At 40.8% G+C, this 72,089-nt stretch overlaps 1 protein-coding gene across 2 annotated transcripts; it reads left to right on the top strand.

The window, feature by feature from the left end:
- The first annotated feature begins 49,101 nt into the window (after positions 1-49,101).
- On the top strand, positions 49,102-64,175 carry UBXN2B (UBX domain protein 2B). 2 transcript variants are annotated; one of them, XM_076329671.1, is made up of 11 exons: positions 49,102-49,224; positions 51,347-51,447; positions 53,930-54,001; positions 55,567-55,726; positions 56,276-56,353; positions 57,099-57,208; positions 57,711-57,848; positions 60,171-60,332; position 60,893; positions 62,344-62,364; positions 62,440-62,636. In XM_076329671.1, exons 1-11 carry the CDS (start codon positions 49,102-49,104, stop codon positions 62,563-62,565), a joined length of 1,092 nt encoding a protein of 363 aa, XP_076185786.1. In that variant the 3' UTR covers positions 62,566-62,636. The 2 variants fall into 2 exon arrangements, with proteins under 2 accessions (XP_076185786.1, XP_076185785.1); XM_076329670.1 differs by lacking the exons at position 60,893; positions 62,344-62,364 and having other exon boundaries at positions 62,495-64,175.
- The last annotated feature ends 7,914 nt before the right edge of the window (positions 64,176-72,089 follow it).

Raw genomic sequence — 72,089 nt, 5'->3', positions numbered from 1 at the left:
CAAAATAATTGGCCCAATGCAATACATTTAACATGGGAAACAACTAAATTGTAGTTTTTGTTCAGCTTGGCAGGCATTGTACTGAAACTCATATACACCAAAGGATCCTCTCAAATCCTGCAAACCTATTAAAGAAAATTACTCTACTACTTCTGAAGAAAATCTGATACAGCCTTAGACTATTTGGGGCATAAGTTATTTCCTTTTCTCATATCTGAAGCAGTTTTTTTTTCAAAGTTTGTAGTTGCCTTCACTTCCAGTGTTTTCCCCAAACACCTTTCAATGTTGTCCATGGGAGTAGTCACAAAGCAATAGAAACATGCCAAACATATTGATTACCAAGTAAAATGGTTACCCTGGCAACTAAAAATCCTAGGAAAGCTCTTAAAACTTCCTTCCTTTCTCATGTGACTTCTTTTTATATACTTTTTTTTCTCTGGTGGTTTCAGAAATCATGGATGTCAGATATAAAAGTACTTGCTCTGAATATACAGCTATGGAGAAAAGGTGATTCACGCCTAGATTAACTATTCCACCAGGAATATAACTACCCACATTACTGCCTTAGTAATCCTTCACTTGCATAACGGGCAGGCAATTTTTGTAATTTTGGGGGGCAGAGTAACCCTCTCCCACCAATTTCTAAATCTATATTCAGATGTGATCTAAGGAAAGAAATTCAAGGACTAGAATTTTCCTAAAGTGCCGAGGCAAACAAGATGAACAGTGTGAAAGAATTATTATTCATGTAGCAACCAAAAGTTTGCTCTGCTCTATACAGAGCAAAGGAAATTAATGTCCTCTCTCCATGGGTGGTTTTGATCGAACGGTGGCTAGGTGTGACAAAAGTGGTGACCTAACCAGAGGCGCAGCAGGGACCAGAGGTGGTGGCAGTGGGCTCACGCAGTTACTCAGGCTCATTCTAAGCACAGCCCGATGGTGCCAGTGTATTTAAAAGCGTGTGCAATTGAAAATACACATGAAGCTCATTTGGGAGCAACTTTAGATGGCTCGTTTCTCTGTCTCCTGCTTGGTTCAACCCCCAGACACACAGAAGACTGCCTGCTTACTGCTCAAGCGACCCTTGTGAACAGACGCAGCTTTTCAACCGTTTTGACATTTCAGAAGGAATTACCTTTGCAGGCATTAAGCAGATGCTTGATGGTCCATTCATTTGTAAGCAGGAACTGTAACTGGACTATGAGGAAAGGGGGAAACATGTAATAATGATTACATTAGGGTTTGAGATTTTGTTAGAATAAGGGAGTCTAAGCCAGCAATTCAGAAAACAGGGCACTACTGTTCAGGCTTTGATATGCTGATTTTTTTTTTTTCCCCTGAACAAATGGTGGTAGGGCTTTTTGTCCTTCTATACTGGCTTTCCAAATAAAAATGGTTTTCAAAAACTGCAATTACAGAGGTTACAAATAACGTGCAGCAACACAGCTGGCACTGGAACATTTCCAGAACATAATCACCTGTCGCACGCGCTAATTCCCGCCATGATGAGGGCCCATTATTTCCAGTGGGGTCCGACAGATTGATTGTTAAAAATGTCATCTCTTAACGGAGCAGGTTTGGGATTGTCTGAGCCCTAGCCTGCTTTCCTATGTCAGCTTGTGTTAAGAAGGTATGTTATTCCTTTGAATGATGGCTCTTTATTTGTCCCAGGCTAGTATTGTCAATAGAAGGCTGAAGAAAATGTGATTAGGCTACATGGAACCACAAATTAACTTGCTACGAAAAGAAATGACACAAGCAAAACTTTCCGGTAAACATAATCCTAAGGAGAACTGAAAAGGGTATAAAGTGTGGGGAGAAACACAGTGGTTAACTTTTATAGGTGGAATATTACTTCAGTGAAACAAAAGGCGGTTCACTAACTCCCTTTATTTGAACAGATGTTTGCCTTGTGTTGTCCTTTGTATTCTCAGGGCTTTTCTGTCAGTCTTGAGTGGGAAAGCTCTGTTAATGCCCTTCTAATACACAGTCTCCTTTAATTATTTTTTTTTCTGATTGAAAAATGCAAACCTCCCTAGTAAGACAGCAATGTTTGTCTCACATACAAGAAGTTGGAATCACTGTCACTTCTATAAGAAGGCTTCTGCTGAGAAATACAAAGATCATAACAGTGCGCACTAACATTTTGACATGTACCAGTCACAGGACTTAATAGTAACATCAAATTGACATACCTTGTAGGGGAAGGAGTGAGTCCTCAAAGGAAATATGGTCCCACTTTCCTGTAACTGTCATCACTTTCCTTTGCATGGCACTGATTTGGGGATGTTGGATCAAAACAGTGAAGTCAGTCTTAGGATTACATCCCAACCTGACTGATTTTGCTGCACAAGTGGGGCAGAGTGTGTTTCCGATTGCACTCGCAGTCATCTGCTGCTGTAACAGAGCCCAGTGCTCCTATTGAGGTCTCTGCCTATCTGCCACATTTACCAAGTGACCATTGCCTGGTCCAAATGGGAATCTGAAGACTCTTCATCATCAAATACCAGAAGTTCGTGTGATTTTTCCCATCAGTGTTCGGCAGCAGCCAAGCTTATTGCACTAAACCCCATGCATTTTTAGTGCTGGCAGCTCTGAATACTGGTGCGCTCCCAAAAGCCAGGTGAGTTTAGCTTCCCTGCAGGGTGGGAAAGTCCCCCGATGCCACAGATCTCCCATGTCCCAGCAGGTCGTGCCAGGTGGCTCTGCCAAAGGCTGAGAGGTTCCCAGAGCGGCTCTGCCTCCATTCACCCCTGCTGTGCTGCCTCCCATCCCCAGGCGAGCTGTGCCAGCCACGCTGGCAGACGGGGCTCAGCTGCAGGCACAAGCGGCAACTGCTGTTGGTAAAGTGTTCACTGCCAAAGGTCCTTCCCCACGCATTTGGCAGGGGATTTGTGGAAGTAGAGCAGCTCCCTCAGTCTCTTTTGGACTTCCCAAAGCTTGGGTCAGGCAGGATTTTCATGGAGGTATCCTAGTGCAGCAAGAGCCCATAGCTCCATGTATGCATTTAGGTTGCTTTTTGTGCTTTATCCCTTCCTTTCATTTCCTTTTCTCTCTATGGATTAATAACAGGCCTATGTGTGGCCATGAGCTGTACCCTTTAAGAGCTGTATCCTATAAAGCCACGGGGCATGCGCAGCAGCAGCTAGGACTGCCACATGTCCCACTTCTTTAAAAAGAAGAACCTCCAGGGCAGTTATGGGGAAGGGACGCTCCTGCCTTTCAAGTGTGCCTGTGTGGGGGTGTGTGCACATGTAGGAGTTGTTCTTATTACTCACTCCTTGGAAATTAACAGCACAGCTTACACAGTGATAGATGAGGCATTAAGCACAAACTGTGGCTTATTGGATGGGAAGCATGTCGGTGCTACGTGGATATCGTCGACACAACCACCTCATTCTGTGCTCCCAGCCCATCTCAGGGAGATGATGGACCCAGGCTATTTTTTCATTGTTGAGTATTTGCCTTTTAATTTTCTCTGATCTCCCTCTTCCCTTCTCTGTGCCTAGTAATTATCTGTTACTTATTATATGGACAGGACAAATTTCCTTCATTACTTGATATGAGGCCCTTAAGTCAATACTGCTGCTGAAAGCCCTGGGAAGAAGGTAGGCTTGGGAGACGGTGGTTATTGCTGAAGGCCACAGCTAATTACAAATGCCAATATGGGAGTGTGGAGGGGAGCAAGAGGTGAAGGGAGGGAGCACTCAAAACGGCATAATCAGCAGATGCAGCTTGTTATCAGCAGTGCTATAGTTAGCAGTATGACTAGCAAAGCCCTAGAGTTTTAGCCCTCCTTTATTACTTCCTAATAAAGTAATATAAAATAAAGTGTTATCTGTTTTCGCATGAGAAATTTAAAGGATAGCGTATTCACTGTTCCCATGATTTTTCCTCTCTGATTTTAAGATTGTCTGTTCCATGTGGACAAGTTTATGCACAAACAAGTTAGGCTTTTATCTTATGCAGTCAGAAAGGAACCCAAAGCCTACAGTTAGCATACAGACTATTTGTAAACTGGGGTCCCAGAGTGACACAAATCCTGCCTAGGATGAGCAGAAAGGCTCCTAACCTTTTTATTTTCAACTACATCAGGTTTTCTTCCAACTCCGTCAGCTGATCTAACAAAAGATATTGACTCTCCAAATGAATCCTGCCTCTAATAATACTAAACCACACATCTGAAATTGCCACCCATCTCCAAATGTGGTGCTGACAATTGTTCTATGGCAAACAAAGTCACTCTTTTGCAAGTATGTCAGATGGGACAGTAACAGCGATTTGTACTTTTAGGTAATAGCCTAACGGCTAATGGAAGTAGGAAACCAGAATTTGGGGTTCTTCCCGGGCTGAGACAGTTCATGCACACACTGACCAATTCCCAGTAAATGTCCCGATCTCGATGCTGTAGGAGAGGTCAGATAGAGGAAAAGCAAGACACTTGCCGTCCCTGTGTTTAAGTTGTGCCGCTATACAGAAAGTGAACGATATTAATGTAGCTAGAAAGGGAGAGTTCAAAAATGAACAAATGTCCCGTTAAGTTCAGCCTGGAGAAGCAGAACAGCCAGATGAGCCCAGCAGAAACTGGTGCTGCTTCTTTACATTTGGTACAATGTGTTAAAAAACAGCGAGACATGGCTGGTACCTCAACAGCTCACGCGGGGCTAGATTGGGCATCTCTCACAGCACAACACTGTGCCACAAACACTTGTCTCAAATTCTGGAGCAATTGGTCCTCCTAGTGATTCTGACCTACCCCAGAAAGCCTCTCTTTTGTTCATGTTTTCATAGGATATATACATGTTGTTTCAGAAAAAGCACGGTTTATTTTATCTGCAGTGTTAGACACATACACGTGAATCCCTGCCTTACCAAGCTTTACAGATATTGAAGAAAGCAGGGCTTGCTACACAGTATTTGCTTTTCACAAGGAAGTAGCTAAAAGTTGTTTTATTATTTTATTTTCCATTGTAAATAAAAAATGCAAATCATATATACCCTTAAAGTAAACAAAAACTGAACAAATCTAATGAAATTGGCACTTGACTCTTCCTCTAGTCTACTTAATTGAAATCTCAGACACAGAAAGTAGTTCGTATAAAACACTAACACAGATGATTTCCTCTACTTTGATGAGTTGCAAATCCTTCCAGCAGAAATTACTGGTTAACACAGACTCCATTATCCATTGGGTTTTCCAGTCAGGCTTCAGTCTTTCAAAGATTTAATGTCCTTGAATAGCTTTGGGTTTTTTTAAGACTCAGACCTTCGACTTTAGCTCTACTGTCTGATTCGCGTACACATATAAGCTGCTGACTATGAGAGAGGTAGAAGACCTGTACATCCTTGGATTTGAGTAATTTAAAACTCTTTGATACATCAGAAGTACAGTTGGGAAATAGCATTTTGCATATTATTGGCACTCTACAATAGGATGTACCTCCATACAGTTATGTGCCATCTTTGTAATCTTACACAATTATTAGACATGTGGATTGCATTTTAGGCACCTCCTCCTCCAGCTACATGGATCGCTCACACCAGCACCTAAGAGCAGTAGCAAAAGCAAGAGAGAAACATGTAGAAGTCACTGAAGATGCTGTCAACAGCCTGTTTTTTTGCATGCAGAAGGAGGTCCCTCATCTTTGTTATTTATCTATCTTTTCCTTTAATGAAAAAAAGCCAAGAGAGCAGGAGATCAAGAAATTAGGAGAGGAATACTTGAACTGAAATTAAACAGTTTTAAAAATAAACCCAGCTGGAGTTTGGTCTAGGAATGAGACCAAATTCATTAATATTGGCCAACATTTCTGTTGGGCGACTAGTGATTTTGAATTCCTCACTTTTCAGATCCCAGCTGCAGAATTCCCAAGGAGTCTGACAGCACTCAGCATCGGACCTCTGGAAATCTGATCTCTTTTGTCATCTTTAAACCGGGCGCTCAGAATTACTACTTGCTTTTGAGAAGTATTAGTCTTTGTGAATGTGCTCCACAGAAGCACATTTGTCTTTTTACTCTCTTGTCCCTTCTGTTTTATGCTTCTATAGTTGTTTTGTCCCAGGCTGCCAATCCACTGCATCAAATGGATTCTGCTGTTGTGGTTTAGCACAAGAGTATCCTTTAGGATGGAATAAACTGAGGGATTAGTTCAGTAAAGGTACCTACGAGTAACTTCATGTATGGAGGAAGTGTAATCCCATGAGTTTTCCCCCACATTATGGGTGAGCTGCAGATGGACCCAAAGATTAGACCCAGCCCTCGTTTCAGTTGCGGATACCCAAGTGTATCTGTTGTCAGGTTAATTCAGGCTTTAGCAGAATCCACTAAAAATATGTTCTTTGCACAAAAACCAGCTCATCTCCTTCTGCCACTTGAATCTGACAGATGTTCAAAACCCCCTGAAGATCAGGCTTCTGGAGAGAGAATACATGTGAGTAAAACTGAAGGTAAAATCCTAGCTTCATAAAAATAAGTGGAAAACTTCCCATTGCCATCCACGGAACTAAGACATCACACTAAGTGGCTTTGTACAGAGCACTCCTCTTTCTAAAAGCAGCCTTTATGCATCGAAGCTTCCACAGCAAAGCTAATTTATAATCTGGTCAGGATCTGTGTACGGGTGTGTACATTCATATGTCTGCCATGAAAATTTTCTACCAGCCAATCACCACTCCAGAGCAGGCTGGAAGCTGGCAGAGTAGCTAATTACTCTCGCTAAGAGAAATCTGCTAGCTTGATTAATGCCTATTTACCAATTGTTGCTGTTATTTCAGCTGTAATCTCAGAAAAGAATTTGCTAGGGATGACTCTCCTGGAACTTTGTTTTTCAGTTTTGCTGTGCTACAAGCGATGTCTCATTCTTCATTCCCAGAGGCAGTTCCCTGGACCTCCAAGTGATGGTAGTGATAGCCGTCAGTATGTAGTAATTAGTATAGTGACTGTGTGGCACCATCCTCTTTCATAACACTGTTCGTCTGTAGATCTCAAACTACTTTTGGAAGGAGGCATCACTATCACTTTTTAACAGATTAGATCTGGATGTTGAGGTTAACACTGAGGCTTCCACCTTAGTTAAAATATTTCACCGGGGTAAATAAGTACTAGCTTAGCTAAAAGACACTGATGCTGTCAGCGAGAACCTGACACAGTCTCACTGAAGGTAGCAGAAAAACTAACATTGATTTGGATCAGACTGACAAAGTAGGAAAAACAAAGAGGATAACTTCAAGACTGCTAATCTGTTTTTTCCATTTCTATTTCCAACTTCACTGAAAATAAAGATCTCTGCCGCTATGCAGAAATTTACCTTAAACTCTAAGTGCATATTATAAAAAAATGGAGTTTTTAAATTGTTTAGGAAAATAACAATGTTCAGCATTTGGCTTATAGTTTATATTGCAGTTTCAGTGCAGATAGTGGCCATGTAATGACTGTTCAGCAATGCCTATTTTTTCTGTAAAATATCTTTCTGCCTTAAGAGATTACTTACAAATGATTGGATGGACACAGTCGTCACATCTATGATTTTGGTGACTCCTGTAGGTCAAGACCTTCTTTTGTTTACGGCATATGTAGCACTGGGGTATGGGTGGGGGAGTCACCCAGACAACAGAAGAGCTCTCTCTTCCCTTACAAAGGGGCTGAAGTGAGGTGGTAAAGAATATACTGTTCAGTTTGCTGTTCCAAGATCTACCAGCTGCTAAATAGTATCTTCTCCTTCTAAAATGAAAAAGAAAGAGCAATTACTGTCTTGTGCAGAATTTCAAGTGCACTTTAAATGACAGAAGTGTTTGTCCACCTGCACAAGCCCTCTTACAGCAATAATTCACCCTGCCAAGTAGACTGTGCTTGTAGTTCCTTGGGAAAATCAGATTGTGTGAAAATGCATCTCGCCTTTTTTTTTGGGAGCAGTATTCCTCAGCTGTCCCCGTGAGATCATTCTGGGGGCAGGAGCCAGTACCGAGCTGAGCCTGCCAAGCCTTTTCTGACTTCTACTGGTTGGCCAGGGCTCCCACCAGGCCCTGGTGCAGTTAGGGATAACCAGAGTGCAGCTCACTCTCCCTTCTCGTGGGAAGGAGGCCACCAAGAAGGGCTGGCAGAAGGACAACTTCTGAGGCTCAGAATCCCCCAAATCCCCATAAAAGTAGTGCAAAAGAGTATTGCAGAGCCTGTGCAGTTGGCCCTCGTATACCTCCTTCACTATACCAGTAATGCTTTTTTGAAAAACATTTATACGTTAAATAATGTCTTTGCATTTCAGCACTTAACACTGGTCATACGGTGGGAGACGAAAGCTCCACCCAGCCCAATGTCCAATTTCCAGAAGTGACCAGTAGCAGCTGGCTTGGGAGGGTATAGGAACAAGGCGAAGGCAGCAATACCTCCTGCTGCACTGCCTCAGCATTGCTTCCAGCAATCTCTGGCTCAAGGGCTTCTTGACCCCAAAGTGGTATCCTTGTATTTGCACGTGTGTGCGAATTAACAGGGCCCTGTGCACAACGGGCTCTTGGTAGGTGGCAGCATCCACTGCTCCCACCGTCCCTCTGCCAGCACGTGACCCAGTGCGCTCAGCAGCAGCCTGCAGCCGCTTGCCTGTATCCCGCTTGCTCATAATGCAACGAATCATAAGGACTGAAGCATGTGTTCAAACAGGCTCTGAGCTATGATGCTCAGGTCTAGATCTGTAGCCAATTTTTTTCCTGAACCTGGCTATGTTCCGACTCAGTGCTCTGGTTTGGTCTAAAGCTATGGTTTGTGTCTGAACCTAAGCCCAGAGCCTGCTTGAATAGGATCTGTTGTTCTCTTTTGAGACTATCTCAGATAGCACTGCTCCCAAAGGAGTAACTTGGTGCCTTTTGAAGCAGCTCTCCCTCCCAGTGAAGTCTTTCATCCCAAATGACCTCAGAAACAGCCTTGTGAAACAGTTCCTTCTAACAGGAAACTCGACTCAGACTGAACATGGGGCTCAATATTTGTGAACTTCAGCTGTTTTTTGCAAAAGTTTGAAACACACAGGTGTAAAATATTCATACACCCAAAAAGCTGGCAAACTCCACCTTGCCTCCAAGCACTGGAGGAGGAGAGGGGAAGGCTGGGAGGAGCACGCCTGGCCATGGGGGTCTGGGAAGCTACCGCTGATTGAGTGCAAACCTCAGCAAGTCAGTGGGGCAGTTCATGCACATCTCCTAGGAACCAGAATGCATCACTTACATGTCATTACTCCAGAAATGTTTTACAAACTTTTTATGTATGCTTATTGATGAAGCAGAATACAAATGGGGTGAGTAATGGATAGCAAATATTGGGAGACAGAGCTGAGGCAAGACCCAGCCTCACAGACCGTAGTCCCTGTGTATGTAGCGTACGTGCTGCTGTGCATGAAGCACTGATGAAAGGAGCCGGGTGCCTGTTTCACCTTTGAGGAGTGAGAGTATTTCTCTGTAGTGAACAAATTATGGGGTAAAGACACTTGAATGGGACCTTTTCTATGAGAAAGTTAGTTAGCGGGCCCTCTTGCCTTCAGACTGTCCCCCTTCTCACCTGCGTTGACATGCAGACTCTCTGGAAATAGTTCCTCTCCCAGTGATATAAGGGTAATTTATTTGCTTAGGTTGATGTTTAAGTTTAAAAACTAGCTATTTCTATTGTCATTCCATACCAATCCAAACAAGTAAGTAAATAATATTAGTGCTCTGAGGACCTTTTAGACATTTCATTGTCAACACAGCAATAAGGAATGTTTGAGAAAGCCTCAAGGCAAATGATTAAATTCTTTATCTGTCACACCAAGGAAATGCTGCTCCTTTTGGTAATAAGGCTATATTTGTTGTCCCTCAAGGAGAAGGTGAAAAATAAATTCATGACTAGAAGCCATAAAGCTTGGTCTATTTCAGGACAAAAATAGCTCCTTTGGGTTGGGTAATAGATATTCCTTAAGCGTCAGTTGTCATATTTATCACAGAGATTTCAGAAAATTATGAATTCCTGCACTTAAACCATAGTGTTTCCCTAGGAGACATGAATGCTGACAAAACCTGCAAAAGCAAACACTGTTAACATCATTTTCCTTTTCAGCCTTATACAAGTTCTTCTCTATCAAATCTATTATTTTACGTTTTTCTACATCTGAGCAATTTTTAAAAGAAACATTTTGTTGTTTTAAAATTAGCCCCCATCTTGGGAAGATGTTAGAAACTCATAGTGAAAATGCCCTGGAGACCACGTTGGCATGAGCAGAAAGATGACGAATCACAAGTTGCCATGAAAAAATCAGATTGTGTATCAAAGGTGCTACCTTGGAGAAGAAAATGTTATTGACAGAATTGAAGCAGTGCAATCACAGTTGGGGAAAAAATGAAGGAGTAGCAATCACAAATCTTTGCGCTTTTATTCCCCTAGCACAGGTGACATTATCAGAGTTGAATGTGAATAACTTACACTTCTTCTGCAGTATGTAGAATAGGAAACACTAGGATTTGGAATTGGTATTTTATGTTAGAATAATTCATGGGCAGGGAACAAAAACATGTTGAAGCATATTTAGTTGTGCTAGTGGTAAATAAAGGAACAGGAAAAATTTGAAGATGGGCATCAGGGGTGGCAAAAGACCTAAGCAACAACTGCTGAAGATGCTATCTTCTTGGAGAAAGGATCCTTCCAAAGCAGCACTGGGTGTGCTCAAAGCTGGTACAGGATTTAGAAATGCTGCTTGATTTTAAGAGAGAAATATGTGACAGTGAGCCAAACTGAGGGTTTTTTTCTTCCTGTTCTGCCAGAATCATGATTAAAGAAGTCAGAGTATTGTGTTTCTCTGGTTCGGTTGTATTATTAGCTGCTCACACTTAATCATAAAAAATACGAAATAAAAAGCTAGTTAGTTCCCTGTGCTTTTGGCTTCTTTGAGGCATTATTTGGTTTCAGGAGTCCCCGCTAGTGGCTTTTATCCTGACCACAGTGCTGAGCTGCAGGCTGAGGCAGTGCATAGAGCAGGTCTTGCCACAGTCTGCCTCTGCAAGCCCGCTCCTGCCCGCCGCGCCAGGAGGCACAACTCTGCTTCGCACCGCAACTGAAATCAGTCTGCTGGGTTTAATGTCATCCCTGGACAACGCTCGTTAATATTTCAGAAAGAAGCAAACAAATTCTAACAAACCTAGAGAGTATCTGGTAATTAAAAAGAAAACAACAAAGAGGGAGAGGAAGCATGAGGCCTTGTTGCAGGTCAGAGGTGAGGTCAAGTGTAAGAGCGATGCGGAGGAACTCATGGAGTATTTGTTGGCAGTGGCAAAGCCCTTGGCTGCCTTGCTGCTGGATGAATTCCTAAATCCACTCATCTGTTTTACAAAAGACAAGGCAATGCTTCCAGAGTTAATCATAACCAATTTATGTTTTCAAAAGTGTCAAAACGTGATATAGAGAGTATTTTCTTGACTAGCTTATCCTGTTGAATACAATGGCTTATTATTACTGTTTTCATTACAGTGTGAATATTGCCTCATGTGACTGGAATGAATAACACCTTCCCTATTTAATTAAGCTGTTCAAGATTGCATTTGTACTTGTTGAAGCCATCACTCTTCTTTCCTGGGTTATCATGGCTGCACCTCAACTCAGAGGAAAAGGTGAGTAAATTATTAAAAGATGGTTGCCTAATTGTGAATTAATCCACCTGCAGGGAGTGCTAACTAAATGTAGTGGCTGGCATCTTTGCTGCAACACCAGCCTTGTCATCTCCTCCACAGCTGCACCAGCTGGTTGGCTCAGTCCCAGGGTTTCGGTATCCACTCAGATGTGTAGATACTGTATAATGTGTGGAAATTACTTATAAGAACTTCCATTAAATGAATTTCAGAAAAGTTATCCATGCTGCCTTCAAGGGATTTATTAAAACCATCTGCATGTTAAGCTTGCAACATATAAATGAAGTGTCGTTTGCACCTTGCCTGTAAGATTTCAAAGCAGGTGCACCCCTTCCGCAGCATCAGCCTGGCCTCCTGTGATGTATTTTGAAGCTGAACTCTCAGGCTGGTGTAAGACATTGTAATACATGCCAGAGTTTCCCAGTATTGCTCCTTAGCTTCTTCACAGACATGCTTGCTTAATAGTTGTGCTCTGGGAATTCGGCTAGCAAACTTTCTAGTGGTCTGGACTGTAACGAGAACACCACTACCCAGTGTCTCTGACAAGTGCTTGTCTCCGATTCTTCATAAACAAACCATGTACTGTTGAACTGGAAACAATGGTTGCTTGTAATATTTTTATGTGTGGATTTAAAAACAAATAAACCAGCACTTGGGAGTGTTACGCGTAGGAAAAGCTACTCTTCTGTGCAGGAAGACAAGCCATAATGAATTGCATTTGTACAGCCAGTCTCTTCCAGGGAGAGTCTGTGAAGTCTCCATCCTTGGAAATATCCAAAACCCAACTCGACACAGCCTTGGGCAATCGTGCTTCAAGCAAAGGGTTTGGACTAGACAATCTCCAGAGAGCCTGTCCAACCTCAACTACTCTGTGAGAAAACAAACAGGTGCTAAAAATCCAAGAGTGTATTGATCTTCCTAAAATATACTATATCACAGGGTTAACGAACTATTGCATTGTTTCCTTGTATAGGAAAATATAGAGAGTAGAGACTGAAAAGATACCCACATTTTAAGAAATCCTTACAATAGCAAGGACAGCCTCTTTCAAAGGCACAACAGCCCGGTCTTCATTAGCTCATACTTCGACCTGACATAATTTCATTGCTTTGTGAAATTATTGGTGCTCTTCCACATACCTGCAGCGTGCACAGCATACTCTGCCTTCTGTTTCTTTCATCTGTAAGCAAAATTATAGCATGTAAAAATGTACACGTGTGAATGATGAGCATACGTTTGCTCATAGTCATGTACATGACAGATTTTCAGTGACTGCGGGAACGCACCAGACCACCTGTCCAGCTGGAGACAGCTCGGTCGGATGATCCGGGTCGGATGACCCTACACAGTTACTTCTACAGGATGGCTCGAAAGCAGCCCACACTACTCTGTGTGGTCTCTCAGGCTTTATGCAAGGGAGCTGGCACACTGGCTCCCTCCACCCCATCTTTGTTGTTTTCTTGCAAGTCCCAACAAAATCACCCCCTGAAGTGGTGCAGCTCTGGGCAGGTTTTAAACTTTGAGTGATAGAATAGAATTTGCAGATGTTTGTACACCACCAGCTCCCAGCTCAGGCCCTGGAAATCATGCTGAAAACCCTGGTAATCAGTGATGAGAGCATTTCAATTTAAACAGCACATATTATAAACCACATTATTATGTGTCACTGGAGACATAATAGTTTTGTCCCTCCATTTTGTCTCCTGGTTTCTAGCCTTCCTAACGTATATCCCAAAGCTTTGCATTAAATGGAAATAATTTGTTCCTTTTTTGAAAGGGAACCTTCTGATGCATATCTGATAAAGCCATCAAAAGCCCCTGTTATTATGTGCTATAATGGCCCACAGGAGTGTTTGATTAGAGCATTTTCCTTGTCACGCCGACAAGCTACAAGATATTATCTGCCTCGGGAGGCTAAATGGAAGACTTGAGGTATAAAAAGGTCTATTGTTATTACATGCATAATCTTGTGACTGAAAATACCACAAGGGATTAAGACAGCTCTCTGGATGTATGGAGTGAGACATTATATGTAAATTAATTTTGTTTACCAACACTGTTGTGTTGTAATTATTCTATCCAGCTACACTTAAACTTAGGAATAAACTAGGGAATACTCCAACTGTGATATGATTGCTTTCTTATTTATAACAAATGTTGTTTTCCTTATAATGGGAAGAAGGAACTGGTGTTGATAATGAGATGTCTGTGTAGACCTTAACCCAGGAAGCTCAGTAGTGAGCTTCAAAACTCCAGGCCTTGACATCCTCTGAGACTACTCACCTGCCTAAAATGCCTGGGTCGGTAAGACAGCTTTTCCATATAGGCAAATAGCCCAAGAAGTCCAGATCTACCTGAAACAAAAGAAACTGCTCTTGCTCTCCGCCAAACTTTGTCAGTGCCATGTAATATTTTTTTTAGGTATTGCACTAGGAGAAAATAGAAGCATTAGAACTGTGTGGTGCTATGTAGAAATATTGCTGAATATACCTGGCTAAGTGCATATAAGGTGAGGAAAATAAAAGGAAGAATTGTAGGCCTGGGGGCACTGAGACACAAGATGTTGACCTGCTTCTTAATTTTTTTTTATTGTGGCAACACTGATGTAATTGCCATCGATCTTTGACAATAAACCCCAAATATGTATTTTTCATGCCTGGTAGATGTATCGCTTTAAGAAAATGCTGCTTTTCTTGGTAGTAGAACAGTTGTTATGGTGACTCCTCTTCTTCCCTCATTTAATACAGGAAGTAGAGCACTAAAATAAAAATCATTCCGTTTATGAAATTTATAAGAAACCCACTCTGAAGCTGTAACTCAAGACAGAGATATTTGGGAATATTTAACAACATATTTATTTTATATTATTTGACTTTTCATTCTGAAACTTGAAATTTTGTGGAAAGATGTAGTAATAGGAAATATATGGAAGGAAATGCCTTTTTATGGGGCATATACTATATCATTTGCTCATATATAATATTTATACAGTATTGTGGATACTGAATGTAGAAATACTTTTTGCAGGTTAGGTACCTACTGAGTAAAGGTTACATAGGGTTCTGTTTGGAAGACCTCATTAGGAAGTAAACTGGATTATTTTTTTTTTCTCCTTGATGATTCAGTTTTTAACACCACTTTCTGCTTTATCCTGTGGGTGCTAACAATAGTCATAGTGCTATAATATTAAACAATTCTGTAATTTCTTGGTGGTACTTGCTCGTATATTTCACAGGTTTTAAGCAGCAGAAACACTCAACATGCTTCTTTATTTTCAGTTTTCCACTTAGATCAGAGTTGTTCCTAAAGCTACCTTAGAGATTAAATTCTCCATAACCGTATAAATTACTTAACGTTTTATGCTAGCTGACAATTTTCAACAAATTTACCCCAATTCACCTGATAAGTGTTGGATTTCTACTGAGGCAATTAAATGTGCAGGTTAAACCCAGATTGAGGTTATGTCTACAGCCAGTGCAGACGTGATTTTGCAAAAGCTCACTTTATCTATGAGAATTCAAGCATGTCCTATATTGGTCAAAGCTTCTAGGTGGACATCAAGGATAGGCAGCTCTGTAGAGTGTTTGATCCCTACCCAGTGGAGATGATGCCATTTTGAATGTATCTTTACCGATGCTAAAGAAGAGTTTGCACTTCCACGGAGCAGGTGTGAAGGAGGCAGAACATGGGCTGAACCGGTCGTTGCCAGGAAGGAACAGCAGGAGCTGATGGTGAAGAGGGCTCAGGCACAAAGAGGGAGGGAATTTGGGAAATTATCAACTGCAAATCTCTAGAATAGGAAAAAAAATCAGCCAAGGGGAAACTATCTTAAGTAGACTACAAGTCAGGATGTAGCTGGGGATGTGCTTGGAGAAGAACAAGGGTCTGCAAATGGGCAAAAGTGAAATCAGTCACAGGAAATACACAATCCAATAATGTTTCTCATACGAAAACACTAAAAGGTATCTGTGGTGAAGTGTTGCATTTGAATTAGTGTGAGAAGATAATTCCCCCAGAAACAGTATTATCATTTTATCAGCCTCCTATAGCAGCATCACAGTGGATGAGAATTGCTAAAGTTTTATTAGGACCAGACTATCAGTGTAACTTTTTAATGAGCAGTTTATCACCCTTACGAGCCTTGATTTTTATTAACCTCATCTGCGGCTGAAGATGAATTACTTTCCCAATCTAGAGGCCGGCAGCCACGGAGCATCCCCTTATCAGCAGTAGGCCATTCGCTTAACAAGCAGCTCTCATGGCAAGAGGGATCCATACTTCTTGGGAGTACTTCAGCCTGGGACAGATGCAGTGCCAGTGCCACCTGCTGAAAGGCTGCAGGCGCTCTTAGGAGATGTCAGAGTGTGCAAAAGGGACTTCCAGCCAGTCTGGCAAGTTTGTATACTTATCTGCTCAAATGCAGGCTGTGCTTGAGGAGCTTTAGATTTGTCCCACCCAAGACAAATTTGTAAGTGCCCCTGTAAAATTTCCCCCTGTTGCTGGAGTGCAAACCTCTGCTCCACACCTGCATGCAAACAGAAGGTGGTTCCCATCCAGCAGTGCTGTGCTTGTATGCTGAAAACACAGCTTCTGTGAGCCCGGCAGCCTTCCCCCCCGGCTTTGTTGCCCTTACTTTTCATGCCCCTATACTTCCCCTGAAATCCCTGAAAGACACCATCCTCTGGCCACTGACCAGCCACAGGGGGTTTATACCTGGTATTTGGGTAGAGCTACCTGCAGGACTTGGACCACAGTGGGGTACCACGGTGCCCACAGTGCTGGTGATCTCAGCCTAAGGCACCTATTTCTGTGCTGAAGGGGCCAATTTGACCTGAAGTCCCCACACCCTATAATCTTCTGTCACCTCCAGGCAGAGCTCCTGTGGCTCCCAGCCGCCTTCTTTTTTTATTCCTAAAGCTGCACCAGCTTAATTAAATTATGTGTTTTAGAAACCAGATTAGACCAAGGAGTGACATCCTCTGTGTGGAACCCCTGAGCTCAGCCCCAGCGCTGCCCAGAGTGACTCTGCCCAGCCCTGTGAGAGTGCTGCTTAAATTGGTTTGCAGAGGTCAAGCAGACAGAGCCAAAGTCAGAGAGACAAACCCCAAGTCGGTCTAATAGGATCCACTTTAGATCAAACTGATGACTATACAGCTTAGGTTCAAAATGCAACCAGAAAGCCTGTTGTTTTTTTTTAACTTAAATTAGGTGACTGTGGTTTTTTTGGGGGGCTGGTTTTATTCTGCCTCTAATAACTTTGAACATACTCTTTGTAAAGTCCCTCAGCTGGCATCTTAACAATCTAGAGGGGACAGGTTAAAATTGATCTACGATGGAGACCCTTGCAGTGAAATATCTTAAAATTCTTCACCTAAGGGCACTCAATTCAATGAGCTTGTAACTTTCAAATCACACTATTGTAATTACTATTTTGTAAATATTTAACCTACATTCACAAAAATTTGATCTATTAGGTGTGTTGGGAAGCGGGAAAAGAAGACTATGTCTTTCTGCTGTTTGATGGTAAAATGTCAATTTGATGAAAGAAAAAACAGATACCTCTGAAACACAAGAAAATTAATACCCTCAGTGTGCCCATGCCACCTGATCCATTCATTCCCACCCATTCTAGCAAGACCCACCAAGCTATGGGCTTGCAGGAACGAAGAAACAAACCCATAACCCAACATGAAATAAGGAATGCTCAAGCACATTCTTAATATAAACTCCACAAAAAAAAGTTAACTGCTCTTCTGGTTTTGATGTGATTGAGTAGTCTCCGGGAAGCTGCAGCAGGGACTACACACAAGGCCAGAGAAAAGGAGACTTTAAATCATTTGATTGTAATAAATAATTTGATTGTAATAATTGCTGTTGGAGCAGACCACTCAAAACGTCCACTATGATTTTAAATAGCTCAACCAATAAAACCCAGATAGGATGGTTTAGAATGCAAATACCACCAGCCACTTAACTGGAGTAGATGAGTATCACAGTGGTATTAATAAAGGGATGATAAGATGCGCAAAGGCACATTACCTGGAATTGAAAGTGAAATCACCGAAACAGAAAAAAAGGCAAGTGTTGTCTTGGATGAGAAAAACAAGTCCTTTTTAAGGATATAAAAGAATATAGAAAATTTTATTCAGTGTTTACCGCAGTGGCAAACTAGGCAAACACTATAGCAGGATTTACTTGGGCTAAATGTGTATGAAAATGAACCCTTGAAAATCTGTATTCTGCTTTATGGAAGCAAAAAGACAAAATCTTGAAGAGCACATCTACAACTCACTGCAACATAAAAACATGTCCCAACACATTGCCATACTAGTGATATATCAAATCAGGGGGAAATGAAATTCAATCTTCCCTCCTTTTGTGTTGCTGCCAAGGGACAAAAATATACCATAGGCTAAAAGTTCTCTGCCAGCCCCAGCCAGTTACAGCATAACATACAATTAACTTTCACAGCTGGTCACAGGCTTTGTCAGAAGCCTGGGGAAAACAAAAAATCCTGTGTGTTGAACCTGGTTGTGAATGTACTTTAAATATATCTCATTAAATCCGTCTGAGTTACACTTGCTGCTAGCCGGGTTAGCTGGCTGATGGTGTGCTTACAGGACCACATGGGAACAGTACAACATGATCTATCTAGTCAATAAAACCCCTTAACTTCCATGGTCTAAATTGCTTTTGTCATTACACTATATGCAGCCACAGTGAGATGACTGAAATCATGCCTTTTTCCTAACTGTGGCTTCAATCCTGCCCACAATTACACACATGCTCACAATTTACCAATGAGACCTATTCTTAAACATTTGGACCTCGCCTGTTAACTCTCTGTGGCCAAAGCTATCATTGTATTACATGTACCTATATGCATGGCTACCAAACACTCTACTACTGCAATAGTCACCCCTTGCTGGACCCAGGGGAATGTGGAGGGAACAGGGAGTTCCCACTGACTGGTCAGAAATGCTCGCTCAGAGGTTTTTCAACTAGTAGACTGTCAGTTGATGAATTTAAGTCATCTAAGAGAAGACTTTCTCTCCTTGTAGCCCTTGCATGCATGCTTTAGAGGTTTGCCACAGGCCTCAGGGGTCTGTGGACCACTCTTTTGTCTGATCTCAGAGTAAAATGGGCAGGGTACATGTATGCACCATGCTAAAGTGATTATTTGGTTACCAGACTGGAACCTGTCTGTGTTTGTTGGACTTGGAGCATTTGGACCTATCTGAATTCATCCGTATTGGTGTGATTTCGATACAGACTCCCCAAACCAAGTTTTTTAAAGGGATGATCACCTAAAGTTATTTGGGCTTCTGATCGCTGCAGTTATAAACCTAGTCTAGCAGAAGTGGTAGCTATTCAGAATGATGAATGATACAGTTCCTCTAGCTACGTGGATCTCTTTATTTCAGTTAAAATGAACAGTTCTGATCTTCTCTATCAAGTTCTACCATAAGATAAGGTGGTGAGTAACAGCTGAGGTGAATCAAACCAGATTTAATGATTTCAGTTGTGTTCTTGTAACTGTTTCCAAATGATCCCCTGGTTGGTGTATTGGCCTTAGTGAAATTAATGGGAATTTTGCCATGGGTTTGAGTGAGGTCAGGATATAAACACCAACACATGCTGCGTATAGAAACTTTTTTCATTTCCATGTCACGTCCTGAATAATAGCAAAGATAACTTCAATCTGTCTTTGCAATGTACTGGCATAGTTTAATGCCCCCAGTAGTGACTTAAAGACAAACAGTGCTTTTTTTGTCTGCGGAGTTGAAGCTGATGGATAATGAGTAAACCATAACTTTACACAGCTAAGGACATGCACGTATGCTTAACTGTCTTAAATTTCTGTACAGAAAAACACAATTAAAATATATTTATATACACAAGTAGGTGATCCATTTAAAATAACTCCTAGATATAAATGTATGCCTTTTTTTAGTTCTATCTTTCGTGGCATTTTCTAGGTGTGTCCAGAGAAAGCTTGATATTATATGTACAACAGCCCTATGGGAACCATGCAGTTTCATATTCCATTTTAATTATGTTTTTACTTGTAATTCACAGCATGATGTTGCTGCTAGCAAGGAATAATATCACAGCCCTCCTGAGACTACTTTAACATATGTACATTCCTGTAGGAAGGCTGTGAATCTAATGGATAAAGTGTCTATTTTGTTTGAGGATTCACAACAGCTCACCTTTAGCTTTTCTCGAGGCTCACCTGTTTCTAGATGAACCTATTACTAGGAAAAGTTAGATTAGTTCTTAATTGTATTTAATCTTGCTTCTTTTCTAAAGCAGATCTTCATCCAAGCTATTTTACGAGTAATGGAAGCCAACACAGTGTGGAAAAAACGCACACAATCATCTGAAACTGCTCCACGGACTAGCTTTGTTAGGAAAAAGAAAAAGCTATCCCAGTATGTATGTCCATCCATCTAATAATGAGCACTATAAACTTCCCTTCAAAAACTGCATGGCATTAGTAAAATGTGATAGTTTCTTTACTAACACAAGCCCCTACATCTGTTTGCACTTCCAGAAAACTTTAGCCTAAGAGCTAGGCATGGGAGACAGTAGTAAACAATTTAGTCACCCAGGAATGAAAAAGCTCTTCCAAATTCCACTGTAGATGTTGTGTGTAACCCCAGCCTCTCTTAAAAACAAACATTTATAGGTCATAAAAAATAAACTCATACATAGACCTCTCTTCTAATAACTGAAACAACACCAAGGAGTGTTCCCAGGCACAGGAACTGAAATAATATATACTCTTAAACATTAGAAGGGTCTCTGGCATGTTTTTGGCATTGTCCAATTTGCACTTTCTCTCACAGTTCCCAGGCGCAGTTTGGGAGATACTATAAGCCAAGGACCACTCCCAACAGGCAGCTCACCTGTTTTACCAGGTAAGAGAGTATAACATGGGATATTTGGTTCCAGTTGTCACCATTGCCATGGAATGGGTCCAGGCAACTTTAATTTAATAGTTTTATAAACTCTTAAGGAACCACAGAACTCTTAAGTCCACAGTGAATGGAGCTAATTTAGCTTTGCACTTAGGCTGCTTTGGGGGTGTGCAGCCTTTAGTTTACACTTCATTATTTATACAAAGAACCCCTATTTCACTGCAGTGTGTTTGACGCAGGTAGAGAGATAATCCCTCTGCAACCTTGGGACTTCAATGAAAGCATCTGCTTATCTGCTTTGTTGGCATGTTTCACCTGTATGCAAACCCCTGGTAGAGGAGAGAAGTTTTTCACTCTTTCAATTAGGAAACTGTATTAGATATAAAAGCTAACTTGATGCATCATTGTTGCCATGAGTTTAAAAAAGAAAAAAAAAAAAGCCTAGCAGATTGTAACATCCTGATTCATAGACAACAAGGTCATGTGAACCATAAGGTTCACTGCAGTGTTCGTGAACTAGCGGTTTCTGTCAGGATCCTGTTACCCAGCAAAAGCCTCATCCTCTTTAGTTTCCTGAAACTGGATGTTCACTCATGTAGAAAATCAGCTCCCCTTCATGCCCATTTGCAATTTATATAATTTGGGAAAAGCTCATTTCTGCATTTCAAAAAATACATTTTACGGTTCAATTTCTAGGTTCCATTGTCAAAATGATGTTCCTGCATGTGGAAATAAATAATCGCAGGCACTTCCAGGATGCCTAGCTGTACATGAAGTACCCAGCTCATGTACAGATAGCTAGCTGTGCTGTACTGATAGATAAATGCTTTGTACCTACAGTGACATATAGCTCTGAACTTTTAGGTCCTGGACCTGAGGACTGCTCTAATCCCACTCACCACTTTGCTTGCAATTTTTTCTCCCTTGTGAAAGTCATTCAGAAGGGAGCTTCATTGTTTCCAGTGGCTGCTTCCTTCCCCCAAACTGCTTTTACCCCGCGTGGCATCTTCTCTGACCCGCACAGCTTTATCTGTCCCAAATTAAGCTTCCTGGTGTTTTGTTCCTGCTTCCTTCATTAGAACACTTACCTCAGCCTGGAATATGAGACTTCAGATAAAAGTTGCCATGTGCTCCCAGATCATACTAATTAATCACCAGGATAAGTGCTTTTAAAAAGAGAGGGAGACAAAACATATTCTTTAGACTTTTTTAAAAAATCTCATTCTGGAGGGATATACCTTTCCCCAGAACAGCTCCTAGCCAGATTTTTAATTATAAGAGCCTCTGCCTTCCAATGAGCAGGACAAGCTCTGCAAAGATAGAGTAGTTCCTAAGGAAGTCTGAGAGAATATAAAAGACTGTCCCTCCGAGATCACAGTGAAGGTAAAAAGGCACTTGTAATAGCATCACCTCCTAATGGAGTCCTTCTGCCAGGCAGGAATAACTCCACAGGCAATATTACAGATCACACTCAGCAAAGGACTGGTGTGGCCTAAAACTGAACTTCCTCACATGATATCAAAAGGCGTTCCAATTACCTACACTGCGGCAGTATCCACTTTCAGTGGATTTAAACACAGCCAAAGTGATGAAAGTAGAGTTTATATAAAAAACAAATATTTACACAATGGAAAAAATATCGCAGACATTGGCAACAGAGAAACTGCAGAAGCTGTGTGACAGGAATGCTCTGTGACTTTGTGCTAGTCAGGGTTTTGTATTAGTTTTGCCTGCTAAATGCAATGCATCGGACAACATCACTGAGAGTGCTTGCTTTGAGTCGTGGTTATGGTGCGAGTTCCCTCTGCTTTCCAGAAGGGCTAGGCAAGCAGCTAGCTAAACCTAGCTAGGTCTTGGAAGAGCTTTTTCTTTTTTGAATAATGCATATCCATAGGTCCCTCACACACCAAAGAATGCCAAAGTGTATTTTAATGATATACAACCTCTAGCTACTTCAAGGGTAAAAGAGGACAGGTAGCTCATGCGGTATCACACAGCTGCAGCATTTGGAGGCAGGGAAATCGTGGCCAAGGACAGAAAGGTGAAGCTACTACATATATTAGTCAGGAGATTTTTAATGTCTGTGCTGCTCAGACAGAAACACAGCTTTTGAAGTCTGGTCTTGAATATTCAGCATGTAGCAAGCTGAAGGGAATACAATTTATCCAATGCAGAAAGAAGGGAAAACTCGGTTTACCACAGTAGTTTTAGCAACTGATGCTAGAAATGCTACCAGCTGTGATATTTAAAGTTTCATCTGAAAACCTGGAAATGCCACTACCCAATCTAAGCACTATCACCTCTTCAAGTAATGCCTAACACTCCCTTTGAGCGCTCTCCCATGATGCTGTGAACTGTCTGAGAAGGCGGAAAGGGAATTTTATGCATCAACACAGACGGGTTGTGACATTTCACCAATGCTATGCTTTCTCAGCAACCAGAGCAGCCTCAACAGTGTCTCGACACATTGTCCTCTGTCCACAACTTCCTTCCTCTCCAAAGACCTCGACAAGGACCTTTGTGGAAGGGGACTAGTCTACCCATAATCTTTGAAAGCTGCTAGGCTTTTGAAGGCATGCCTGGGCCCCATGTTTTGTGTGTAGTCACCCCATGGGCTGCTGCATCTTCCCCTGATCAGTGAGGCCACAGCACTTCCACCAAGCCACTATCCTCCACGGTGGGGCTGGTGGCCTCTTTTCTCACCATCTGGGACAGGGCACTCAGCTTTGGAGCTGAAGGTAGGAGAATAACTCTAAAGTCAGTGAGGCCTGCAATAAAGCTAGAGAGATGATAAAAAGATATAGTTACCTCTCAGGAATGCCTATGGAGCAAGCAGAGCAGGCGACTGACAGTCTGGAGGAGGAGGAGGTGTGAAGGTCAGTGGAGCTGTGTGTGGAGCTTTCCTGTGGGATGAGCTGGGTTGGGACTGGCCATCTGGGTCTGGGTCTGCTGTGGGGTGACAACTGGGCATAGCCCCCTCGTTCCTGTAACACTGTCTGGCAAAAAATGCCTCACTGAGTGAACCTACCCCTTTCTTCACTCAGTATGACAGGTCCTTCCAAGGCACTTTTAGGACACCCTCTAGTCACACAGTATATCCCACAATTCATGGTGGGATATCTGGGAGAAGAAAAGGTGATATAAAAATGGGACTTCCCTTTTAGGGTCTGAAATGATTCTTGTGATTCATTTCTCACATAATTTTTGATAGATATAGCAAATCCTTGGCCAACCCCAATGCAGGGGGAAAGAAAAAGTAAAATAAAGAAGCAGGGAAAAAAGAAAAAGCACTGAAAGCTGGTGTTATATGACTTAAAACATCAAAAATCACTAGCTATAGAATTGTCTGTGTTCTTCAGAAAAAAAAAAATTCTTTGATTAATATTTAATGGACTCAGAAAAGCGTGTATCACAGTATCAACAAACATCAACAATACAATTGACAGTGTGGGAGTACTAGGAAATAAAAAGACACTGTAAATAAAGACAGGAAAAGCATCCCTAAGAGCATACATACAGCTTGTGCTATCTCTTGCATCAAGACACTCCCCAACAGAGATCAAATGAAGAGTTACAATGTAATTTTAGATGGCTAAAGAGAAAATGAAGTCCTATGGAGAGCAAAGAGCTGGAGAATGCTTTAGTCTTCTATCTAATGAAACCATTAAAATGAAACCATTTTTTCCCCCTATAATGGAGGATATATATCCACATGTGGACACAAACTGGGAAATCTCTCTGACTGATGAAGTGACTCAAAAGCAATGATTGCTGCCTTCAACGCATGGAGTAAGAGCCTGCAAAAAGAAGGTGAACTAACTCTGGAAGGGTCAAGGGCTATGATTTTTAAATGTCGTGCCAGAAAAGTCTAAGCTGAAGTCCATCTTCAGGAAAAATAAACTATCAGCTAGAGACTCCTGACAAAAAGATTGTATTGGGAATACTTTACTTCAATGACCTCTATGGAGTGTGAGAGATGTTCTCAACCCCTGAAACGTGCCTGAGCTGTTGTCAGCTTCATCCTTTCAAACGCAACAGAGTAATATCAACAGCCTGGAGTCCTGTATCAAGCTCTTCTGAGAGGCTCTGAGACTGATGACTTCATGTGAATTTATCAAATTTTGGAGTCTGCTTCAAGCTGGTTTGGAAGATGGAGCACACGGGAAAAGAGGACACTGATGGAGATAATATCCATCTGATCGTTTCCCTTAGGATTTTTGTAGCTCAGATTTTCATAGGAAAGCTTTCTTTTCAAATTAAACTCATCTCTGCTTCATACCACAAAAGCAGGACTGTTTCCTAGGTGTCTCAAAGGCTCAGGGGCCAATCCATGTTTGCCATCTGATCCATTGCCCAACAAGGCATTATAACACTGTCTTTCAGCCACACACAGACATGTTATGGCAGGAATGAGAACATAATAATGTAGAGCTCTTAAATAGTTAGTATATTTTCAGCCATAGTAAGCATTTCAGAGAAACTGGAATCAGGGTTTCTCATGTTTATTGAGTTATGGGGACTTCTGGTTCATACTGAAGTGCACGTTTACTGGACTTGCTAAAACACTGGGCAGCATTGCATATACTCTTAAGCCATATTTAAGTCACGCACTGTGCTTTTAATGCATCAGACTGCCATTGCATTTGTTCAGTGTGGAAGCAAAATACTCTTCCTGACCATCAACACTGCAGACCACTTGTGGCATTGTAATTCAGTGTGACTTTCCGTCTGCTTTGTGCAGTGTCCACTGTTACCTATATTTTCTTTAGTCCCTTGCCCTATTCACCCCACAAGGTACAGATTCTTTCAGAATGTGTTATCTATACAATTTTGAATACATTTTCAATACAGTAGGGATGTATGCTGTGCGCACCTCATCTTTGCTCAGAATGTTTTATGATCATTATTAAAAAAAACAGCACCGCACATCCTGCAACACAGTGCTCTAAGGCTCATAACTAAATCAAACAAGTTATAGCTAAGGGACATGCAGGGAGAGGATTGGTTTTGTTTACTTCTGTCAAGGAGAGTAATACAGAATGTTTACATTTGTATGTGGTTTTTTTAACACAGAATCTCACTTATTTTTTAAAAAATCTGTATTATAGATTTATACGTTATCTCTACGAAGAACATACTTCATTTGTGTTCAGGAATAACAAGTAAGTTTTTCTTATACTTTGAGAATAAAATGTATATGGTTTAAAGTTCGTTCATGTTGCCAGAACAGTGTTTGGGTATCAGTGTAAATGAGAATCAGGTCCTATGCGAATCAAGCATTTAGAAATCCTGCATGGTTTTTCATAAAAAGCTTCCACATAAGAATACAGAAATTAATTTGTACCTGAAAGGTATTGATTTCCTAATCGCTATTAGGATAGGGAGACGCTATGAATCCTTTCTTACCCACTTCCCCCAAGTATGAAAACTGAGAATTTGGCTTAAGTATTAAATGCATTCATGTGACCTAATAGTATGGGAACTGAAATCAATGTAGACGGCATGCTGATGCTCACCGTTTCAAATGTCGTGCCAGTTACATAATGCAAGTGTTTTCCCATAGCATCAATCAGGAAATGCACACTAACATTAAAATCATTAATATTTCTAAGTTTAAACAGAGCCTGAACTCGTAAAATTTGCTAGTGGCTAATCAGTATGAAATCTATTCATTTTGCATCTGTTCACGTCAGTTGAAGCTAGATAGTAGATATTTGATTCTTCATGCAAGCCAGTAAACATGAGAATTTACTGAAAAGAAAGCAAGAGAAGATAAAGGGTACTCTTCTGGCATCGTTCTTATTGCTAAGGAAACCATCTCCTTTTGCAACAGGCTACAATAGCTATTATACCTCTGGTGTCTATTATATTTGCTCCAGTTTAGTTCATTTCATTGCATGGCGGTAGAAAGAATTTAAAGTCTCATCACTAGCAATGGATACATTTAAAAGCATTGCCTGGTAACTGATTGAGTTGCTCTGAATTTCATTATATAGCATGTATATATTTTTTTCTGACAGCTGATAATGTTCACAGGTTGATATCTTTGACACATCTGTTTACATACTATTCAGTACCTGAGAACACATACAAATATTTTAAATAATACACGCAGTGAGGAATGTGTCCCTTTATTTCTTGTTTTCAAGCAACAATAACATACACATCAGTGTGTAACATGCCAAATAGGACATTACAATGGAATAAAGGTAGCAGATTATAAGGACTGGAATAACATAACTGAATTGCTTTGTACTGTACGGTCAGGACTATAATGCTAAACAAAAGAGGGCATAGAAGTGAATTTAGACACCAGAGCCCTGGGTGCCCACATTACTTAATTGTTAGCCTGCTCTGTTTTGGACTGTTTCAATGGGGTCTCCGGGAAAAATCTGCTCTAGAGGAGCCAAATGCTAAGCACAAGCATAGTCAGTGACTGTCACTGACAAGTCAGTGACACTTGGCCTCTTTAATATATCAGTTTACATACAACTCATCATCACAAAATGGAGGTTCTTGCATAGATAGTTGGACTCACGGGAACCCAAGTGCCTGCGTGGGTCACTGCAGGCACTGCTGCCCGGTGTTACATGGGTTTTACTAGCTGGTGGCCAGATGCAGCCCAGCTGTGTTGGGTGGCAGAGCCAACTGCACAGTGAGACTGAATCTGGACCTAAGGTGACACATTACAAGTCACTGCATGGTACCTTGTAGCCCACAGTGATTGTTGTTAAAGTGTTTTAATTTGCCAGAGAATGAGGATCATCTTCTATCGGTTAATTAGTATGGAAATCATGAGGAACTTTTTGGAAAAGCTAGACTTCCTAACAATATCTACTTGATGTTTTGATCCATTTCTACTGCTGAACTTTCTAGTCTCTATGTTGAATGTCGCTGAGAAAAGTCCTATGATATCATTTCCTTTAATCAAAACTTTTTCTTTCTTAGCCTGGAAAAAAAAGGAGGGGATAAGTCTGATACTTTCTCCTCCCTCTAAGATGTGGCACTTGCATTCTTTGTTAGTCCTACCTTCAGTAACTGCATTGATATTTTTGGACATGACATGCAACGTGATCATGACTAGCAAGTAGTGATTTAATCATATTGGCTTCCACGAGTGTTTTCTGTCTCCTAATGTTGTTAGCCTACAGAGCTAAGGATAACATTTTCTCAGGATAACAACATCTCAGCTAAGTCTGCTCTATTGCACATAGCCCTGTTCAGTATGTAACCACATGACATATCCTTGGAACAGAGTAGAATAAGCTGTTGTATGGGCTTTTAAGGCTTTGCTGCATTTGGTGAATCTCAGTATAAATATCTATGGGAAGAAGAGGCAAAAAAGTTATCCATTCTCTTCATCGTATTTTTTTAACATAATAAAAATCACCAAACTTAGCCTTAAGTTTATAAAGTGAAATATTGCTAAAATGTCAAGGTTCAGTCCTACCTTGACTCTAGCCTCAGACATAACGCAAAATAAATTTGGCTCATAGAATAAATAATCATAATACTTGAAAAATAAATCCAAGTAATACATACCCTTACAGCAGCAGGGTTCATTTGGTGCTTCATGGGACAAATCCCTCTGCCCTACCACATTTCACAAAGGAAACACAGGGAAGACTGCTAGATGAAGCACTTAGAGCTGAAATATTTATGCACTGTATATACCTAGGAAAAAGTGAGACCGCAGGCATTTCTTCTCCGTATGCATTTGCATGGCCCAACACTTACTGTTATGTCAACACAAAACATTGCAGGAGGCCTCAAACTGTAGGCCCCCCACCTCAATCCAACCACTGTAGCAGACAAGACTGGACCACCTGAAAGGTTTCACTGTATTGTTTTCAAAGCTATAATATTTACAGTGCAGGTAGGGTATTTCCATCCTTCTCCAGAAATAACATATATCTCCCAGTGGCTGGGATTTTCAAGGGCAGCTAGGGGAATCAGGCCTGCTGCTGGGGGTTTGCAAGATATTAGATCCAAAATCCCTTGATGCTTAGAAAATGCCAGTCACTGTACCTCATCCAGATATACTTTTTTGTTGAGTGTAGCCCAGACAACAACATGGCCAGACCCCCAGGTTTGGCATTTATTTGGATTTCCCGCTGGCACCTGCCTATTTGCTCCAGCTCCACGAGCTCCCACTGCCTCAGGGACACAGTCCAGCACCTTCTATTTAACTTACGAGAAAAAAAATGCTCTGTATTCCTTTTCAGTGCATGGGTACCTTCTCAAAGGAAGAGCCCCACATCCCTATGCAATATTCTGAATTCTTCCCTTTTTAAAAAAACTCCTCCATGTGGAGGAAAACCCACAATTCTTTCCCTTCCCAAGGCCCTTTTGCCCAAAGTTTCATCTCTGGAGCACAGCCGGGTGCAACAGCTTCAGATGGCCTGTTTTGACTGCAGTGGCGTGTGGATGCAGGGTTTTGCCTAGCACTTACAGAGAACCCTTAACGCTGTTGCCAGTGCTGTTGTAAGAGGAGGATATGGGGCTGTAAAACCGCTCATTTTGTTCAATCAGAAAAGTAAATGAGAATATCAGCGTTTGGCTACTACCAGCACCAGATGGAGGTTAGAGAGAAAACAATAAGCAGAACAACATCAATGCACCAGCGTAGTCAGGACAGGTTGATGAAGTGGTTTGTTCTTCCCCATGATTTTCCTGAACGTGTAGTTGCTCAGGACTTATAAAATTCTCTTGTTAAATTTAAAGGGCCTTAGGTCAAGTCCATTGTAGTGTTGAGTGCCTTTCCCATATTCCTGGCAAATAAATCATGTTGCTTTTTGACATTTTCCCTGCTCAATAAGCAGTTGCTGTGTCTTGCACAGCGGTGCAAGGCTTGTCAGATTGGTGCAGTCTGAATTAAAGAGCAATTTTAACACAAATGCCAGCTTTCTGTAAAAGCATTCCTTCAAGGGCAACTTGTTCCCTTTACATTCTCCACCCCATGGAGGGGGTCTGTTTATGTAGCGGAATACTTGTAGATTATAGAAAGGTTCTGTTATTTGGTTTTAAAAATTTTATTTTAACACTTCATGTGTATTTATAGAGTTTCAGGGTTTTATGTCTTTAAACCACTTAGACTGGTCTTTTGAAGTCTGGTGGGAACCATATTTGTCAGTTCCTCAGAACAAAGTGACACAGATGCACAGCACTTTTCCAGCATTGTTTTGTATTCTACAGCCCACGTATGTTGTCTGGACAAAAGCATAAAGTCCAATAAAATTAGCATTGCACAAAACCACACTGAGCTTCCATGATTTCTTCCTTTCTTATGTAAACTTGCCTAGGATTAAGTCTTTTAATTAGAGTACAACCTCCTAAGTGACACATATATTGCATAATCTTATTTCCTTCTCAGATATTTCTCTTCTGCAGTAATATGTTTCTTATCAAGTGAATTTTGGGACTCCCCGCCACCCGTTCAAATGAAATTGTAAAATGAAATGGCAAAATCAACGAAGTGTATATTAAGCATATTCATCACTAAGTCATAGAGCTGCAAAAGTAACTGAGGTGTCCCTAAAGGTCTCTCTCTCTCCCTGGTTTCCTATGAGGTAGTCACCTAAATTCCTTTGTTGTTCCATGTCTTTTAACAAATGTAGTATCCCGGGGTCTATATTATTTTTAATTAGAGTTGGTTTTTTTCTTCTTTCCATATGTTACATTTATCCAGCCATAACTTTGTCTTACTTGTTGCTGAACCTAAAGTCAATGAAGTAACATATTGTTAATAAAGAGAATTCATATTTTAGATTCTCTAGATGCTTTGCCCAAATTTTCACTCAGTAAAACATGCTGTGAAACAGCCTTCTGGAACTTGGTAATTTCCTCTCATCCCCCAATCTATTACAGCTGTATATTTTGATCAGCAAAGCAAATTAAGAGTAGGTTATGCTGGTTTAAACAGAAATATTAATGTGTTATGTATAAATTAATTCACTGCATTCCACAGTGCTAAATGCAAATAATTTCATTAGCCAGTTTTTGTCTAATTAAAACAAATATATTTTAGAATTTTCTCAAAACAGTGTTCTATATCCCTTTTAAATTGATTTCTTATATATGACATTGCAACAGAGCCATCATTCCACTTTCATTTTAGGTCATTTTGTGTCTGTGACCAATGGTTTAGAAAATTCTCCTTTCTTTCAACAGAAATATCCGCCTCCAAATTGTACCATAATACAACCTTCAAGATGCACACCAAGAGCAAGAAAATTGGTAAGGTACTCAGCTTCCTAACTTCTTTCAGAAATTTCTTTGGCATCAAATATGCTATTTGCAGAAATGAGCATGACTTCGGTTGTTCTCAGATCAAATTCATGAATTTTGAGCCTCTCTTAGGGACATACTGGCCCGTTTAAAGTCACAAGAATATCTCCACCTCTCCCCATCTCCTGTTCACCACACTTACTGTTACTAAATATATTTTTTTTTACCCTTCTCTGTATTTTTGTACATGTCTGGGCCAGTCCATTGACCTATCTGGAACTCTCACAGTCAGCAACACCAGCTAAGGACTCTCCTATTTAATAGGTAACAGCCTTGTCTGCCCATGCTTCTGGGGACCCAAGTAGGGGAAAATGGTTATTGTGCCTTATTTTGGAGAACAAAAGAATACAATGAAAACAGATCAATGTTTCTGAAATGACGTTTTTTCACCATTTCACTTTTGCCAGAACACTCCTATACTTTGTTCAGTCAGAAAAAAAACTTTCTTTTTATGTGTTGATATTTCCAGAGTCAGAAAATTCTTCCTGTGGCCAGGAAAAGGCATTGTTGCCCCTTTCCAGTCGTGCTGCAGAGCATCTCTGTCACAGCCTTGGTCTGGAAGCCCTGGGCACTGGTCTGAGAAGATGGGAGCAAGTGCCAGTGGCTGGCTGGAGGGAGCAACCTCTCTCATCTGTTCGGACGTATGCCCTGTTCTGGCGGCAGGGCTGAGCAATGGTGGTCTACTCACTCACTACACAGCGAGGTGCATGCATGGCATATCAGTTAGCGCTAATAGGCGTAAAAGCCCTTTCAGCATGTCATTCTCCCATAAAGCTGCAACTGGACTTGACGGCCACATTGCAGAACCGGTGGCTCCCAGTGCCATGGCCTCACCTGTCTTTGCAATGTTGTGACCCTTGGAGTTGACCCTGAAGCAAATTTAGTAAGGTCATTCTTGTTTCAGCCGCAGAATCACCACATAACTGCACATGACACTACAGCGCTAAGACCCGAGCATGAGCATCACCTCTATATCCATACCACAGCTTGCATATGTGTTGTATTAGTGACCTAATGCTAAATCAGTCTTCTAGTGACTATAATAGATGTCAAGCTTTTCCAAAGTAAAACTAGTTGATAATGCATAATGGGGGATGGGAGGCTAGCCATAGCCCAGGAGATAGTCATTAACTCCTGCAGTATCAGCTTTGTACTATATCAGATCTATATTATATAGCATAAAAGAATGATCCAATATCCAATAGTGCTTTGGTGTTTGTTCTGTTGAAGTCAATGTGACGTACAGGAGACAAAAATACTCATTAACTTTGTCTCATCTTTACCTGAAAAGAAGTTGCTTACTCTCAAATGATCACATAGGTTTCAGGATGTCACTCAATATGACAAAATTATACTCTACCCTGGGGAAAATCAATAGATTTTCTGTAAATTATTTTATGATAAATATCTTTTTGGTGGAACTGAAAAGTTTGTTTACTGTGAAATTGAAACACCATGTAAGACCCTCCAGAATACTAAAGCATAATGAAACAGAAAGTCAGATCTAAATGTACAGTCTTTCCTTATATTTTAGGGACAACATTTTATGAAAGTTGCACTTCTGGATTCTAGTGAAGAATATGGCCCTTTGTGTCATTTTAACATCTTGCATGAATCTCAGTAGACAGACTCTATAATCCAACAATCACAATCAATGCCTTGTTACGCCGTTGAACAGAAAAAGGGTCCTTTGACAGGATGATTCGGTGTTATACATGCTAATGTGAACCATAGCATCTGCAGAATAGCTCATGAATACCCCAAATACTGTTCAGCACTCTAGTCAGAGATGTGTTTTACTTAGCTATAGTGCCAAGATGCCGTTTCATTAACCTTATTTCTCTTTCTTTTCTGTAAGGCATAATTCTGTTGCAGCTTAGACTCACCAGGATACGTCATGGATACCAAGTAAAGTAAATAGTATTAACATAATATGCACAGGCTGTGCTTCCAATTTCCATGCTTCACACAGGAAGATGTGTAATGACTAAAGTCTGACAGTTTAATTTATTCAGCCCTATTAGACTGGTTTGTTAAAAAACCCTTCAATTTCAGATTCATTTTCCTTTTCTTAAACCATGAAGAAGGAAGTAATTTAATTCCATCCTGCCTTAATTTTTAACTGACCTGTACTGCATACAGTTAATGGAAGAGCTCAGATTTTTCAAATGTCAACAGGGACCCTGTCTCTAGTCTATATTTAAAATTCTGACCACTTCTTGGTATTGACCTTGTGCCATGGTTTCTCAAAGTCAAAGAACAAATTAGTTAAATGTATATTCAGAAAATGAACAAAGTTAGAAATACTGTATTAGAAGTAAGTTTCCAGGATGCAATGAGGTAGTTTGTTGTAACAGGAAGGAAGTGTTTCATCTTCAATTTTAGCAAATTTAAAAGCAAAACAAAAGAGAATCTATACTATGTCAGAAGTTGATGGAAATAAATTCATTGCAAAAATTGGCAATTATTAGTGTATGCTTCTGGAACCGAACTTTTCCAGAGAGACCTTACCTAAAACCTCAGTTCAAGTCTCCATCACAGGTTTGCACGGTAATCCTAAGCAAATCACTTATGACCAGATTTTCCAAAGTATTTAGACACTAAATCCCATTAGAAATTTTTCTGTGTCTGTAGCCACTTAAGTAACTTTGAAAAAAATCAGCCTCTCTGTCATAAAGTTCATTTCTATTGCAGGGAGGATAGACATGCTGACTTTGCTCAGACATGTGGTGGTAAGTACATTAAATACTGGCGTAACTGATAACTTTGGTAAATTAAAATACAAAGAAAGTTTGCTTGTAAATCTCAACTTTCCAACATTCACAGAGCTCAGATTTTGAATTTTGCTTTGTACAGTCTGATTGTTGATTTCTAGCAAACTTCCCCTTCAGTCGTAACAAAAGGTACAATAATTAACTATGGCGGAATAGCTAACCTGTTCAGATCACATTACAGCCTGAAGGCTCTCAAAGTTCGTCTACATGTGAAAAAGTTTTGGACTGTGCTACCAGCATAAATATTCTGATGACTGAACCGCTCCTGTTACATTATGCCTCTTTCAACACTTTAATTTTTAACCCATTCTAAGGTATCGTACCCTAAATCAAAATCCCAACTTTCTTACTTAAACTTTTTGTAAGGTTACAATATTCACTTAAAGATGGGTAATCTAAGTCACGATACTTTATTTTTATCACACACTAAGAACACACATGAACAGTTGTCACCATGCAGTTGATGAGTAGCAACTCATCAAGTCACAGATGACAATCCTGAACCCTGTAACCCATACTTCACCTTAAACCAGCATACGCTTTTCACGCAATCAAGCCTCTACACTCCAATACGAATTCCACATAGTGGCCTCCTTGGTTAGCATCGAAAGCAGCTTCTGATGAGTGAAATGATCCAGAAGTTCAACTGTGCAATCCAATATTCCACTCACATTCAGACAGAAGTGGAGGAGTTTCGAAAATTCAGGGGATATTTAGACAAGCAAATTGAGCTTAATGTCATTACTGATAAGAGAAATCCAGAAAGGACCCTCAATGGCCAAAAATGTGCTTATTTTGAATTCTTTAATGCAGCGATATTCTGTTGGGTAACGCAACATGTTTTTCCCTTTTATTTCACTATAAAAATCGGTTCATTTCCTAATACAAATGTAGCATCTAATTGTTTCACAGACATGCTGTGCCAGTGGTGTCACTACAAAAATATATCTCTGTTGATCAAAGATCTCTATCTTGCTATTGTTTCCCTCCTGGAAGTGATATGTTGATAGAGCTCACCCACAGCATTTACTCTGGCTCTGCTAGACCAATGTCAGTGTATCTGAAGGCGCTGTGGCTTGCTAATACCTTTCGTTACTGGGCCAATGCCAGCTACTTGGTGAAGCTAGCAATACTGAACGTAATTCCACAGTCATAAGCATAGAGATACATAAAAGCGTCCCTTAGCAAATCAACAGATTCTAATAGTGCCCAAGCTTGCAAAGTTTTGACAGCAAATTGAATAAAAATCCAATAGAATATGAAGCTGATACCATGTAACACCAAGTAATTTCAAACAAGGTCAAAAATGCCCTATAGCCACTGACTACATGTGCAGCCACACATGAGATTTGGACTGTGCAAAGCATTTCATGGGGAAAAGACTTTCCAGAGAGTTTGGCTCCATCATAACTGCACTGCCTCTGAATATCCATTTTGGGAAGGTTTTGCCTGTACTAGTGTCTCATTACGTAGCATTACACGGTATACTGGAAAATGATGAGTGTTCAAGACTCCTTTTTTAAAGTGCTTTTTGCTTAAATGCAAAACAAGTCAGAGAGAGGAATCGAAGTTTACGTAAACACACTAGAGGAAACTCCCAACAACCTGTTTTTTGAAGGCAGGCTGACCCATGAACAGCTTGTAGCTCCTAAATGGCAAATCAGTGCAAAAGCATGAGTTGACTCTTCAGCAATTCTTTTAGTAACGTAAGTCCTGCTAATGTTGCTGGTCAGTGCTGTAGCAGCCAGCAGCTCTTCACCCACAAGTGGTGAATGAGAGGACGTCCAGCTTCACGCATCGCCAGCGTACACACAAACCCCTCTCACTGTCCGTCCTGGGACTGTTTTTACCACACTCTTTCACTAGCTAGGCTGCAAATTGTTAACAGCCATATTTGACAAGAATATATTTTCACATCGGACAATCTGAAATGTAGTGCCACAGCAAGGCAGGTAACAAGATAGTGCCTTCACTCAGAGGTGAATTACTAGATTATTAGGTGAATTTGGAGAACCTCAAGAGTGTCTTCAGAGTCATCTGCAGGGAGGAGGAACAACGAGGCAGGACTGCAGAACTGCCTGACCCTCCCCTGTTATAAACACAGTTGGGCAGAAATTTCTCACTCAAGTGATTTTTCAACTGCAAAATGCCAGATTATTAGAACTGACATGTTAGTGAGGAAAGGGCTTTTGTTTCAACAAATATTTGTTCCTGAAAATATTTTGGGGGAAAAACACCACATTTTGAATGTGTCAAAATATCTATTAGCATCTTTATTAATTGGGAGATTCCAACTCTCCTCCTCTAAGTTACCTATTTTGAAATTCAAGCTACTTCAAGCTATATAAACTAACCAATCAAGAAATCATTAAAAATAAATGACCTACTTAATTTTGCTCATGAATATTTTTCAAGATTTTAATTTTTCACCCTGATTTGAGCAAGGGCCAAACCTGATATTAAAAAGGGAAATGAATGGAAGAAAAACATTTTACTTCCAAAAATAAGTTGCAGTTGACTCCCAGCTGCTCTAGTTCGCAGAAACCTGCAAGCATCAATCTACCAACTTATGCCATACCAAGTGACCTTTCTTGGCATTCCTGTGCTTTTGCTCTGTACAGAGCACTTCAAAGACTCACTGGAGACGCCTCTTTTTCCAGGATTCTTTCTTTATAGATATTTTTCAGGTGATGTCTTTTCCCAAAGTTCATGTATACTGTAACAGCACAGGTGGTGTTCGTCATCTCTCAGCTTGCACGGTGTGGCAGGTTCTAGGACTCCACCATGGGCTGTCCCTGCTAATGCAGATTAATGGGAGGGAGATTTGTAGATCCAGATTTCTATCATGTGTCTGTAAGTGCCTAGAAGATACTGTTGTGGCTGCTGAGTAGCAGTCAACAGCTGCCTCTTGTTACTCACCTCCTTTAATTCTTCTTTCCCTCCTCATTGCTTCCATTTACTGTTTCAGTAATGAGGGAAGATTAAAGAGCTGCCAAAGATGAGAAATGCAAAATGCATAAATGAAAGGAAAGGTTGCATGGACAGGATGCCTGTAGATGACTTTCTAGAGCTTGCGCTGAGTTAAAGGTCAGAAGCTTAAGCGGATGGGGATGAAGTATTGCCCATGTTCCCTGGTACACTCTAATTTCACTCTCCAAAAGAAAAAAAAAGATCAGGTCAAACTGTGTTCCAAGAAGGAAGAAGTAATAAAATGATAAAAGAAACAGAGACCAAAAGTAATAAGCATCCCTTGGGGTCCAGAACACAGCTGAAACGTGTTATCTTTTTCTAGATGTGTCTTTCTGAGCATTATTCTGCAACTAGAATCTTTATTTAAAAAAAGACAAAATTTTAGTTGTTTCCAAAAGAACTGGGGACTTAATAAAATTTTATAACACTCAGTGCAAATAATGTGAAAGTAAGCATGAGAACTGTGTATAGTTCTACTTATAAGAGACAGAAATTTAACAAATTCATTCATTGCAATTACCACTAGCAAATTAAAGAGCAAATTAGTATTTCCTGGGATTAAATTCCTTATTAAATGTTGCCTGTACTTCAACTGATGTTCCCTAACGAACATCTCACCTTAACCCATGGTAGACAGACAGGAGGAAAAAAGACTCAAGGACAACTGATGCTTTCCACAACTGGGTAACCATGAAACACGTATGTTAAGAGCACTTTGTGGCAGATATATTTTTCTTTGAATAATTTACAGGGTAAATGATTCAATTTCAGATAACAATTCAAAGTGGCAGGGATGCTATTCTATGCAGAGACTACTTCTCTACAAATTCTTTTTCAAGTGCTTGCTGTACAATGCAACTGTAAGTTTCAAGCATGCCTCTGTGTAAAAGAAACCACCTCAACTTGATCATTGGTAGCATTTTGCCAAAGCTTCTGAGAATTCCCATGACTATGTAACACGTTGTTAACCTGTTTGCATGAACCAGTGGAGGAACAAAATGCTATAAATTTTCTTTTTGTTCTCTATATATATAGAACTTAGTACTGTGTCGCCTTGGTACATTGCTCCAGCTCTTAGCCCCCACAACAGTAAGACGATAATGTTTAAAATTAGAAAGTGATGTAGTAATGGTATCAGCTGGGAGGAAAAGTTTTGAAGTGTTGGCTTTAAAGTCGAGCCTGCAGATCCTGCTCACTGTTGTATCAGCACCACCTACTGGTACCTCACACCCTTTTTCTTTGTAATGCTGTCAGGAAGTTTTCCCTTTACATTTCATTTGAGCTCTAAAAATACTTGGGGGGCGTTAGAAAGAAAGTTTGTTGTTTCCTAAACTCTTTTGAGACCACACAGAACAATTTGTGCTGATGTTATTTGTTGTACGGAGAATAGAGTAAGAGGCTTACCCAAATCTTTTAAATCCTGAGTTAGGCAAACCTTGCTGTGAAAGCAGTAGAGAGGATCTGGAGAGTTAACTTCTGGTTTGCATAATTTTTTCACATGTAATCTAGTTCATCATATTTTTGCAACTGAAACAAAATTGGATTCATCAGCACATTGAATGATTCTGAAAAGGTGTATACACACACTTCATTTCACCTGTTGTGACTGTGAATAGTCCCAGCATTTCAAAGGGAGGATTCATCTCACCTAACACAGTCACGTCCAGGAGTATGTCCCCGATGAGCTGAGTGGTTCTGACCAGATATGACTGCCACAGCTTGTCCCAGAAACTCCCCTTTGCTATTCTTGCAACGGTACAATCCGTGTCATGCTGAGATTGAGGTGCCTCAGCAACCCCAGAGTGAAATCAGTAGGTATCCATCCCATGCTGAAAGAGGCATCAACGACCCTTCTGAGGTCTCTCCATGGATTGCAATAGGTGCTCTACCAAGCTGACAGGTAGCATTAAATGCAAATGCAAACCGAAGTTCATGTGGGACTGACTAGCAGCTGTATCTATAGAAGGCCTGCATATTTTAGACACATGAAATTACTGCTAGTTGCATGTTATTTTCCTGAAGGCACTGCCAGTGGAGTGGCATGAGGTTGTACTACTGTTAAAAACATCAGGAATACAGAAACTCAAGATCAGGAGACATTTCAAAAGTCATCAGATCCACTCCACTTCTATTATTAGCTGACACAATATATCAACTTTTTTACTAAATTGAAGTTGAATTCTACTTTCTTTTTGCTAGGTGTCCAAATCTAGCAAATAGATGCCCAGGTGAAGCAGAGAGAACTTATTCATGCATCGGAAGAGGGAAATGTAGGGATAATGAAGTCTGTTCATTCTTCTGGGAGGCAGCCAGCCAGCCATGCAGGATACACGTGGCTCTGGACAAGCCACAGCAGTTGATGGTGCAAGTGATGAGTCAGAACAGGTAGCTAACAGACATGGCAGGGGAGATGGGACATTGTAGCACAAGGGTGCTGGGGACACAAAAATGCTAATGGTACTTACAGAAGGGGCTGGATGTACTGAAAGGACCTTAGGGAGGATGGAAGAAGGGAAGAACCTGATATTTTGGCTTGGAACTGGAGAGAGATATAATGGGAGGCGGTATAAAGGGAGAAATGGAAATAGGGAATGCAGGATATAGATTTGTGGGAATTGGCTTCTTTAGTTCTGTGGAACGGTTTGTCTAATATTTTTATTATTGCAGCTTCCCCCCTGGCAGAGGCGGTGGGAGGTCTGTTGCAGACTCACCACCTGTAGGCTTGCTCTCACATCAATGTAAATATGCCTTCACTGCTTTTCCTCATCAAGATGCTTTCCTACTGCAATCTCTTAAATCTGTTTTGTAGCATCTGCTGCTCTACAGACCAACTGTCAAACCTCTGAAACCTTTGTCTTTTTCTGTACTTTGCCTCTGTACCCACTAGTTGCCCTGAGGGAGGCAAGGGCATGGCTATTAGAGCACCAGAATGAAGTAAACATACATTAGCACTGACAGGATTAATTTAAATATCCTGATTTTCAGAGCATCTGCAGGAAGAACAGAAAGACTTTACTTTAAAATACCTTTAAAAGTATAAGAAAATATCTATTTTGCTTTTTATTTCACATGTATTGTATGTGGAAGATTTGTCTGATATCCTTAAATCCCTCTGTTCTTTCCTGTGTGTTCTTGAACCCTTTGGTCACATAGTGTCAGCTGCAAAGTTAAGGTTGTCAGGGATCCACATGACTTGTATCTTCCTTTCAGAGGTATTGAAGTGGCCCGCCTCATTTTGTCCACTGTAACTGGAAGCAGTTCAGTTCTGCTCTGGTATGCCACAACTGGAGCCATAGTTTTGGGGGTTTTCTTTTTTTCTCATTTCTCTTCTCTCTTCATCTTTCATTTTATTCTACTGTTTCTGCTCTGTTAGAAAACTTTGCACATGTGTAACTTGTCAAATAAAAGCCAAATACCTGTCACTTTTAGATCCCATAACTGAATGATACATTATTAAATCTTTCAATATCCTAGGTGAATATCCAGCAAAAACCCCCATTGTCAGTGATGAAACATTTGGAGGCAACCAAACAGCAGTGGGAAAATGAAGACACTGTTGCTGGTTTGCAATTATTGTAATATAATGTCTGTAACAAAATCCAATGCAAATTGCAGTTAAGCTGAAGAAATTCTAGGTTGAAGTGATGATGAAACGGCAGAACATTAGATCTCAAAAACAACAAAAAGCCTATTAAAGTATTTTAACATACTGAGTTTGAGAAGTGTAGAGCTTTAGAAATTAGGAATACTGATATATTTTTAATGGACTGTATTCTGTTTGCTTTGGTGGTGATTTTTTTTTTTTAAATACAAATGTGAATCTCTCAGCCCCTAAGAAATTTCCTTTGATTTATCATACAATGTTATCAGTTGCAAAACAGCTGGCACATTGTGACCGTGGGCCATGACAACCCGTTGTGTCCACCCCAAACCTTTTCTTGTTCCTTCATTATTTTCGATGGGGAATTTCCTTCCAACACAGTTCACTCCACAACCACAAAGCACAGAGGTCCTCCTCCCTGTTGCACTCCTCCCTTTCCAGCCCAAGCTCCATGGCACTGCAGCTCCTGGAGAAGCAATAAAACCAGGGAATTACCTGCTGACCACTACTCACAAAACCAGTCTTACAGGACTACGCATTTTTGGCAGAAAACAAGCAAATGGATTTAAATAAAAATGTTATGTCAGCACTCATTCATTTGGTGTTTGAGTAAGAAAGAGACAAGTTTTCTAATCAAGAAGATGATATATATATATATATGAGATATATATATATATATACACACTTCACTGTGACTTCAGAAGTGCCTTTAAGAGTTTTTATCTTACATATCTTCATTCTCCAAACTCTAGTGCGGGTTTTCTTTTGTTAGGTAGGAAAAAAAAAAAACCCACTACATTTTCAGCCTGGAAATTTACCACAGAAATGCTGTGTGAAACCAAGTCAATTATAAATTAGGCATTCAAAGTCTAAAGGCTGGAGAGACACAGTGAATTGTCAAAGCAGCTCTAGCAAGAATTTGGGATCAAAAGGTGGAATGTTCTCAAGAGCTACTGATGTCCTGAGATTTCAGCAAAAACCTCACTCCTAAAGCTCTCTTGAACTCTGAAACATCTCTTCTAGCTGCCCCAGTTACCAGATCTCTACATCAGATACTTCTCAGAGTTTCAGCAACGATATTGTGCCTTCTCAGAGTAATGACAAAGTGCACATCATGGCAATATCTACCTCTAGCTTTCCCTCCCACTGCTAGCCCTCCTAGCCCAGAGCTGCTGGAAATCGAATCCTGGCCAGCCTCAGGAGAGACAGTATGTCTCACTGTTTTGGCAGGTCATAGCTGAACTAAAGCTAAATGGAAAGAAAATGATATTTTCTAGGTAAGGCTTAGCCTTATCGTAGTGAAAACTCAGCAAAATACAGCAGCCAAGCTCAAGTTTTGGGAACTCCCATAAAAACCACATCAAAGTATCAACAGCTGTCCTGGTTCTGCCAGAAGACATCTTCCTTTGAACCCTTTTTACCTAGGAACATTGTTGACAGACCTTTCTGAATACTCTGTATTTGGAGTACTGAAGACAGGAGGCTGTTCCTGGAAGAGCAGAGATAGGTGTTTGACAAGTAAGCCCAATCCAAACAGTTATTCTCTATTTCCCCCAAGAAAAAGGTAGCAAATTGTACAGAAGATCCCACAGACTGCATGCAGATTACATGCTGCCAGTTAAACCATGTTTAGCTAAGGAATGTACCGAAACTAAATAAACTAATTAAACCCTCTGGTCTTTCTGTCTCTCTAGAGATATATATATAAAAAAATCCCAAGACCTTTGTCACTTTAAATATATATATATTTTTTTTTTAAGATACTTGCATTCCTGTTTTGTAGGTTACTGAAAATTACCTTCCAAATGTATGTGCTCCCTAGTAGATAAAAAGGTGTCCCCTATGTTCCTGAGGTTTGGGGTAATCCCATTTTGCCAAAATGTAACTGATTTGTATCTTAATTTTTTTGTGTTGTTTTTGTTTACACAGTAAATTTAATGTGGCATCACCAGTACCTGAAGTTCAAAGACCTGGGATTGTATTGCCGGTCTTAGTTCAATCTCAGTTCAATGAGCATTTCATCAGGTCTCTATCTCAGCCTGCAAGCCCTTTATACTGGTTGTTCCTTAACATTTATAAACCTAAAAATACAAATTTTATTGTCTATCCCTATCCTGATCACTCTTTTTAAAGCCTCTACAATGCTTTTATTTTAAATATCTTTCTAAGAAAGTTACTATTAATTTTACCTTTGTTCTAACTTTATTCTTCTTTCCTTCTTCTCTCTTAAGTTACATCCAAAATTTGGGGGGGTGGGTGGGTTGAGTTTTAATAACTGGTTTTTGTTCTTTTTACTTACACTTTAATTATATATTTGTTTCTGGACAGCACCCACTGCAGTGAAATTTTGAAAATAAAAGACTTGTTGTCCGTTACCTGAGTTACTCCCAAGGAGAATACTGTAAATGCTGCTAGTTTTAGTCTCTAGGAGAAAAATATCTAGGATAATTGAAGAGTATTTCAGACATAAAGAAAAATACAGGACCAATTTTAATTAAGGAACTACAGCTGCCAGATAGTAATTAACTGTTTTAAATCTATAGCTGTGTGAGAAGATATTGGTCACAATAATAATGTTATGCAAATTAAAATGGCTGCTTGGGATAGACAGATTTAAATTTCCAGATGTCTGTAACTATACAAATTTCACTGAGAAAAAAATTATGTGCTAATCTATATTCAGGAGATCTCTTGAAACGTTGTTGGCAGCCTTAATCAAAGAAGAGGCAATCACAGAGAAAGACAGACAGGAATAATGCCAATGTTTAAGGAAGATACGCCTGTCAAAATATGGGACACCTAATTATAAAAAACTGATTTAATAATAAAGTTATTTGGCTTTTAAAGCAATTACAGTTTAGACATCCTCTGCTAATTCAGTCTGTATCACCACAGGACATTTTCACTTGGACAACAGTTGCGCACCACATATCAATCCAAGGAAGGCTCAATGAAGCAACATGTGACTACATTTTTATTCTTGACATATTCACTGTATGAAGGCTTCGAGTACAGGAGCCAATGGAAGGGAAATCTTATTTCTATTCAGTTGGGTTTTTTCCCTAAATAAAGCAGAGTGTAAGAGTTCTTTATAAGCATACACGATCAGCTTATATAGTTCATAATATGGGAGCTACGTGAAATGTGTTATATATGCAATATATTTTATATATATACACACACATAAAAACATATCCTCAGTGGTGCCGGTCTTCTTTGCCAAACACCCAAAAAAATTCTGCAGAAAAAAACAATCATTCGTATCTCCATTCTCCATAAGAACAATATTGCCATCGGTGTAGAGCAGGTAGCATTGGCTTTTGAGATGGATCTGGGTACCGGACCACAGCTTTTTCCCTGTTGTTCATGGGCTGAAACAGATCGTTCTGTCCGTGCGCTCACCAAGGGTTTGGCTGACTATGAAGGCACAAACGTAAGTGCACAGTTTAATAGTCTGGCTTGAAAGGTCCTGTGTGACCCCAGCTCCATTAGCCACCGTTCCCAGCGTTTCTGAAATGTAAGCTAGCATCAACAGGGTCTAGACAGATTGATTAGAGAGAGCGGTGGGTGTCTGAGCTGAACAGCACTGGAAACAACTGAGGACGGTTAGCTGGCTATTCCAGCTGCAGCTTCACAGGTATTTCAGTTCAGCGTTCAGGTCACAGTCACCAGAGTCCCACTGCGTGGCTCAGTTGGGGGTAATCGAGCATTATGTGTGAATGCCAGACAATTAGTGATTTTAGCTGTCAGTCCACAATTCCAGATGAAATCCTGACTGCAAACTGTAATCACTTGCTATTCACCAGTTTGGATTGCAAAACTTTTCCGCTGCCAGTCAGCTCAATGGGCCTCACTTAGGATAGCAATTTGTCTGTGTGCAGATACTATGGATCCACATCTTGATGAAATATTGAATTGGAAACTGATCTATTGATTCCTATTTGTACTATTACCATTACTTCTTTCCCATTATACATAAAAGCCCTTGTTTTATATCAAAGAACATAATGTTTGCAGTCAGCCTGGTTGTCACAATGTCTTGCCCTGCAATCCAAATGGCAAATACTAATGTCTGCTGAGAATTTATTTTATGGATTTCTTTCGCTGCCTTCTCTTTCTTTCTTTGTCTTATGTTTATTTGGGGAGGTTTACACGGCACCGGGCCTGCTGGCAACAGATGGAGTTCAGCTGTCTCACAGAGGGAAAAGGATCATGGCTCATGAATTGGCGGGGCTCATTGAGAGGACTTTGAACTAGGTTCGAAGGGGGAAGGGGATAAAACCAGGCTCACTAGAGATGAGCCTAGGGGTGGCATGCCAATGCCGGGGGCGAAATCGATAGCCCAGCTCAAGTGCATCTACACCAATGCACGCAGCATGGGCGGCAAACAGGAGGAGCTGGAAGCCATTGTGCAGCGGGAGAGATACGACTTAGTCGCCATCACAGAAACATGGTGGGGTGACTCTCACGATTGGAGTGCTGCAATGGATGGCTATAGACTCTTCAGAAGGGACAGGCGAGGAAGGAGAGGCGGTGGGATGGCCCTGTATGTTAGGGAGTGTTTCGATTGTCTAGAGCTCAACGATTGTGATGATGATACGGTCGAGTGTTTACGGGTAAGGATGAGGGGGAAGGCCAACGAGGCAGATATCCTGCTGGGAGTCTGTTATAGAACACCCAACCAGGATGAAGGGGCAGATGAAGTGTTCTACAAGCAGCTGGCAGAAGTCTCTCAATCGCTAGCCCTTGTTCTCGTGGGGGACTTCAACTTCCCGGACGTCTGCTGGAAATACAACACGGCAGAGAGGAAGCAGTCTAGGAGGTTCCTGGAGTGCGTGGAAGACAACTTCCTGACACAGCTGGTAAGTGAGCCTACCAGGGGAGGTGCCTCGCTCGACCTGCTGTTTACAAACAGAGAAGGACTGGTGGGAGATGTGGTGGTCGGAGGCTGTCTTGCGCTTAGCGACCATGAGATGGTAGAATTCTCCATTCTTGGTGAAGTAAGGAGGGGGGCCAGCAAAACCGCAACCATGGACTTCTGGAGGGCGGACTTTGGCCTGTTCAGGACGCTGGTTGAGAGAGTCCCTTGGGAGACAGTCCTGAAGGGTAAAGGGGTCCAGGAAGGCTGGACGATCTTCAAGAAGGAAGTCTTAAAGGCGCAGGAGCAGGCTGTCCACATACGCCGTAAGAAGAACGGGCAGGGAAGACAACCGGCCTGGCTGAACGGCAAGGTCTTGCTGGGACTCAAGAAAAAAAGGAGAGTTTACCGCTTGTGGAAGAAGAGGCAGGCAACTCAAGAAGAGTTCAGGGATCTCATTAGGTCGTGCAGAGAGGAAATGAGAGAGGCAAAAGCCCAGCTAGAACGCAATCTGGCCGCTGTCGTTAAAGACAACAAAAAATGTTTTTACAAATATATTAATGACAAGAAGAGAGCCAAGGAGAATCTCCATCCCTTATGGGATGCGGGGGGGAACATTGTCACCGAGGATGAGGAAAAGGCTGAGGTACTTAATGCTTTCTTTGCCTCAGTCTTTAACAGGCAGACCAGTTATCCTCAGGGTACTCAGCCCCCTGAGCTGGAAGACAGGGACAGCGAGCAGGATGAACCCCCCATAATCCACGAGGAAGCAGTCAACGACCTGCTACGCCACCTGGATGCTCACAAGTCTGTGGGGCTGGATGGGATCCACCCGAGAGTGCTGAGGGAGCTGGTGGGGGAGCTCGCCAAGCCACTCTCCATCATTTATGAGCAGTCCTGGTTAACGGGGGAGGTCCCGGACGACTGGAGGCTTGCCAATGTGACGCCCATCCACAAGAAGGGCCGGAAGGAGGATCCGGGGAACTACAGGCCTGTCAGCCTGACCTCGGTGCCGGGGAAGATTATGGAGCGGTTCATCTTGAGGGCGCTCACAAGGCATGAGCGGGACAACCAGGGCATCAGGCCCAGCCAGCACGGGTTCATGAAAGGCAGGTCCTGCTTGACCAACCTGATCTCCTTCTATGACCGGGTGACCCACCTAGTGGGTGAGGGAAAGGCTGTGGATGTGGTCTGCCTGGACTTCAGTAAGGCCTTTGACACTGTCTCCCACAGCATTCTCCTAGAGAAGCTGGCGGCTCACGGCTTAGACAGGTGGACTCTGCGCTGGGTCAAAAACTGGCTGGACGGCCGGGCCCAGAGAGTTGTGGTGAATGGAGTTCAATCCAGCTGGCGGCCGGTCACGAGCGGTGTTCCCCAGGGCTCAGTACTGGGGCCGGTCTTGTTCAATATCTTTATCGATGATCTGGATGAGGGGATTGAGTGCACCCTCAGTAAGTTTGCAGACGACACCAAGTTGGGCGGGAGTGTTGATCTGCTGGAGGGTAGGAAGGCTCTGCAGAAGGACCTGGACAGGCTGGGTCGACGGGCCCAGACCAATTGTATGAGGTTCAACAAGGCCAAGTGCCGGGTCCTGCACTTTGGCCACAACAACCCCATGCAGCGCTACAGGCTTGGGGAAGAGTGGCTGGAAAGCTGTCCAGCAGAATAGGACCTGGGGGTGCTGGTTGACAGCCGGCTGAACATGAGCCGGCAGTGTGCCCAGGTGGCCAAGAAGGCCAATGGCATCCTGGCCTGTATCAGAAATAGTGTGGCCAGCAGGAGTAGGGAAGCGATCGTGCCCCTGTACTCGGCACTGGTGAGGCCGCACCTCGAATACTGTGTTCAGTTTTGGGCCCCTCACTACAAGAAGGACATCGAGGTGCTGGAGCGTGTCCAGAGAAGGGCAACGAGGCTGGTGAGGGGTCTGGAGCACAAGTCTTATGAGGAGCGGCTGAGGGAACTGGGACTGTTTAGCCTGGAGAAAAGGAGGCTGAGGGGAGACCTCATCGCTCTCTACAACTCCCTGAAAGGAGGTTGTAGCGAGGTGGGTGTTAGTCTCTTCTCCCAAGTAACTAGCGATAGGACAAGAGGAAATGGCCTCAAGTTGTGCCAGGGGAGGTTTAGGTTGGATGTTAGGAAACATTTCTTTACTGAAAGAGTGGTTAAACATTGGAAGAGGCTGCTGAGGGAAGTGGTGGAGTCCCCATCCCTGGAGGTATTTAAAAGACGTGTAGATGCGGCACTTAGGGACATGGTTTAGTGGGCATGGTGGTGTTGGGTTGACGGTTGGACTCGATGATCTTAGAGGTCTTTTCCAACCTTAATGATTCTATGATTCTATGATTCTTGGGAAACTGAAACATTCACTTTTAAACATTACTTGCTCTTCATTAGCTATATTTAGGGTCATTCCAAGTCTTACCTATAGCACTCATTTTTTTATTTCACTGCAGATTAGCACATAAAATGTTTCAACCAAAATTTCAATAGTTCATTGTACCGGGTCTGGCTAAAATGGAGTTAATTTTCTTCATAGCAGTCCATAAATGCTGTGTTTTGGATTTGTGACTAAACCAGTGTTGACACACCAGTGCTTTGGCTATTGCTGAGCAATGCTTGTGTAACATCCAGGTTTTCATTTTCCCGCTCTGCCCCTGCAGCGAGTAGGCTGGGGGGTGAGCAAGAAGCTGGGAGGCGACACAGCTGCGACAGCTGGCCCCAACCGACCAAGGAATATCCCATACTATACAGCATGACACTCAGCCATAAAGGTTCAGGGAAAGGAGGAAAAAGGTGGGATGCTCGTGGTTATGGTGTTTGTTTCCCCAAAAACTGTTCTGTGTGATGAAGCCTTGCTTTCCAGGATGTGGCTGAACAACTGCCTGCTGATGAGAAGTAGTGAAAGAATTCCTTATTGTGCTTCGTTTGCACACACAGCTTTGCTTCACCTATTAAACTGTCTTCTTCTTGACCCATGAGTTTTCGGCTTTTGCTCTTCTCATTCTCTCCCCCATCCCACTGGCAGGGAGTGAGAGAGCAACTGGGTGGGCACTTAGTTGCTGGCCAGGGTTAACTCACCACATTACAGGTAGCAGAGATCTTTAAGTAAGTTTTTACTTCTAAGTTTCCAGTTTTAGTTTCTGACACGCAACATTGTCAAGTTTGGTACCTGACTACAAAATTACGACAAGATAGCAAGTGTTTTTCTCAAAGTTTCAGAGTATTTCAACCCATAAGATTAAAGTAACAAACTCAGCTTCCACATTTAGAAAAAGTTTTTAATGCTTAATATGTAAGAGTCAGAAAGAAGACAAAATTTCACACTTTTTAAACCAGCCTGGTATTTTGGCACCCACAAGCCACCGCTTCGAGTACTCAGAGTCGGCATTTGCCAGGCTGATACCGCTTTCTCCTCTGAGTTTGCTTAAGCATTTAAGTGAGCAACCCAGTTTGGTTTTAGCCATCATCAATGGTACTTTATAGTTCTGCAGATAGCCTTACACGTAAAAGCAGACTGAGAAATTCCCTGGTGGCACAGGCACACTCTGGCCATTGGGCTGACACCACGGAGCGAGGACTGCCTGTCTCCACCAAGGCCCAGGCCGGCCCAGGCCTCTCAGTGGACAAAAACCTTCCTCCATCACCAGGTGCTGAGAGAAGGCCGGGGGCAAACCCACCCTCCCACTTGTGCCCGCTGGGAGGGACGTGGCTGGGCCCCCGCTACCCAAGGTGACACGCACACACAATATCCCTCATGGGCAAGGGAGGCTGAGGGCACACAGAAAGACAGACAGACAGACAGACAGACAGACAGACAGACAGACAGACTCACTGACACACACGCGCGCGTCCCCCATGAGGCCAGCTCCCCCGGTGGTGGCAGGCCCCCGCCGTCCCCTTGGAAACGGCCCGGTGGGCGGGGCTACGCCGGGCCGGCCCCGCTCGTTGCCACGGCAGCCGCCGCCGCCGGCAGAAGTGCCTCGCGGCGCTGGCCCCGCCCCTCCCCGCCCGGCCCCGCCCCTCGGCCGCCGCCGCCACCGCCGTCGGAAGATGGCGGACAGCGGGGCAGCTGCCGCGCAGCAGGAAGGGGAAGTGTCCGCGGCGGCCGCCGGCGGCCGGAGGGATCGGCAGCCCCGGAGCGGCGGCCGCCCGCCCAGCGCCCGGGATTTGCAGGTGAGCGGGTGGAGATGGGCGTCTCGCTCCCCCCGCGGGGCGTGGCCGAGCGTGGTGAAGTGCCGTGTCCCCTCAGGGGCGGCCTGGGGGAAGGCCAGGGGCGCCCCCGAGGGGAGCGGGCGGTGCGCGGTTCCGCCGCCCCTCTCGTTGCCGGTCGGGGCTGCCCCGCCGTAGGCAGGCAGGGCCGGGCCTCTGCGCAGAGGCTGCGGTCTTCTTTTCTTTCTTTTTTCCCCCATTTTGAGGCTGGGAAGGGAAGGACGCCTCTGAAAGAGGACTAGGCACTTTAGGGAACGGTGGGTGGTCAGCGTGTGTGGTGGTCAGCTCTGCAGGGAACTGGAAGGGCTCTCCCGACTCTTCAGTAGCAGGGTTTTAACTGTACTTGAAGTTATTTTGGCGCCGTTGTGTTTCCTGATTATTTGGTAGGAGTGCCCTTCCCCGCATGAAAACGTCAGTCTCCGCAAACTTGTGAGGCTAAGGACAAGATCTTTTCCCAGGTTTACATGGGAAGAGTTTTGAGAGAGTGTGATCACAAATGTAACTCAGCATTGGTACTTAAATGCTTAATTGCGAACACTTTTAGCAATATTCCTTTTTTGTGTGTGACTTTGAAACTGTATGAAGGTTCAAAATATTTTAGCAACGAGTTGATTGGAAAACAAGTGAAACTTTTAGTAACTCAGACTGCCTCTATTTTATTTAATTGTACATAATTAACAGAGAAAGATGGATATAGTTTTTTCTTGATTACTATTTGGGATTTTCATAGGTTCTTGTTGAGATTAACTTTGGTACAATATGTAACAGTAATAAAGTCTTTATTAATACTTTTGGTTCATAAGGTCTTTAGTTAGTCAACTGAAGCAGACAGACATTTTGGGTAGATGATTATTGATTAATGTTAAAAACCAAAGAATTACCCTCCAATGCTGACCATCCATCCGTCCATCCATCCAGCTCAGTACTTGATTTGTCGTGGCACCATAAGAGATGCGGTATAAGGAATATACAGAAGCCTGACCATGCCCTTTTACACTCCCTCAGCATCCCTCAGTCTTTGGATTAGGGATGGTACAGGGTAGATCTTTGCCTATTCCTTTTAGTGTCTGCTTATGGTCTCATTGTCCATGACTTACCCCATCAGCTTTACATATCTAAAAGATAATTTGCTTGTCTCTTCAGATAGAATGGAGGTCTTCAGTGGTTTTCTTGAGCTGTCTTGTTACTCAGTTTAATTTTCTTAATGGGTATAATTCCTCAGATCATATTTTTCCCCTGCAGAAAATGTCTCACAATAATATGGGATTAATATCCTGTGTTCATAGTGGTGTGTTTTGAAGGATGGATGATGTTTCATTTTATTTTAATGTGTATTCCTTCTACATAAAACTGTAATGAAATTGTAGCCTAGTACCTATTCTGGTGTGTATGATAAAATGTTAATATCACTTGCATAGTGTGAACAAAATGGTTTCGGGACAAGATTAAGGAAGATTTGACAAGCAAAGTAATGTATTATTCAGGAGAAAAGTAAGATTGCTAAAACTGACATTAGATGTGCCTCATACAACTTCCTAAAAATGAACTTGCCAGTGATATGGCAGCATTTGGGGAACCTTTGTGAAAAACTTTTTTTCTTTTTTAAAGTATTTGCAGTGATGTCTTGAATTCAAGCCAGCAAGGACGAATTGGATCTTAATTCTAGTACAAGCTTATTCGAGTTAGGTTTTTTCCATTTCTATGTAAAATGTTTGTAAAATTTATTATTTGCTTCCCAATCTTATCAGAGGGATACCTAGCAACTCTATTTCAATTTATTAACATTAATGACATGATGCTTAATATATAGGTGTGTATATACTCTTGTGGTTCTGAATCTAATGCAGGCTGAACGTAGCTAGTGATGCAGTGTGAACCAAATGAAAGCAGAGTACAAGTTCCAAGTCACAATGGCATTAAGCTTTGTGTGTTTTTTTCATAAAGCACGGAGGAAGTTGAATTTGGAGAAGTAGCTTGGGTTTCTCATGTTGATGTTTCTAATTTTCTGGTGATGTGCACATTTTGCGTTAGTGTTTGTCTTATTCTAGAGTTACAAGACTTCTAAAAAGAGTTCTGTTTCCTACAGTTGGCCCTGGCAGAGTTATACGAAGATGAAGCTAAAAGGCAGTCATTGTGTCCTGACAAACCAGCAACTACAAAGACCAGTAACACAAAAATATCACAGAGGTAAGACATGCTTTGTACTTCAGAAATGTGTTGAATAGGTACTGTATTAGCTCACAAAACTTTGTCATACTTACTTGATCTCCTCCTTGTATAAAAAGCGATCTACAGCAGTTCATAATCCGGATTGTGAATCCCTGTAATAATGCAAAGACTGTGTCTTCTCAGAGTGCTTTTAAAATTGTATTTATTTAGGAGCCTTTGTGCTATATGGTATTCCAAAGCACTTTAAACCCACTTCAGCTAAGTTAAGATTAAGATGCTGTAAGTGAAACGCAGTGTTGCTTTTTGTTTACACAGACAGAATTCGGAAATTTGCTGTATTAGAAAAATACTGCAGTTGTTTGCTTCAAAATTCAGCAAATCAGTAGTTTGTGTGAAACTTGGCAAGTGAGCTGCTTTGAGTGTTGTACTTAGGTCAGTACTATTTAAGTAACTAACCTGAAAAGACAAATAACTCATTTGAAAAATTTTTAGTAGGTTCATTAGTAGGCTCATATGGGGTGAGAGAAATAAGAATGGCTTCTTAATGAATTTGTCTGGTTTTGGCAGGTGGAAGGAAAGACATACATTTATGTATCAATACAAGTTTTGCTGGCCCGCAACGTTTGCAGTTCACATAGCATTTGAAGATACAGTGTAGTTTTAAATTTTTTATAAAGAAATCTTGCCAGTTTTTAATTAATTTTTATTTAAATTGTTTTAAAGAAGTCTTTAAATCATTACTGTCAGTGATGCCATAAGAAGTCTTGCATTTGGCTTGTCTTTCAATCGCTGCTGCCAATATGGATCTGTTTTAAAGGAGGTTAAGCAGCAGAAAAGTTCTTAGTCGCCAGAGCCATGCTTCAAGTGCATCTGCAAATGGAGATCTTCAGGAAGAGGGATTTTAGCACAATATGTGACACTTGGAAAATAATAGGGATTTTGGTGAGGTTTTTTGTTTGTTTTGGTAAAACCACCTAAGTTGACTAATCAGCTACTTAGAACACAGTTTATAAACAAATAAAGCAAACAGCTCCATTTACCAATGCATATCACGAAGTTACAACTTCCCACTCCAACTGAAGGAAAGGCTGCAATACGGTATCTCGAATACTTCAGTGTGATAGCTGTAGGCAAACGCTTGCTCTTTGTTGGCACTCATACTGGACTCTGTCTGAGAAAGACAAGATGGCTGCTAATTGCATGGTATCCAAAATGAGATTTTTTTTTAGTAGACTTCAGTTTGCTCTCAGATGAGCAGTGTATTAATTGCAAGGAAACATAGTGCTGCTCTTGAAGTCATCTGCTTGGCTTGCCTTCCACAATTGCAGGTGTAGAAGAACGTCTCTGGGCCCTGCTGGAACAAACACCATATTATATATGCTGTCATGTTGTGTAAGCTCCTTTAAGAAACTTAAGACTATTGGCACAAAAATACAAGCCCCACAAAACCTACAATGCGACAAAGGAAGAAAATAGAAGAGATTAAAGTCTTTCTAGCGCCCATGACCTAAGTCCCTAACAACACGTTTTTTTTTCTGAGAAAGTAATAAGAAGCAGATCCTTCACTGGGACATAGAATTACATTGTTTTATCAACACTGATACTTAAAAAAGCAATGGCCTGCTCTGATACGCTTTGATTTCAAAGGTAATCAGACAAATTGCATAAATCTGAACTAGTGATCTGCAGTTACTCATGTAGCAGATTGTAGGTATGTTCTTATCCCATGGGAGTTGGCTACCTCATATACGTCTTGCATTAATGAATTTTATTATCAAGTACTACAGGATAAGAGCATATATCTGTACAGTTTTTCCTGGCATTTTGCAAGCTAACAACCCTAGCTTGTCCCGTGGTAGCTTATCGATCTGTCCCTATCAGAAACCAGAATCTGATTTCTGCATTTTAGTCATCTTTTGAAAGTCTTTGCAATGTTGCCTTTTAACGTCCTTTTAAAATTGTGTAACATAGAAGTAAGAACTACTACTTTTTAGTTTCTAGGATCCTCATAGACAGGGACTCCAGGACATCAAAGAAAGCCAATGTTGACTTCACTAGGCAACTTACCTCTTGACAAAAATAGCTAAAATGTGGAAAGAATATGAAGTGTAATTAATTCTGGTAAGCTTGATTCTGAAACAGCTGTTGAGCTTGCATATTACTGTGTTATCTGTGAGACCACCAGTGGTGTAAAGCAGAATTCTGCATAACCCACGCTAGAATAGAATAGTTCAGTTGGAAGGGACCTACAACGATCATCTAGTCCAACTGTTATTGCAAAATGACTCTGCCGTACACGTGCCCTTTCCTGCTTATTCACTGAGAAGCATTCATGGCTATGTACTTTGGCAAAAAAAAGTGTGGTGAGAACAATAGCAACCCCAACAACTTGATATCCTTAGTTTTTGAAAAATAAGTAGTTTCAGAAGTTAGATATGAAGTTCGTAGTGAAGTGTATGTACCAGTCATCTTCAAACTTTTTCTTTTATTCTCTTGGCAGTCTTAAAATTGATTCTCTTAGAAGGTTGAGAAAACCAGAGAGAAGCATGAGCGATGACAAAGAAAACCAAAGGTATTTTTAAAACAAAAAAATTCATTTAACACTTGTGAAAGTAATTGGGGAGATTTGTGACATTCACACTTTGCTCCCCTCTGTTTTTCAAAATGCATGAGCTAAGTCTATCCTGCAAAGACCTAGTAACTACAAAGACGTTATGTGACTTGACTTATTAGAGTGTTAGCTGTGCGCTGCTGTAGTAAAACTATATTTAGCAGAATCAGCCTGTAGTAATTCAGGATCTGTAGATGCCTTAACACATGTCTGTATGGATGTAAAGGTTGTAACTTACACTTGAACTCAAAAGCTTTTTTGCCTTTTCTCAAATATCCTGAATTGTTCTGTGTATCCATTACTCAAATACTTGAGTACTTCCATTCTTTCTTGAATACAAATTCCAGTGAGAATTCTTGTTTCATCTCCTTACCACTATCATTCTTCTAAATCTAATAATTAAAGATTTTCCATATAAATAGCAATTGGGATAATAAATACAGATTTATATATAAAGGAGAGATGATACTAAGGGATTGCCAGTTGTGTGGCATCATAAAAGCAGTATGATTGTATAGCACCTTCATACCCACTACTGTTTTTGCGTAATTGTAAAATATGGTGGAATCAACAGCATTTTGAAGTCATTGACCTGAGAGGCAGTTTCATATTTATTAATTGATTTGCCTTGCCCCAAGTGGTTAAGTGAAAAAGTTAAGGAAAGTAGAAAGCGCTTACTTTATTAGTTATTAACACTTTCTGTAATCAAAGACAAAACACTCTCAGGTTTGCCAGGTTTTGTATTTATATACAGATTTTTTTTACAGAATCTATTCCATTGGTATTTAGAGATGTATAGCACCTTCCTTAAGATAATCCTCAAGGAATATCTTGATCTTCATAATCAGATACAGTTTTGAACAGAATTATTTGTAGTTTAACCTTTTATCTTCAAGAACTAGAAATGGGGCTGTATTGAAGAAAAAGAACAGAAATTGGCTTTCACAGCAGTTTCTGCAGATTTTAAAATGCCTTGAAAGGTTAATTAAATTTATTAAAAACTTTCCATTTCTGATATTGGCAGGAATGGAAGTACACTAGATCTTTAAATTAAAAAATCAAATGATGGCACTGTTCATGTTTCCCAACGACAGTTTTACGCTTGTTCTGCCATGGCCGTGTTAGTTGTGAATCTGTATTCTTACCAGCCCAGGCACAGTCCTGTGCACAGGACACCCCTGAGGAAATTGGTCTTTCTGGGAGCAGGTGACATCCACATAAGATGAGGTGTATAAAGCCATGGCTGCATCAGGACTGCATTCACTTAAACATATGGCCTTGGCCCCTAACCTTTGGGGTCTGATCCAGAACGCACCTTGGTAGTTTTGTTAGTGAAATGTCTTTGGAGTAGTGCTGCTTGGATTGCTGGGAAGGTCAGAACCAAGTGGAACGTTTCTGTGATCAGAATGAAAAGGGTTTGTGCCAAATTTGGCTCTTTGTTCATTATTTTTTTTCTTTTGATGGGAGGAGGAAAATTATACTTGTCATTTAAAGTGTTGTTGCTTATGAACATTACTATTCTGAAGATTTTATTCAGGTGACTCAGAATATAGAGGATTACAGATTTCTGGGGCTTCTAATAATCCGAGTAAAATTGTTGCTGAACTCTTCAAGGAGGCAAAAGAACATGGGGCTGTCCCGTTAGATGAAGCCTCAAGAGCATCTGGTGATTTCAGTAAAGCTAAGGTAAAAGTTAAAAGATATTTTGATCCCCATTTACATTAGTCTTTCTGAAACTTACCTAACCACATGAAAACAAATACGCTTTTTTGTGGTTTGCGAACAGCAGAGGATTTGATGAACAGTTGTGTGTTATCTGTGCTCAAATAGCGTGCTGTAGAAAATAAAGTGGGGAGGAACCACACAATTTCAGGGGAAATTATTAGAAATCAACCTGAACTGTAATTATTTGCTTTATTTTTAATTAAAATTGATTAAAAAAAAACCTACAAAAACTGCAGTTGCATCCCAATCAAAATCTCTTATCTGTTGAATTACTAATGTTTGAAAAAGTGTACAGATTAGAAACGGAAATGCATCACACAACCTGCTTAGCCTGATTATGGTTACTAGGTATAATTTTCCATTTAGAAAATGTACAAGTTAGAACAGTGTATTTGCTTTTTATCACAGAAACAAGCTTGCTGATGCTTTTATTTGCACCTAAGTAAGAATCTTAATAAACTGTTTCAGATATTTATTTCAGTAAGCTTTTCTATGTAATTTTTTTTCCAGTCATTTTCTGGTGGTGGATATAGGTTGGGTGACTCATCACAAAAGCACTCTGAATACATATATGGAGAAAATCAAGATGTAAGTAAAATTCTGAATAGCAGGGAACAGAATCTCCAACAGATGTCTGCTTAATCATGTTCACAGCTTGAAATGCCAGTATTACTGTAACTATGTCTATGAGGAAAAACTAATATCTAAACATTAGATATGTGTTAAGTAGAAATTGTTAAAGTGAAAGTGTCCACAGAGGACAGATGTTCATGGTATACCCCTAAAGCCTCCATTGTCGAATTTTCTGACATCAATTACTTTGAAATTCATAGCAAACATTCCTTTCAGTTACTTTCCTCCAGCTGTTGTTCTACATTCTCTTAGCTGTGCTAACATTTTAATCCTCTTAAGTTAGGAATTGTTTCTTCTTGTGGCTTGCAAAGTAGCCAGTCTCAAACTGGAGAGCATGGATGTATTCCAGGAATGGTGAAGCAGCAGGTTAGAGGCCTTCTAACACTTCTCTCACTACACAGTCACTGTATATCATCTGTTATGTCATGGACAGCAAATTAAGAGATTCTTTTTCCCCAAGTGTAAAAGTGGTCTTGAAGTAGATAGTAGTCTATAACTATTATTTGCTTTTTTAAAGGAGTCTAAGAATGATAGTTACAGTGCAGTGCTCTGTTATTCTTTTGTCATTTGATCTTGTTTGTGGTCTGCTACAAAATCCATTAAGTATAAATCAAAAAATCTATAATTAATCTGTATGAAATTGAAATACCGCATTTGTCTATCTTCACTTTTTTTTTATTTCACCATTTTTGCTTCATAGGTTCAAATTTTGCTGAAACTATGGAGGAATGGCTTCAGTTTAGATGATGGCGAGTTGAGATCCTATTCAGACCCAACAAATGCTCAGTTTCTTGAGTCTGTTAAAAGAGGGTAAGTTATGATGGCAACTTTTTTAAGGTATGTCTTTCAAGCGAAGTGAAGAAAAACGCTTTCTCCACGTGTTTGTAATTATTAAAAGCTTCAGGCTTTTTCTCTGCCTGCACCCTCAAAATATGTTCTGTATTTGTCATCAGATGCATGGGGCATGTAAAAATTTGGAACACTTTGGTTCCTTCTGGTGGTTTAACTCTGAATGCTACTTGCTACAGACAGCTGTTAGTTTCACATGTTTTGTTAGCGCATTCTAGGTTTTGGCTGTCAGTACGTTCTACGTTTTGACTGTCAGATCACTGATTTCCTTTTTTTATTCCTTTTAGTTTTTCATTTTATCTATTATTTTGGGATGAAATCAATTCATAAAACAATTGGGCGTCTATGACTTTTAAAGTAAACATATAATAGTGTCTACTGATACTGTACTATGTAAGGTTTTTGTGTAATTTTGTATTGCAGTTCAGAAAGTAATTGGGAAACTTTTATTTTTGTAATTAAGGGAAATTCCTGTGGAACTGCAGCGACTTGTTCACGGTGGCCAGGTTAATTTGGATATGGAAGACCACCAAGAACAGGAATATGTGAAGCCTAGACTGCGATTCAAAGCTTTCAGTGGAGAAGGGCAAAAACTTGGAAGGTAAAAAACATTAGGTTTTCTGTTGTGTGTTCATATGCTATTTCCAAAGTGGATTTAATCAGTTAGGAGACTGTTAGAGAAGCTAATCAGGTGACAAAAACAATATGAAATTATTCTGTGTCACAAGTCTCAGGCCTGATTTACAGAGTCACCAGGAATCATGGAAGTTTATATATAATCTTAGGACTGAGACTTAACTTTTTTTTATGTCCTGGAACTGCTCATAGATTTGCTAGATACTTTGTGCTTTGTTGTGACTACGCGATTTCTCTGCCTGTTCTTGCATGTAATTTTGCCTATAATTTTTTTTAACTTCAGTTGTGTTTAAAATGGGAGCAAAGGAAGCTGAAAGGTGATTAGCACTGTACAAACTTCATGAGAAAATCTGTCTGGATAGAGGGAGCAGACCCAAGTAACTGTTCCCTATTTAGTGAGGAACAGGCAGAACTTAGTCATAATGTGATACTGGCCAGTAAGGACATACTCTGCTCTGGCTTAGCTGCAGTACATGTTGTCTTTTACTGCTAGAATCATCACAAAGGGCATAGGAGATGCTTTTGCAACAATATGGCTGATGCTTGACTTAATGCAGATGGAAAGTATTTTTGTATGGGAGCAACTCAGCTATTTTTTCTGAAATGAAGCAGCAGAAATACTGTCTTGAAATATAACCTTGTAAACAGTCATTCATTATTATACAGGGCAAGACTGTTAGCTTTAAGAAAGAGAAATAATTTGATAAACTATTTTTTTTAATTTGATCCAAAATAAATGAGCAATAAGTTGTATCAAAATCTCTCAACTTCTACTAGGATTCGGTTAAAAATTCAAATGATGCTGCAAAAAATCTATAGTAGGAGCTGTTTTTTTAAAATCAATGAACAAGAGAAATTGTACATGCTCCCCTAGATGAAATAATGCTGCAAAGCCTGGATTGTGGGAGAGGAGGGACTCAACTTTTAACCTCTGGAGCCCCCACTTCCTCCAATTCTAGTGTCATCTCCAACTACAGTATAAAATTCATAAATGTAGTTAAGAAAAAAGAAATTTAATGATTTAGAAAAGCTTATACCCAGTTCTGTTTCATTTGCTGTCCCGGTGCAAGAGTAGGCTGATGCTGTTAAAGCTCTAACATGCATAATTCAATTGAACTGATGCATAATGTGCCAAAATTCATTCCTGTGACTGAACATTTCAGACTACTTTGTCCAAAAGTGCATAATCTCTGTTCAGCTTAAGCCAGTCAGTAAGACTAAACAGTAATGTGGCCTCAACTCTGCCAGTCATCAGCCTTTTCACATAACAGCTATAGGCTTTATAGCATCTTTTCCAGCTGACTTGATATTAGCTGTTGAATTGTAAATAATTCTAGGTTTCTGTTCGTGATTGCATTTATTCATTTAATATGTTGTTTGGTTGCCAAAAAAAGGTATTACTGGTGTGCTTCTGCAAGTAATTTAATTCAATAAATGATTCTTGGCTGTTTCCAATCTATATTTCATCTCTTTAAAAATGAGGAAGTGTGCTCAGTAAAACTGAGGTGGTTAAGTTCTGGTAGGAGTGACATAGGGAACAATTGTATATAATAACTTCTTCACTTGAGCACTTGCTCAGATGATTAAAGAAAATAGGTGGGGAAGAGAGGAGGTTCTGTATATAAGAAAATGTGCACACCTGTTGTGTGGCATTTTTGTTTGTTTTGGTAGCATATGAAGTCTCAGGTATGTAAGCAATGAGGGGAGTAGCCAAATGGTTATCTCCAGTCAGATGGATATTACTTTTAGACTAAATGTAAAAAATTCCAAGCTTACTATGTGGTGATATCAATTACCTGTCAGTATCATTTGTGCTCTAAAAGGGTGGGGGATGCCCGGAATCATAAAGTAGTGCTCCCAAAAGCAATTACAAAAGCAGTTTGGGTCAGTTTAATGTAGTGTAATGGTGCATGATTATTTTTTAATATAGTCCATGAGGTACAATATATAAATCTTAGTATCATTTCATGCTCTGTAAGCATAAACAAAGATGGTTTTGTTGGTACTTGATTACCTATTTAAAATCATGCAAATGCAATGATATGCACAGTTACAAGAAAAAGAAATATGAAATATTGCAATCATTGACAAACTACAAAAGCATTATTTGTGTCTCTATTTAAAAAGCTGTATTTATACTTAGTTCAGATAACTTTGAGAGGATTTTCATTGCTCATTTGTACTAGCTATGCGTGGTAGTCATTCAATGAAAAAGACAACTGAAACATTATTCAGTTCTGGTTTGACTTCATTAATAACATCTGCTTTATTTTTTTCAATCCTCTAGCCTTACACCTGAAATAGTCAGCACACCTTCTTCCCCAGAGGAGGAGGAGAAATCCATTCTTAATGCGCCTGTTCTGATTGATGATTCCATGCCAGCAACTAAAATTCAAATTAGATTAGCAGATGGAAGCCGGTTAATACAAAGATTTAATCAAACACACAGGTAAATTGATTCTGCATCAATGCAGGTAACCATAACTATTTTGATAAGTTTGTGTTTTGTCATTAAACGGATATCAGCAAGACAGCAAAAAGGGGAAAAATACAGCTCCACTGAAATGTTAGAGCTCTGTGTCATTTTCATAACACAGATGTACTGATAAACTGGCTATCAAAGCAAAATTCTGTAATTGGAAACACAAGATATTTGATAACTGCAAAGTCACAAACTTTCATGACCAGTTATGTCCTGTGATTTGTAAGGACACGGTACCAGCCATAACTGTTCTCAGGGCAACTGAAATCTGGACAACCTCGCTATGTAGTCATCCCAACCCTGGGCCCTTCTTGGGAGGAGCATGTGGTTGACTCGGATGACCCTGTGAAGGCACTTTATTGCAAGGTGCTTTGGAGTATAGTCTGAATTGGAATATAGTCCGCACTACAGGCAGAGAGATGCTTTGGCCCATAATCAAGAACTCCGGCTTTCTACCTTGTTATACTTGAGACTATGACTAAGCATGACATGGGTTATAAGTGTAGACTGCAGCCCATATGCAGAAGGGTGTGTATATATATAGTACTCATTTGCAATTCTGGCATGTAGGCTGGACATATTATTGAGAACCAACCTTTGTTTTGTTTTCGATGGTCACCTCCTAGGAACTGGCAGCGTGTGAACTTGGTGGGTTTTTTAGATCTGTTAGTTTGCCGATTAGAGCTTGCCATCACTTTTATTAACATTGTTGGGGCATTGCCACAAATGGTGTTGGCCAACCCCATTTATTTGCCTAAGAGGTTGTGTTAGTGCAAGGTTCTGCAAAGCTCTACTTCACGTTGCATGGCTGAGCGAACTTTGGGCAGAGGGCAGTAGTTCCACCCATGCTTCACAGCAAGCAGGGTTCAAGTCAGCCCTGGTCTGAAATCTGCACCATTGTGTTAGAACGCAGCTGAAACTGAGCTTGAAGCCTGCTTGGAGGTGGTCTTAGCATGGACCCAATTCCATGTTAATATTGTTACATGGAGAGTTCACCTGTTTCCTTTTTTTCCTTCTGGCTCAGAATAAGGGTAGAGCCAATGTGCAGCTTTCTTCACCTGACAACATACACAGACCACAATGAGGCAATTTTAGCTGAGATGCCAATAGGGAGGAAGATACAGCAATAATTCCCCGTATTTTAGCAGACCTGATAGTACGGGCTCAGATCCTTTCTTCACAGCACCTGCTGGAGAAGTGACTTAGATAAACAGTAGGGCTCATCAGGAGCCTCTGTAGCCATGGTGTGTTTTCTTTTGCCTGCATGAAAGAGTAGAAATGGTGAACTTCCCAGTAACATCTGTAACCAAGGGTGTGTTGACAGAAGCTTATTTTAATCATCATTAACTTTCTCTTGGATGTGGATCTCTTTAGTTATCCTTGCCATACGTATGATCAAGATCAGCTACTAAAGTGCATTGCTTGTGTCATAAGCCTTGAAGACTGATAGAAAGTTGAAGTCCCTGCTTATTTGGCTACAGTAAATCTGCCTACTTATTAGTTACAATAGATCTTCAAAGATTTATTCTCAGCTTACTGTCTTAGGTGAGAAATCTCAAATTTCAGTTTTACCTCTAAAATCTTATTTATTTTTCATCCATGTCTTACAAAACTAAATTGTTCTTGTTATACTGTTGATGTGATTGTTTTATGAACTGTTATTCAGAAATTCAATGCCAAGTGAAGGTAGGAGAAACCTCTTATTCTATTAATAATTCCCCTCTGCTTTCTCATGACTGTCATCATATATTTTAAGATTTCTCCTTCCGTTAATAATTTAGCCGTTTTGGAATATACTAATTAATAGTGAAATTTTTGACAGCTGGTGTTGAAGTTACTTGACTTTCTATGCTAAGTATCAGTTTGCAATATACTTTGATGTTACAAATTTTATTTCTGTTATTTGAGAAGCAACAATAATTTTAATTTTTCAGGTTTTGTATGCAAGAAGCAAAAAATTCTAGGCCACAACCATTAGTCATCTGGATCAAATGGAAATGTAAACCCAATAGGATATATTAAATGGTTTAGTCTGTTAGAAGGTTTTGTGTTCTCTGATCATCTTAATGTTCAGAAATTTATGTCAAAATGGATCATACATAGTTTTCATGTCCATCTCCTTTCCACAGGATTAAGGATATTCGAGATTTCATTATCCAGTCCCGTCCAGCATTTGCAACGACTGATTTTGTTCTTGTGACTACCTTTCCAAATAAAGAGCTAACAGATGAAAGCCTGACACTACAAGAAGCAGATATTCTTAACACTGTGATTCTTCAGCAATTAAAGTAATCTTACAGTTGTTGGTACAATATAGGGAGCGTGCTGTATTGTCATACAATATGTTTCCAACAGATGAAAAAAAAGGAAAGATCAGTGTCTTTTTATTCCCCCACTTTTGCGGATCAGATTTTTGGCTTTCATGTCTTCCAGCTATAGCATATCTAACTTTTTATTTTAATTTCTCAACATTGTCCAACCTTTTTTCAGTGTTAAAATTAAGCTTCCCCATGTTAGTATGTTTCGAAACACATCCTGTACTAAATGTGAAATGAGCTATGACTTTATGACTCCTCATTATTTTGAGGGGGGTGGGGTGAGAAGGATTTTTCTGAGGGGACAGTATCTTTCATACAGTTGGTAAGATTTGCACTATGGAAATGTTTTATGCTGCATTGACAAACAGCCATTTGAAAACTTAGCCTGTAGGTTATGTTTACCTTCCAAGCTGTATTAATATTAAAGGTGTTCTGTTTAATAGGTTGACAGATAATTAATGCCCTAATATAATTTTTGTATATTGTGTTTGTAGTGTTCCATGGTGCAGTATAATATTTATATTCTAGTTTTTATGTAATTTTCCCTGTATCGTTGCTCATACGAGTGAATCAGTTCAGGAGATGCAAACCTCAGCTATTGCAGGCTATAATAGATTGTTCTCATTTGTGTTCTAGTTGTTCTACTTGTGGTGAAAATAAGTATGAATTGTTTTCTTCTTGAAGTTAGAGACATGGAAGAGACCACTGTCATCTGGAGAAATGCTGTGATTTAGATTTCATGAGAGTAGGCCTGTGGTCACTTTGAACCTGAATATGCAGTTGAACCCTGTGCAGCTACGTGATTCTTCACATGAACAGTTACTTAAATAACCCCAAACAAAGAACACTGAGGTGCACAAACACAGAACTCATTTATGCTGTCACTTGCATACACAAAAGTAGACATGTTAATTGGTCATGTATTTTTGACCTGAATTTCAGGTCTTTATATTTGGAATTTTGGCCAAAGGCATTTTGTAATATTCGGTGGGGATTTGGTTGTGCAGCTTTCGCTATACTTTTTTAGAAGCTGTATAATTAAACCCCTTAATCTTTGAAATTATATATTTTTTTCAAATAACTTGGCCCTACACTGCAGTGTGCAGGTAGGAGTCTTATGTTGTGGGCAAACTGGCTGCTGTGCTTTAGTAGTGTGCAGTTTTATAGTACTTGTGGCTTTATATCAGATGAGTGGATCACACTCTGAAGGAGGGTAAATGGGCTGTATCTCTTGTACCGATACACGTGTTAAGAATGCTGTTTTCACTGATTATTTTATTCTGAAAATATCAATATTTATTTATGCTAAGCTTATAATTGCTCAGTATATTTGATTAATCTTAAATTTTTTACCTCAAAGTAGATATTTGAGTAAATTCTAAACGTGCAATTGTACTTGAAGTATTTTGTTTTGTAATCTGAATATCTGCATGATGTTAATCATAATTCATTTCACGTGCTAAGTAATTAAAGTTTTAAGCTAAAAAAACCATAGGCAACACTTCTTGTTTTCTTCCTAATTTATGTTGTGATGAAGCAGTGATTGTGTTGCGTGCCAAATATCTAAGCCTAAGTGGAAAGGAACGGACACTTACTATGCTTATATTTTATATACTAACACTTCTCTATATAAATGCAAGGCCAAAGCCAGTATTGTGATATCGATCTTGGGCAATCTGTGCTTTGGGCATATTTCAGTTCAGAATATAGCTAAAGTTACATTGCTTATTACTTCTGAAGACCATTATTAATTAAACACTGATGTATGAAGGACGGTGGTTAAGTAAATTATATTTTTTTCCTCTTATTATGCCAAAAGCCACAACTGCATATTATCGCAATCTCTTTGTTTCAAATAGCTGGTAAATTTTAGTGTTTGGTAGCAGCTGACAGTAACTGGGGGTCCCAGTAGTTGATATTATTTTGTCAAGCACTAAGAAAATGTATCAGTGTTCGTGTTTTAAGTAATTCACTGCTTCTCAGTACTTTAAAACCTATAGAATCTTCTGTCTCATAATTTTATGTGGTACCTTTTATTAACATTAAATTCTCACTCTTGTAGCTAACATCTTGGCATTTTTGGCACAAAACAGTTCTTTGAAATGCAATCCTGTGTGGATATGCAGTTAAGACTGGCTACAAGGGAGAAGGGAGACTGAAACAAGGGAGAAGGAACTTGGTAGAGAATGATGATCTTTCCCTCACAGCAAGGCTGCTGAGCTTCTTGGGAATTCCTCTTAGCTTCAGTGAAATACAGGTAATAATCCTGTCGCTTGTAGGCAGCTGGTGAAAGGCTCAGGCTTCACCTCTGCTTGTCTTTCCCAGAAATCCTTTATCACACAAGAGCCAAATAATGCAAAACTGAATGTTTTCTCTTAAGAAAATCTCTGGACCTGAATACTTGTACTTTTTTTTTTTTTTTTTGGACACTACTCCCGTCTTTGTAATAATTTTTTCTGGGTAAACACAGTCAGGCTTCTTAGTTTTTGGGGTTTTAGTTTTTTTCAGCAGTGCATGGAGATGTTTGTAAACATTCTGCTTTAATCTAACTACTGGACACACTTGTACAATTTTAACAGCTATATCATGCTGTTCTCTCTCTTTGGTGAAAAATCTGTCCAATATTAAATGAACCAAGGACGAACATGCAAGCACTCAGAGGTGCTATTACTAGCTCCCTGCGCAGTTGCCTGCACTAAGCTAAGGCGCCCATGATCTTTAAATTGTATTATTCTGTGCAGGGAGAATAGACTGAGAGATGCACCTTCCCCTTGCTCATGCTGTTTAAGCCTGACAGGCCTCAGCGTAGGCATGTGCTGTTCTACGGGCAGACGAGACAGTGAGCAGCAAGAGTCTGGAATGATAAAAATTTAATTCACGGCACACCAAAAGCGGTAAGCTTGTGGTGTTTCTGTGGGATGGATATAGTTGGAATGGGTTCCTGAAGAGAAAGTAAGACTGGTACTATTTAGCTGCTCATCAATTATTTGAAAATAAACTTTGAAAATCCAAAGATTAATGTAATGAGAAACAACAGTAGGCAGCAACGGTGGTGAACATTTAGTGAACTGTAGCGATCGGATCAACCGCATCCTTAATACAGCCGAATGTCCAGTAACGAATCTGGAACCAACTGTGAAAGACACTAGCTGCCTGGAAAGGAGTTGAATGACAGTAGGAAAACAATGCAGCAGAACTGTTTACACCCCTTTGAGGTTTACAGAGTTGACTTTGTGACTGGGAGATGATTTTAATCTGTGTGTTTGTTATTGGTGAGTGTGATACTGTTTATGCTGCTGGTCCTGGTTCTGGAACTTCAGAGATGGGGCCGGAAAAAAAAATCAGTGGAAGTGCTGAATTAAATATCTTATCTTAAAAGAGCTCAAAACAGGTAGTTTATCAGGAAGAAAAGAGAGAGACGAGGTGATTTAAAGTGGGCAGTTATTTCACAAGTGGGGAAAAAGTATTATAGGGCTGTTCGGTAGAGAAAAGCATAACAAGAATACGAAGCTTGTACAAAGCTGGAAACTCAGTTCAGGTTTTTTCAAAGTGAAATTAAAACACATTTTTCAATAGTTGAACTACTGGAATGAACCAACCTTGAAAATCAGCTTCTCTATCTTCTGGTTTTTTGTTTAATTCTCATTGTTATGCTGGCTTTCGCTAAGATTTGTTTTAATTAAACCAAATTTATTTGGGTTTTGCTACTGAGACAACAAGGTAAAATAAGATAGCTTGGTTTTTGGAGCAATTTACTTTGCCTTTTTCTAGTCATACTTAGAATTAATAAATTCTGCTGTATGTTTCATATTTGAAGGCTGGAGATGTCCAGTACCTCACTGCGCATCTTCAATATTTTCATTACAGACCTTCCAAAAAAAAGTCTGCTGAACAGATGATTAGCAGAACTCAGATTACAGACCAGAACTCACCTTTTACACTTCTTATTTGCACCTCTCCTCCTTTAGTAACGTCCTTGTTCTGTCCATAATTGAAGAGCTCTGTGGCAGCACGTCTGAATGTTAAAGGAAAGAAACTAAGTTTAAAAAGTTTTTCATCTAAAGCTGTGAAGTGGGTATCTGGTTCTCGTCTGTTTGCTGGGAGCTGTCTGCTCTTGAGTGAAATATGTGATCTATAAGCTACGTATTCAGGCTCTTTTTCTGGGGTATGAGAAGATAGATGTCTTATTCCAAACTGCATTAAGGTAAACTGAGCGAGACATTCTTAACTGTGGAATTAAAAAAAATTCCTTTGGGGAATTATTCTGGAAGAGCTTCCATTTTACATTTATAAATCTACCTCAGTCCAAATTAATTTGGTGAGATCTTAGACCATTTAAATACTAATGAGCAAGTACTTCCAAATGGGAATACCCAGGAGTCATTTTTCCTGTATAATGTTTTTAGCTGAAGTTTGAATAGAAGGAATTACTTATGCAGGGCTGTGAAGTTATTTATTTCATGGAATTCTTAGTGTCTTACTAGGTGCTGATATAAAAATTTTGATTGTCTATTCTAGCAAAAAAAAAAAAAAAATTGATAGTGTTTACTAGCTCTATCCTAAAAATTACCAAATAATTGCACTTTGAGGACAAAATAAATTTTCTGATTTCCAAATTAAATTGTAATTAACTCTCTCATGGTCATAGCTGTCCACAGTGTTTTGGACCAATGGAAGCTTCAGAACTTTAGTGCCTGCATTGTGCAAACCCCACACAAATGTTCCATTTCAGTGAACAGAATTCATTTCTGTTTATCTTGCAACTGTTCCTAATCAAGTTACATTAAATCATCATTAATCAGATGGTCACAATGTAAATGTCCTTACAGTCTTTCATGCCGATTTAGTTAATCCATTTTAAATTAGATTTTACAAATAAAAATCTCTGCCTGAATGTGAAAATGTAAGTGCTAGTTTTTTAGAAAGTTCGCAGTTAATAGAGAAGAACTTAGATAAGGTATTTATTTCTACTTGCATTTGAATTCTTCTCTTAGCAAGCTGGTTCTTGTTTGTCCTGGTTTTGGCAGGGATAGAGTTAATTTCCTTCCTAGTAGCTGGTACAGTGCTGTGTTTTGGATTTAGGATGAGAACAAAGTTGATAATGCACCCATGTTTTAGTTGTTGCTAGGTAATGCTTACGCTAGTCAAGGTCTTTTCAGCTTCCCATGCTCTACCGACTGAGAAGGCTGGAGGTGCACAAGAAGCTGGGAGGGGGCACAGCCAAACTGGCCAAAGGGACATTCCATACCATGTGACGTCATGCTCAGTACATAAACTGGGGGAAAGCTGGCCGGGGGGGCCGCTGCTGGGGGACTGGCTGGGCATCGGTCAGCGGGTGGTGAGCAATTGCACTGTGCATCACTTGCTTTGTGTATTATTATTATTATATTATTATTATTATTATTATTATTTTATTTCAATTATTAAACTGTTTTTATCTCAACCCATGAATTTTCTCACTTTTACTCTTCCAATTCTCTCCCCCATCCCACCGGGGGGGGGGGGGGGAGGAGTGAGCGAGCGGCTGTGTGGTGCTCAGTTGCCGACTGAGGTTAAACCACGACAGTCCTTTTTTGGCGCCCAACATGGGGCTGTGTTTCCACCCCTGGGGCAGTCGGTTCCAGGTGTACTGCATGCCCTTCCAAGTGAAAGCAAACTGTGGCCTGCACTCTGCTGCCAAAGGGATTGAGAAAAACGCATTAGCAATATCAATTGTGGCATACCACTTGGCTGCCTTTGACTCCAGTTCGTATTGAAGTTCTAGCATGTCTGTCACAGCAGCACTCAGCGGTGGCGTGACTTCATTTAGGCCACGATAGTCTACTGTCAGTCTCCACTCTCCATTAGACTTTCACACTGGCCATATGGGACTGTTAAAGGGTGAGCGAGTCTTGCTGATCACTCCTTGGCTCTCCAGTCGACAAATCAGCTCATGGATGGGAATCAGGGAGTCTCGGTGAGGTATTGCTGCTGGTGCACCGTGGTGGTAGCGATTGGCACCTGTTGGCCTTCGACCTTCAGCAGCCCCACAACAGAGGGGTCCTCCGAGAGACCAGGCAAGATGGACAGCTGTTTAATTTCCTCCATCTCCAAGGCAACTATACCAAAAGTACCCTTTTGGGTCCTTGAAATACCCTCTCCTGAGGTAGTCTATGCCAAGGATGCACGGAGCATCTGGGCCAGTCACAATGGGGTGCTTCTGCCACCCATTCCCAGTTAGACTCACTTCAGCCTCCAATACAGTTAGCTGTTGGGATCCCCCCGTCACCCCAGAAATACAGATGGGTTCTGCCCCTATATAGCTTGATGGCATTAGGGTACACTGTGCACCGGTGGCTACTAGAGCCTTATACTTCTGTGGGTCTGATGTGCCAGGCCACCGAATCCACAGTCCAGTAAACTCGGTTGTCCCTTTCCTCCCCCTGGCTGGAGGCAGGGCCCCTCTAATCCTCATCACAGTACTCATTTCTCATTTCTTGTACATACGAGTCAGAAGTTTCTTCATTAAGATCAGGAGTAAGATCAGCCCTTCTACTCCGTCTGGGGAACTGCCTGCTGGAAACTGGAGCAGCAATTTTCCTGGAAGAACCTCTTTCTGTGATTGTTTTCCCTTGCAATTCACATACCCGTGCCCCTAGGGCTGCAGTAGGTTTTCCATCCCACTTCCTCATGTCCTCTCCGTGGTCACGCAGGTAAAACCATAGGGTGCCCCATGGTGTGTACCCTTTATATCCTCTCTCTTGAGCAAAAGAACGCTGACTCCTAATAGCCGAGATACTGGTCCGTACAGGTGGGAAGTAGGACCTATCCTCTCTGAGTTGCTGGATCTCCTGGGACAGTTTCTCCACAGCCAAGACGAGGGAGGAAGAGAGACTTTCTTCGTATTGCTGGAGTTGACCAGCCAATTCATCCACTGTTTGTGCCTCTCCATCTTTCCAGGTCATCACTGCCAATGAATTGGCATATGACAATGGTGAGCTCCTTATAAACTTCCGCCACATGGGTCGTGTGCACTTGACTTCATCTGGGTCTTTGGATAGCTGTTCATTGCTCAGGTCACCATAAATCACCTCCAGCACAGCTAATTCTCTCAGAAACTGGATACCCTTCTCCATGGTGGTCCACTTGCTTGGGCGACATACGACATCTTCCTCGAAGGGATACCTTTCCTTCACGCTTGACAAGAGTCGCCTCCCAGGGCTGGGGACTCGTGTCCCTTTCCCAATCGCTTTGTCAATGCCCCCTTCCCTAGAAAGGGATCCCAGCTGCTTGGCTTCCCTACCCTCTAGTTCTAGGCTACTGGCCCCATTATCCCAGCATAGACTACCTCAGGAGTGGGTGTTTCAGGGACCCAAAAGGGTACCAGTGGGCTTTTGGTAGAAAGAAATTGAGAAATTTTCAGTGGAGAAGATTTTGGCTCTGAATGCAGAATAGCGCTACCACTTTTTGTCCATGAATGAGTACCTTGATACATGTGAATACTTGTTTCCGCTTTTTTATTTATCACTTTTTTTATATTGGTTCTCTTGTTTTGAATGTCATGTGTATGCTTTCAACTCTTTTAAAAATATGCAGGAATATAATTGTATAGTTATTAATGCAGTGCTACTTCCCATAGCAGTCCCCAAATACTGCAGTCTGAAAGGAATCATTGAAAGCAGAAGAGGGAGCATAAGTGGATATGGGCAGATGGTTATGTTAAAATGATTTTCACTAAATGATTTGCTCCTGCTCTTATAGTCCAATAATTCTTTTGGTTTTCTAAGGAGTCTTCCTGAACACTATTTTTCCTGGAAACAGAGACAGGTCGTAGATGCAGTTGGAATTGCTTGGTAACCTTGGCCACCACTCCAAATATTGTAAGCCAGGATTTGGTCTGTGTGAAAGGAGCGAATGCTTCATCTGGAGAGCTCAGACAATTAGACCTTAAAAGGACCTGCTCAGAGGAAAATAGTGAACCTGAATCCTATCTTAAATCCCAACACTGGGAAAGTTCAGATGTACCACTGAGTTGTATGTGCATATTTAAGGTTTATCTTTTCATCCACAAAAAGGGAAAGCGGCTATTCTAACTTGATTTTAGTTGTTTTGAAGGTGCCCTTCCCTCTGCTCTTTGTGAAAATGGTAAAAATAAACTTTGTGCAATTGGCTTGCAAGGAGAGAGCTAACTCTTCCTGACCTTACCGTACTGCAAGCTGGTTTTAAGATAGAGGCTAACAATCCACCTTGGTAGCATCAAAAATAAAACTCAAAGGCCTGGAAACTTTCTAGCTTTCAGCTAGACTTAGCAGATAGGTCTGGCATCAGTCACAACCCTTAATGGAGGACAAAGCCCTACTATTAGGGATATGCCTATGGGAGGTTCCCTGAACATTTCTATCTTGCCCATTGTACGTTAACCACGCCTGCCACATGGACAAGGGAAAATCGGAAACGAAAGATCCTTTGCAATGTGATGATACATGGTGTTGATGTTAACGGAGTCGTTTTTACTTGCTGACAAAAGGGTTTAATTTCAAAGGTTTGGTGTTCTGGGGTTTTTTAGTTTTGGGGTTTTTTTTTGAAAATGTAGTGCAATTCAGCTTCCAGGTTTCTGTCTGGGTCTCCATGATCCATACTTCCCCCTCTCTAAAGCAATTACTTAAAGGAATGGAGCTAAATAAACAGAGGAGAGGGGACAGGTGGATGTGTCAGTCTGGCAAATCTGGAGGCAATTTGGGCCTAGGAGGCAGAATAACCACACTCAGCCAATGTAGGCAGGAGAGGATGTTAGCTGGATCAAAGCTGGTACTCCAGGCTGCTGAGCTTCTGATACCTGCTTTCCTTCATTCCTGACTATCTACTAGTTGTTGTCTCTGCTGGTTGTTCCTGTTCAGTAAAATAGTGCCTGCAGTATGTCAGTTCTTATAGACAATTGTAGTGGTTTGCAAGAGTCTGTTACAAAAGGCAGACTTGAAGTCTTCCCCTCTCCCTCAATTCCTTTCTTCATCCCGTTTCTTCAGCATGAGACCCCAAGACACACTAAACTAACACTTACCCTGAGTACAGTAAGCAAGTTTGCATTGTCTTATCTTCTCACCATGTCACTTATAAATACTGCACTTGCCCTACTTCTATTTAATTGGTTTTAATACATGTGCCCCTAGCAAAACAAATTATACAATCAAATTTTGGTGTCTTCCCTGTATCCCTTCTGGTAAGCTTATGGTACTGGCAGATAATTTCTGCCCAAGGACTCCAGCTCTGTGGAGTTCTCATGAGGGCAGCACTCCTTCCTCAGGTCCACACTACACTATGGCAAGAATTTATATTATTATTATTATTTTTTGCTTGGTTTATTAGCAAATGAAGTTTGGTTAGTCATTGTGAATTCGAGGCTGCACAGAGTTCTCCAGTGTTTTGATGT

This window comes from Aptenodytes patagonicus, chromosome 2 (assembly GCF_965638725.1).
Source record: "Aptenodytes patagonicus chromosome 2, bAptPat1.pri.cur, whole genome shotgun sequence".
In the NCBI taxonomy this organism is placed as follows: domain Eukaryota; kingdom Metazoa; phylum Chordata; class Aves; order Sphenisciformes; family Spheniscidae; genus Aptenodytes; species Aptenodytes patagonicus.
The sequence above is the reverse complement of the archived record's forward strand: the minus strand, read 5'-3'. Positions and strand labels throughout refer to the sequence as shown.

Coding starts and splice junctions, on each gene's coding strand:
- UBXN2B (XM_076329670.1), top strand. CDS start 49,102: ATGGCGGACAGCGGGGCAGCTGCCGCGCAGCAGGAAGGGGAAGTGTCC. Junction 49,225..51,346: donor CCAGCGCCCGGGATTTGCAG/GTGAGCGGGTGG, acceptor TGTTTCCTACAG/TTGGCCCTGGCAGAGTTATA. Junction 57,209..57,710: donor CTTGAGTCTGTTAAAAGAGG/GTAAGTTATGAT, acceptor TTTGTAATTAAG/GGAAATTCCTGTGGAACTGC.